Here is a 72,089-nt window from a genome sequence, read left to right as displayed (position 1 = left end):
CCCCCCTCCCCTGCACACCCCTCCCCCCACTGCCCCACCCCCTGCTGCATCCCTCCCCTCCCCTACTGCCCTGCACCCCTCCACAGACCCCACACACCCTCCACAAACTCCACACATCTGTTGCACCCCTCCACACCCCCCCCACACACCCTCCACACACTCCACACACCTGCTGCACCCCTCCACACACCCCATACCCCACTGCCCTACACCCCTCCACACACCCCCACACACCCTCCACACCACTTCACACACGTGTTGCACCCCTCCACTGCCCCCTCCCCTCCTGCACACCTCCACTGCCCCCCTCCCCCACTACCCTCCTCCCCCTGTTGCACCCCTCCACTGCCCCCCTCCCCCAGTTTAATTCTTTTTATATTAATAGCGTATATTTGTACAATTTCAGGGACATGGCGGTGGTGCATACGTGAGCATGAGTGCTGAACACACTACCGAGGATGAGTCTTTCGATGTGAGAAAGGAACGGGGTAAATTGGTTCGACCTCGTCGTGAAGAAATAGATGCACAAATGCCTAGGAAGTCATTGGCGACGAAAAAGATAAAAGGAAGGGGACCTACAAAGTCACTAGGGAAAAACACCCTAATGACTTTGGAGTACAATCATTTGGGGCAACCTTGTGGAAAATGACGTCAAAAATATGCCATGCAAGTTGGCATTTGCATGCATAAACTCTCCATTCTCCATTCATGGAAAGAGGTGCCCGAGGGGTTGAAGAAGTGTATATGGGAAGATACTATGGTAAGCTTCGCGTACAATAACGTTTAGATTCTTAATCATTTAGTTAAATATATGTGTAATATTTACTAATTTGTGAACAGCGTTTTTTGTAGAATCAATTCAATATCAAAGATGATGAAGCCAAGAAGAATGTGTTTCTATCCGCGGTTGCCCAGAGATTCAGAGATTTCAAGGCTAAGTTAGTGTCTGGGTGGATCACTAAGCGGAGAAAAGTAGTAGGTACAAAGAAGAAGAACATCTACGGCGGAGAAACACAAGTCGGTTCTGAGGCTTCACCGGAAACATCATCTGCACCCTCCAAACTACCATATCAGATATGGAGGAATATCAAGCCAGAAGAGTGGGAAGCATTTGTTGCCAAAAAAACAACCCCAAAAGCTATTGTAAGAATATTTTATTAAGACTTAATACACTTAGATCCAGTATTATTGTATAACACCATACCTAACCTTTGTTTATAATTGTGTGTTTTAGACAACTCGTGAGAAAACTAGCGCGAGTGCAAAAGCTAAGAAGTATTATCATCATCTAGGTGCTCACTCGTATGGTCGGGCGAGAGAGAAGTGGATGTTCAGCCATTACACCACGATAGGGTCGACAACGGCAACGGGGATTAGCTCAACGACGACAGTTGCACAGCCTCGGCAACCAGGTAGAGTCCTCGATAGGTGGTGTTCGATGCATGGGGTTGATGCAAAGGGACAAAGAGTCTTGCCTGATACCGGAACACAACAGATAGTCAACGCCATTGTAAATACATATTATATGGTTATATAAGGTATATATAATATAACTTGTGCGCTCACGAGCATTTCTCTCTTATCCTTATGTAGATTGGCTTCAAGGAAAAGGAGGCAACTGGTGAGTTCACTCCTAAAGGACACATTGATGCATTGCATGAGACTTTAGAACGAGACCACTATGGACGCGTGAGGAGCGTAGGAGGTGTCTGTCTCGGGTTAAGAATGGTATATGGTGATCAATACACTACAACGACAAAATGAGTGCAAGTAGTGTGAATTCGGCAGCTTTAGTAGATGTGGAGGCTATGAAAGCTGCAATATGGGAGGAGCTCAGACAGGAGATGACACAGAATTTCAATGCTATTTTGGAGCAAATGGGTTTACCGACTTTTGCTGCATTCAATAAGGGTAGTGTTGTTTCACCTAGCCAGCCTGATCTAGTTGTAGTACTGGAGTTGAAGGTAATCACTTAATCCATTTGTTTTGTTAAACAACTATTGTTCTTAAATGCATGAAATTCTTACTATATATATGTTGTTTCATATACTAACTATAAATAGAGTTTTTTTAAAAAGGAAGAGACACCATGTGAACTATTAGGTCGAGATATGGTTATGCTAGTTTCATTCTCGTAGCTTAGGCCATGCGCAACCCTAGTGACCGAGTACGATTGCACAACTAGTTAGTGGATATATTCACTATGTGGTCAGCGTCAATGGGATGTGTCTAGTTTCGAAGAATTACCTCTTCCGTTGCCGAAGCCAAAAGTTAGTCTACATTCACTGAGTGATGCCCTTGGCAGTTATGTTCTATGACCGCGTGAATTTGTGCGGTTTTCAGATGAGGTACAATGATTAACATAACATAACATATATACATATATACATATATATATGTATACATATATACATATATATATGTATACATATATATATATACATATATACATAATATGTATACATATATACATATATATATGTATACAATATACTATACATATATAATATAGATATATATATGTATAACATATAAACATATACATATAAATATATATATATTTATATATACACATATATATACGTATATGTATATGTATATACATATATATATATGTATATATATATATATATGTATATGTATATGTATATGTATATGCGTGTTTTCTTTTATAGTTCTTATCATTGTCAGTAATATCTTTACTTTTAACTAATTACTAGGTTTCGAGGAAGGCCGACTCACATGACAGGAAAGGAAAGAAGGCATGTTCACCTGAGGAAGGCCGACGTGATGAAGGTGAACGAAATGTGGAGAAGGAAAAGGTTTCTATAATAAAGAATCCACTTATTATCAATCTAGAGGTGGTGCAAGGCCTTAGTTCTCCATGGTTTTGGTTACATGAGTGCGCTAGCGATTTAGCCGATGATAATATCATTGAGATTCCTTTGCCGGACAAACAATTCCACTACTTTGAGGATTCATCGACCTTCATTTCTATGCTTGATATTAAAGAGTTCTTATGTGTGGTAGAGTTGAATGTTTTCATGATACAAACATTCATAAGGTAATACATAAGTATATAAATTAAATATACATATACATATGCCTTAAGTAGTTTTCAATTCAACTTCCATAATAAGTAAGTTTTATTTTAATCAATATGATTTCTCAGGTTATTATACAATGAATTGATTGCAAAATCTAGTAATGAGCCAATGTTTGGTTGGTTATGTCCAAACATAATACGGGATGACAGTTGCCTACAAAACAAAACCGAATTGAAAGAGTATATCGGTATGAGTTTCAAAGCATCTTCTCGTATTGGATATAAGATCATTCTTGTTCCTTATATTGAAAAGTTTGCTCCTTAAAACTCACTTTACTTTTATTATTCGATAATTAAATTGACCTATTAATTGTTCTACGATTAATAATAACTATATTTTATTATTTTACGGCTCATTGGACACTGTTTGCGATATGTTTGTCACGTAACAAAGATACCACTTTGATTATTTGTGTCGACAACCACCACGTCCTTATTAATCAAATCATTGTTAAATAGATAGCCTAATCAAAACTCAATATATGCGCACTTATTAATATTACACATTATTCATCATCTTTATATATATAAACAGTTAGTACATCTAATCTTATAATAATGTATTGATGTAGTGTGATGAAGGATGTTAGTGCAACAGGACTTCGAGCATTAAAATCTCTTGTTTGGAAATCAGTCGAGGTAACATGACTAATTTTTTTGTCGTTATATAGAAACACTTTTAGCCACATACTACACATCTAACATGAATGTCATTGGATGCATCCATTGGTGAACATTTAGTGTCCGCAACAAGAAGATGGACTTGCATGTTGGTATTACGTCATGAGGTACATGTTCGATATCGTCAACCGTTGCACTAAAGTTGATGATCTTCAAAAGGTATGTAACTTATTAGTATATGTTAATTTAGGCATATTTTTGCCTTTTACGCTTCCAAATTGTATTTATTGATTCATTTAACCCCAAATTTTCTTTGAAGATGATTATATGAGGTATAATGTAACTATTGTGTAGATTCTTAGGCTTGCATTTGTTGTTGGTTGTATATCGGAAACATAAATGTGATTTTAGGCCTATTTATGCCTTTTCGCGTCCAATTCCTATTTCTCGAGTCATTTAAGTCCATTTTCTTTTTGAATATGATAATATGAGATATAATATAACTAGTGTGTAGAGTTTTAGACTTGCATTTGTTTTTGATTGAATTTCGGGGAGGTATATGTCATTTTTAGGACTACTAACTACGGTAAATGATTGAATTCTTATATTATGTGTTTATTTCTTGGTTGTTTTGCAAGGTTTATATGAATAACACACCAAGTTTGAGGGCCTTCACCAAAGAAGAAATACATGAAGTTCGGGATAAGTTGGCGTCCCACGTTACCGATGATTGCTTATGATACATTTTAGTTATATCTACTAGTTTGTATCAATTCTATGTACACTTTTTACATTATTAAATATACATTTAAAGTTAATTATTACGTTCAAAAACTTGTCATATATTATTGCAATTTGATCGGGTTTTTTTTGTGTCGAAGGGAGGTTTTGGTGGGGGTGGGTGGTGGGGCTGCTGGGTGAAGGGGTTAGCAGAGGGTGGACTAGGGATAGGGGTGTAGGGGAGTGAAGGGGTGGGGCAGGGCAGGGGAAGTGCAAGGGGTGGGCAGGGGTGGGGGGGGGAGTGCAGGTGTGGGCAGGGCTGCTGGCATGGCTAGCAGGGGGTGCAGGGGAGTGAAGGGGGTGTGCAAGGGTGGCCTAGTGTGGGCAGGGGTGGGCAGGGGTGGGCAGGGCCGCTTGCTGGGTGTGGGTAGGGATGGGCAGGGGCTTCGGTTTTAATCCTAAAACGCAGCCCTTCTTAACTTAAAGGGCTGCGTTTTAAGATTAAAACGGCATCCCTTCACAATAAGAAGGGCTGCAGTTTATAAAACGCAGCCCTACTGGTCTAAAAGGGCTGCAGCCTTTTAACTCAAAGGGTACGTTTTTAAAAGGGTTGCGGTTTATAAAACGCAGCCCTTTTGGTCTCAAAGGGCTGCATTTTAGGGTTAAAACCGCAGCCCTTCACTTAAAATTTCTGCAAATTATTGTTTCTCTCCATTCAAATTATTTCTTTAAACTAAATTGTTTCTTCGACAATTTCCTATTCAATTGAACAACTACGAAAAATTCATGGAAAATTCGGGTTTAATTGATCAAATACATCTGAAACATAGTATTGTAGCATATAATATAGACAACCTAAATCACTCGACGACGACGAACATCATTGAAGCACTGGACAACAAACATCATCACAACTCAACCCAAAATGAGCATCAAGATTCACTCATAATAGAACTCAATAATACACCAAGTCTTGAGGGTAACAGCATCGAAGTCAATAATTTCATTTGTTTCATTAAGCAAAATACCAACACTATAATTTTATGTAGATAATGTGGTTCTGTTTCATGATGAGATAGTAAATCTAATGTAACTGCCATTCCAGGTAAATAGTTACACTATATCAAAAATAGATACACTATATGATACATAGGTACACTATATCATACTAAGGTATATTATATCATAACTAGGTACACTATATCCTATAGATACATAATAAGAGATAGAGAAAATATTTACTTAAACGCATTACAGAAACATACACTATATAAAAAATAGATACACTATATCAAAAATAGATACACTACATCAAAAATAGATATACTATATTATACATAGGTACACTATATCATTTTAACATATACTATATCATTTTAACATACATTATATCAAAAACAGATACACTATATCAAAAATAGATATACTATATTATACATAGGTACACTATATCATTTTAACATACACTATATCATTTTAACATACACTATATCATATCAATATACACTATCAAAAAACATACTATATCATTCCATATACTATATCATTTTAACATATATTATATCTTTTTAACATACATTATACTTCCTCTGTTTCTTTTTTACTTGCAACAGTTTGACTTTCACGCTTGCCAATGCATAATTTTAACCATCAATAAATTTAATTATCGATAAATAAAAATTACAAAAAGTATATATTCGAAAAATGTACTATCATATGAATCAAACAAGATCCCACATGAATATGTTTTTCCTTAACTATAAATCACCAAACATAAATTAAGTAGAGTTGGTGAATAGTGTAAAAGTCAAACCGTTGCAAGTAAAAAGAAACGGAGGAAGTATCATTTTAACATACACTATATCAAAAATAGATATACTATATTATACATAGGTACACCGTACACTATATCATACATAGGTACACTATATCATACATAGGTACACTATATCATAACTAGGTACACTATATCCTATAGGAACACAATAGCAGATATATTAGAACAGAAGCACATACACTATCACATACACTATATCAAATATTAAAACCACACATTATACCACATACATACACTATATCATATACAACACAATTATTCATATATACGTAACAGAAAAAAAGATTAACCAACTTCACACACACACACACACACACACACACACACACACCACACACAACACACACACACACACACACACACACACACACACACACACACACACACACACACACACACACACACACACACATATATATATATATATATATATAGCATTAATCAATTAATTACAAAAGATTTCTCACTGATATGACATCAAAATGTCATTATTCAGTGACAAATAATCATAGTTTAAACATTCTTGATCATCAAAAAAGGAGTTTTTTAGATCAATAGGGCTCTTTACTTACAGTGCCAACCAAAAACAACTACAAAACCTTAGCCCTAACTAACCCTCATCACAGTTTTATTCTTCAGCAAACAAAATAAGGAACTCATCACAGTAAGCCCACCATTCACCACTAATATGAGCCCAGAAATCAACCCCATCACCTTCAATGATGGACTTCAGAGCCCACATCTTGGTGGAGCTATTGTCCTGGTTAGGCCTCCAATGAACCGAGTCCATTACAATCCACATCCTCCTCCATTTCTTGCAAACATTCTTCACAATTCTTGAGTTCCAACAGTCAAGTTTAGAAAACACATGAAAGGACATAATCTCTTCCATACCCAACAGTTCGTGAGCATAATCTAAACCATAGCGTGAAATCCTCCTCCACTCCCTGCATACATTTTCCACACACTCTCTATCCCTTGGGTCTGAAAGTCGAGGGAAAACATGGAATCGAAGAATCTCATGCATAGAGAGGATTGGGTGAAGTTCATCAAGAGAAGTCATATTTTTCCTTCGAAAAAACATCAATAATCAACATAAAACCAATTTCAAAATACCACTACACTACCCCTTGTTTTACCTCCCTGTTTTAATTTAACTTATTGAGTTTCACTTCATGCAAATGTAAACGATATTTAATCATTAAACACGATACACTTATTAGCAACTTGTTTACTAACAACTAATAACAATTCGCTAAAAAAATTGAAATAATCATCACAAAATCCTAAACCCTATAATTACCCAAAAAAATTTCTCATAAAATCTATCATAAACAAAAACAATAAGGGAATTATGAATGTACCTTGCTAAATTAACAAAATGAGTTCCAAAATCGCTTCAAAATCGCCTGCTTCGTATGGTGGGTTTCGTTTTGGAATAGGTGACAAGAAATGAAAGGGCGCCATTCTTTTTAAGTGAAGTGACTACAGTTCAAAAGATTATCACAAGATTATGCGCGCTACCCAATACACGTAATTATTACTTTATGTCATTTAACCATGGCTTAACTACACTTGGGTTAGTTTTATTTAATTATGGCCATAGTAATAAAAAGTTACGTCCGTAAAGTTGAAAAATATCAAATGTTAAGTCCTTTATTTATGCTTAACTCACACACACTATATCATACATAAATACACTATATAATCTATAAATACACTATATCACATATACATACACTATAGATTATTAAGCTATATCAGATACACTGTAACGTTCATCCACTATATTAATACATAGGTACGTTATATCATAAATACACTATATCATATCAATATACACTATATCATTTTAACATACACTATATCATAAATAGATACACTATATCATATATAGATACACTATATCATATACTCTATACCACACACAAATACACTATAGAATATAACAAAAATACATAGGTACAATATATCATAAATACACTATTTCATTTTAACATACACTATATCATACAAATATACACTATATCATTTTAACATACATTATATCATATCAATATACACTATATCATTTTAACATACATTATATCATGTCAATATACACTATATCATTTTAACATACACTATACCTGAAAAACTATATCATACATAGATACACTATATCATATATATAGATACACTATACCACACATAAATACACTATATAATATAACAAAAATATTGCGTACTATGGAACTCAAAAATGGACTAAAATTCAGAAATACACTATATCACAAAAAGATACACTATATCATAAATTGATACACTATATAATATATACATACACTATAATAAAAGTGATAAAAATATCTTCATTCTTTTATAACTGGTTGAACTGAACAATCACTGAATAAACATGAAATTGGAGGAGTTTTACTTGGTCATGTAAGATCAACATTGGATGATATACATCAGCTATATTGTCAGCATGCTGCTATAGTAGGATTCAGTGTTAGAAAATCCAAAAAAAGAAAAAAAAAGAAGGGACATCAGTTGTGCATCAAAAGTACTATGTCTGCTCTGCTCAAGGGAAAAGAAATACCAAAATCAAAGAAAAACAGGGAGAAAATAATACAGGTATAATGATACAAGACAGCAATTCAAAGAAACAAAGGGCAAGAAGAGTTATGATCACAAGAACTGAATGCCCTGCTCTGATTAGAGTAAGGATGAACCCTGAAGGACACTATGAAATTGTGCAGGATGTTATAAAACACAATCATCCACTTACTAGAGAACTACTAAATTACTTTCATAGATCTGAGGGTCAGATGAGTGATCCAAAGAAACAAACCATACAAGCTATGCAAGAGTGTGGACAGACCGATAGATTCATTCAAATATATGAGTACAGAAGCATGTGGTGAAGATGTATTGGGTCATTCCATGAAGGACCATTTCAACTGCTATTATAAACTCAAAATAAAACCAACTGAGAGAAAGGATTCACAAAATATTGTTGATAACCTTTATGTGCAGATGCAAACAGATAGTAACTTCTTCTTTAGAGTAAGATTGAATGATGAAGGAAAGGTCTGCTGCTTGTTTTGGAGAGACTCTATGATGCTTGAGGACTATACAATCTTTGGAGATGTTATGGTTTTTGATACTACATATAGGACAATCAAATAATCTTATTTGTGCCCATTAGGAATTAATAACCATTGGAAAAACACAATGTTTGCATGTGCATTTCTTGCAGATGAGACAATACCATCATTTGAATGGGTTTTTGAAACATTCAAGAAGTCAATGAAAGGTAAATGTCCAATACCTATATTCAGCTACCAAGATGCTGCAATTGCAGGAGCAATAAAAAAGGTACTCATGTTTATGTGATATTTGAAAGAGCAATATATATTACTTGAAAAACTAACTAAATGAACTCATTCACAGGCTTTTCCAACCTCAAGACCCAGGCTATGTTTATGGCATTTGAGTCAAAATGCAAATCAACAATTTGGATTGATGAAAGCAGATAAGGAATTCAAGAACATTTTTCACAAGTGTCTGAGTGGTTGCATTACAACAACAGAATTTAAACAAACTTGGAACACAATGACAAAAAAAATACAAACTAGAAGATGATCGTTGGTTCAAGAGATTGTATAATTTGAAAGAAAAATGGTGTACAACATTTAGCAAAGACTTCTTCTCTGTCGGAATACTATCTTCACAGAGAAGTGAAAGCACAAACCATGCTATTGGGTTTAAGGCAAGCAAAACCACTAGCTTAACTGACTTCTTTTCAATATTCCAACAAACAGTAATAACACTACAAAAAAAACTAAATATAGAGGCAACCCAAAATTGCATCTAAATATACATCTGTAGCCTCTAATGGTGTTTAGAAGCAATTTTCTCGCTGCCTCTTTAGTCCGTCGCTAATTATAGGTTGCCCCTAATGCCACCTTTTAGAGACAGACAAGTTATGTTGTTGCTAATTGTTGGTTGCCCCTAATGCCACCTTTTAGAGACAGACAAGTTAAGGTGTTGCTAATTGTTGGTTGCCCCTAATCCACCCTTTTGAGGCACAAAACTTGAATTGTTGCTAAAGCCAGTTACATTTAGAGGCGACCACCAGGCAGTCGCTAATTATAGGTTGCCTCTAATGCCATATTTTTGGGGCACACATGTTACATTGGTGATTAGACCATTTAATTTAGAGGCAACCATAAGTTTGTCTCTAATTTTAAGTTGCATCTATTGCTTAGTTTTTGGGGCACACAAATATTGTTTCTAAAACCACTTATGTTTAGATGCAACAATAAATTTTGCCACAGATTATATTTAGATGCAATTACGTTTCATAGGTTCAAAAAACATTTAGGGGTATTTATACATGTTGCTCCTAATTATATTTAGATGCAACTGCAAAATTTTATATATAAGAGCTTTTAGATGCACCAAAATTTTTATAATGATATTTAATAATAATGCTACGTAATTTTTAATATTATTTATTTATTTACTTATTTTGCCTAATAATTCAGAAAATTAACATAAATGGAAGAAAGAAATTATAGCTTATCAAAGAAAGAAATATGCATTTATATAAAAGTGACCACTATACTCAATCCAAAATGATATCCATAGATGGTGAAACATAATAACCTAGAAAGTTTTAACATAATCATTCCCGTAATCTAAGGAGCCAAAATCTAAGTAACTTAAGCTATATAATAGAGATGCACCATCTGCCAATCTGTTCCAAAAAGTATGTGCCCAAAAAATCTCCTAAATATGCAACTGCTATACATCTTCACTAATAGTTATAAGCCGGGCTTAGTAATACCCTGTAACCTCGTCGTCACTAACACTAGTATCACTAACAATCTCTATGATCTGATATTCTTCGCTTTCATAAGCTAGAGCAGAATATCCATCCCCTTTCAAGAGCTCTATGATATGATCATCACTGTTTTCACTTTCACTGTCCTTATGTATGTCTTCTTGGTCAAAGATCATGACCCCGTTGTTCGTCCTCTTCCGGTAAGACCTTCTTCTAGGAGCAACCAATCCTGAGTACAAACAAAAAGATCCAGCATTAAAATATAGAAATAACATATATAATAAAAAGACAAATCACTGTACAAGCATGAAACCACAAATAGATCACCCAACTAGCTATGACTTCTAATATCAACTCAAATCTTATAATCTAGCATTCCTTGTAAAGATTTCAGATACTGAACGTTCCACCAATACTTGCAGCAGCTATTAGAAATACTATGCTGCATAATAACAGTGAATTTAAATCCTTAAAATCCTTAATCTCGAATGTCGAACCATGAGTTATATATGTAAATTGAATAGCTAAAAACAATTACAAGAGACTACAGTTGAATAACTACAGTTGAACTTATGATTCATTTGCAATTACTGGAACTTATAATGTGTAAATTGAATAGCTAAAAACATTGCTCTTTTAACTACAGTTGTCTAAATAAAACATAACTACAGTTCCACATTTTGAGAAAATGTTGTATGACCAAGGGCAGTTAGTTAATGTTTATCTGGATGCATTTGCAATTACAAGAGAATTGCAGTACTCAAATGTTGTGAGGGATGTTCTTGAATACTTAAGGAGAGACATGATAGGGCAAGAAGGAGAAATTTTCTCTGCAGAGGATGCTGACAGTGCCAAAACAGAAGGTGCAGCAAGGTTTATTTTCCACAATAACTCTAGGAGATCTAAAAACTTAAAGCACAAAAAGGTCACAACTTTCAGAGGTTGAAGCATATATATATATAGGAAAGAAACTCAAAGGTGTTCACGCAGGACTGCAAGACGTGCTTTTTCATATTGCAATTTCACTTCTCCAGCTAGTCCTAATACAGCAGCCAGAAAAGACAAAGAAACTTACAAAAATAGAAAACAACAAAACCATTTAAGGACAAATGTTATAGGTCATCATCATAATTAAATCAAACAACAATTATATCAACTATATAAATAAAGATGCTAAACATGGTATTGAACCTTAGAATGATGCTAAACTGCAATACATCGATCAATAGTCAACAGGAGGCGGAATTTCAAGACAAGATGGACTTCGATGAAGGTATAGTAGTCCATATGTATAAATATAGGATTTAGTAACAGAATACCTATGACAAATGAACTTATGTACTTCTAGGCATTATAGTGTCTGAGATTGTTTAATTTCTTTACAGAAATGAAAGAGTCCGATGAAATTGGGAAGGCTGATGTGGGAGATAGTGAATTTCATGAGCGAGAAAGTGATGGAATCAATGCAAGGGAATCCCAAAAAGCAATTGACCAAGAAGGTTTGTTTAAAGAGCCATTGCCGGTTCTTTCCTTTTTTTTGATTGACGAATGTGTTAGCTTCCAAGAGAGTTGATTTGATCATGTAAAGTGTGTTTTTTGACGGAAAATTGAAATTTGGGTCAGATGGCTCTATGGAGAAAAAAGGCGAAAGCATGCTAACAGGAGAAAAGGAGGCATCTAATGAAACAGGTATGGATTGGCTCATTTATTTAAAGACATACCCTAAGCCTATTTTTTAAAGACAATATTTATTTTTATTCAAATTACACAATGTCAAGGAAGAAGAATCATATAAAACCAAAACACCAAGAGGTCCTACAAGAAATTTACAACTGGCTAAAATGAGACCCGGTGAGAAGATAAAGGTAGATTTTGATGTTAGTGGTCAACCAATAGGTGTCAACAGAGCTAAGCTGTCAAGTTACTGTGGTTCCCTCGTCAGAGATCCTCTGAATGCGCCACTTTATCGTATTGAAGAATTTTCACAAGTTCCACAAGAGAATAAGTGGAAGCTCATTTTGGTAGAACAATACTTCCACAAGCATTGATAATTCTTTAATATCTTTTACGAACTTTATTTTCTAATTAGACATTTCTCATGTGCAGGACAAATTTGATATTGGGCTGGATGATGTTAAAGATCAAGATGAACGTGAAAAGAAAATAAAAGATAAGAGGAAGTATATCATGACATCTTTGAACAAGAAGTATCGGAATTTTCGTGCACGTTTGAAAAGAGAATATTATGACACTGAAGAAAATGATGACGACAGACTGAAAGAAGATAATAGGCCCCCAGAGTTGACGAAAAAGACTGGGAGTGGCTTGTATCATACTTTGGCACTCCAGACTTTCAGGTTAATGCACCCTCGTACATTGCATAGATTTCTTTATTTATTTTCAATTTTATCATTTCACACAATCTAATTTGTTTATATTTGAATTTAATAGAAAAAGAGTCGCAGAAACATTGAGAATAGGTCATACCTTGATGCCGGACATACGGCAGGAACAAAAAGTTTTGCACAAAAAGCACAAGATATGGTAACGCGTGTTCTTTCACCATTCCTGTCCTAATTTTTGGAATAGTTACTTAGGTTTATTGTTTGCCATTCCTTCAGTTTGAACGTGACAAGGTAATGCTAGGATTATTGGAATTGTACGAGGAGACTCATACTAGAAGCGACAAAACACCTGTAACTCAATCGGCACAGGACACCATGGTAACGATTATTCAAACTGGATTTTTTTTGTTGTATTTGAAAGTATATTCCTACTTGACAAGATCTTCTCCCGTTACTGCAGAATGAAATAAGCAGCTAGTTGAGCAACGAAACAATTTGGAAACAAAAATGACTGATGAAAGAAATCATCAATTAAGCCAAAACGCAAGCCAAGTGCACGTGATCGACAAAAAGGGATAAGTCCCTCATGACATCATTATTTGGGTCATTTAGTGAAGGGAAAAGTTTCGCAAAGAGGCTGAAGCATCCAAAAATGAAGCTAGTGAGGCAAAGAAGGAAGCAAACGAGGTAAAGGAGAAGAAGAAGCTCTAAGTAATACACAAGAAATCTAGACTTATGGAACGCGCCCTAGAAGCCTTCATGAATTTGGCTGGATACAACATGTCCGAGCTCAATATGGATGCGGTATGTCATAGATTATACCTTCAATTTAATGCAAAACAGATTAACACATGTGCATTATTAACAATTACAAATATTAACAGTGGACCGATGAAGAGGATGAGGAAGAGCTAATTCAAAAGTCTGAGAAAAAACACAATGATGTTGAAGATTAAAGATATTTGTTAGATATCAGTATTAGAGGTGACCAAGGTTTCTCCTTATCTTTTCTTTTTTTTTAAAAATCATTGGTGACTCTATAATAATGGTTATTCTACTGCGTTGTTGTTCTGCTGCTATGCTGCTGTTGTTCTGCTCCTATGCTGCTATGCGTTGTTGCTGCTGCTGCTATGCTGCGTTGTTTGCTGCTGCTGCTGCTATGCTGCTGTTCTGCTGCTGGTCTGCTGTTGTTGTTCTGCTGCTGTTCTGCTGCAGCGCTATGATGTTGTTGTTCTGTCTGCTGTGTGTTCTCCTGCAGCTTCTATGCTTATTGTTCTGCTTCTGCTGCGCTGTTCTTGTTCTGCTGTTCAAGTTGAAGTTAATATACTGGTTTTTATATATTCTATGTTCAGGATCATATACTGGTTTTTTTTCCACTAATAATGGTTATTGTGTTCTAAGGTTATGTTTTAGTGTATTATGGGTTTGTTTCTAAGAGTATGGTTTTGTTAGTGGTTCATATACTGTTTTTTCCAATAACAATGGTTCAAGTTCAAGTTCTGCTGTTATGCTTCTATTCTGATGTTGATCTGGCTGCTGTTATTCTTATGTTGTTGTGCCGCTGTTATGCTTCTGTGTTCTCATGTTGTTGAGTTTGTAAATTAAAGTTTACTGTTTGGGTATTGAGGATACAGGATTATGAATCGGACGCGAGTCCTAAATTAAGTTTTAGGCGGTCCGTATTACAAAGGAAACTCTGCCGAATTTTCTGTAGAATTTTAATAACATATCTAGTTGTTTAAAATATTTGAGGATCACTTAATATAGTTTATTAGAGTTACAGGTTCTAATATATTCATTGGATTCTAAAAGTTTTGGTAAGTTAAGCGTTAGAGGATCTAATATATCATTGGATTGTAAAAGTTTAAATATTCGACTTTCCATGACTTCTTTCTCCTTTTTTTTTATTTCTCTTTTCGCAATAATCTTAGAAATATAAAATCAGTCAGCTTCAAAATGTTAGTTCCGCTCCAAGCACAATTCACGTGGCACAAAAAATATCTTTAGAATACAACAATAATTATGTGATGCCGATAAAAATGGCTATATATAGAGACAACTAAATTCATGTGACACTAAATACATGGCTTTAAAGACAACTAACTACAATTGATGCTAAAATTAAGGGCTATGGAGACAACTAAATTCATGGGATGCTAAATACATGGCTTTAGAGACAACTAACACACTCGATGCTAAAAAAATGGCTTTAGAGACAACTAAATTCATGTGACGCTAAATACATGGTTTTAGAGACAACTAAATACAATTAATGCTAAAACAAATGGCTTTAGAGACAACTAAATTCATGTGACTCTAAATACATGGCTTTAGATGCAACTAACTACAGTTGATGCTAAAAAAAATGGCTTTAGAAACAACTAAACTTATGTGATGCTAAAAATATGGATTTAGAACAACTAATATTCATGTGATGCTAAAAACATGGTTTTAGAGACAACCAACATACATGTGATGCTAAAATGTATCTTTAGAGGCACCAGAATATATTTGACACTAAAAACCATATAATTTAGAGGCAACTATGGTTATGTGATGCTAAAAGGGGGTTTCAGAGGCAACTCAGCCAGATGATGTGCCTCTATATCCAATTTTTTTTGTAGTGTAAGGTGGAGAAGACAGGAAGAAAGGGATGATTTTGACTGTACAAAGGAATACCAAAATCAGATCTCTGCATGAGTCCACTATTAAAACATGCTGCTTCACAGTACACACATACTCTTTTCAGAGATTTCGAGGACGAATTCAAACATGCAATGGCAAGTGCAATTGAATTAGTTGTTACACAGAGGAACATTCTGACATACAGAGTTTTCCTCAATGGCACTGATGGTTCTTCTCAACAAGTCTCCTTCAATTACCTAGAGAAGACAATTGAGTGTGGATGCAGAAATTTTGAAGAATCAGGTTGGTTGTGCTTTCATGCCATAAGAGTTCTACACTTACATTTTGTCCGAAAAATTCCAAAGAAATACATATCATCAAGGTGGACAAGATTTGCAAAAAAAGAAGTTTGGGAGAAATTTGATAATGAAAAGAGAGAAAAAGGAGAAATAAACACCATGGAGGTTGCACATGATAAGGAGGTATGTAAACACGCTATACAGCAGAACAACAATACACTATATCACACACAAATACACTATATGATCTTAAAACACACTATATCACATAGAAATACACTATATGTTTGTCTAATACTATATCTACACTATATCACACAAAAATACACTATATGATCTATAAACACACTATATCACATACAAATACACTATATGATTTGTAAACACACTATATCACATAGAAATCCACTCTATATATTATCTACACTATATATATCACACACAAATACACTATATGATCTATAAACACATTCACATAAAAATCCACTATATGTTCGTCTATATACTAACACATTAATGCCATAAGGTACAACCTCATATTAAAGAGCCACATAATAGAACCAGCTAGAGCAGTGATAAAGGAAACTTTCAAGGAAACAAATTCAAAAGTTGAAGAATTTAATAAAGATTGAAGAAGCAAAAACATCAGCAGAAAAAGCTAAAGCTCATGAGAAAGCATTACAAGAAGCAGCTGCAGCATAACAAGCTAATGAGAGTCAAGAAAACAACGCACAAAAATCACCACCAATACCAACAGTCTTGGATCCAGATAGAGCAGTCACAAAAGGAAGATACAACAAGCGAATAAAAGGACACTACGATTTATACAAGAAGGCATCAAAAGAAGGGAAAAAAAGACACAAGGAGTTTGGAAGTATAACTCCAAAAGAACATCTGTTCTAAAATACTTTACCAAGAGAACTATGCAATGTTTTTAATCATTTGATATAGTTATGAAATACATTATATAAATAAATTCTTATGAAAAACTATTTGTAAACCCATTATATTTATACACACCTGCTGTGTTCCCCATTATATTTACACAAATTACTAATTTGTTATACTCTATATGTCAACAAGTAAAAGTACACTATATCATATAGAATAACACTATATCATTTTAACATAAACTATATTATTTTAACATAAGCTATATCATTTTAACATACACTATATCATTTTAACATACACTATATCATTTTAACATACGTTATATCCTTTTCACGCACACTATATCATTTTAAAGCACACTATATCATTTTAACATACACTGTATCATTTTAATGCACACTATATCATTTTAACATACACTATATCAAAACAGACATTATTCAATTTTTACAACTATCATAGCCACAAACCCAACATTAACATAATATCATTTTAACATACACTATATCATATCAATATACACTATTCATTGAAAACTACACTATATCATTTTCACGCACACTATAGAATGATATATATAGAATAACACTATATATAGAATATACACAATATCATATAGAATAACACTATATTATTGAAAACTACACTATATCATTTAAAACTACTGTTAGAATACTAACACTATTTCTAAAATCATTCAAGACTACATAATTACATAAAGAAACATTGTTTGTAAACCTATTATATCAACACCAACCTAGTACTAGATTAGTAACATTGTTTGTAAAATGAATGAAATACATCAATATAGTTTTACTTTCCAAATTTGACAGTTAACTTTTTCTTTCCTGTCTTCTTCTTCTTTCCATCCTCAACTTGTTTCTTCTTCTTCTCCTGCTACATTATTTGTCTCAACTCATCTTCAATCCTCTTACTCTCTTCAGCTTTCTTCCTTTTATTTTCTTCAATAAAAGCAACAGTCTCTGATCTCTTTGGTCTGAATAATATCACCTTCTTCACAAGCTCACTTCTATTCTTATTCAGATCAGAAAAAATCATGCAACCACACAAGGAGACTCTTGCTGCTTTTCTAATCTTCTCCTGAAAATAAATTAAATAAGTAAAAAACTATATATATATATATATATATATATATATATATATTATATATATATATAAATAGATAACTCAGTTAAAAATAATTATATTAAACTTACATCGTTCAAATATGGGCATTCAAACTCTTTCGAGGCTTCAAAAAGTAGCATATGGACAAGTATGTACACACCACAGTCCAAATTATATGCACCTTTTTTCCAGCTTCCTTTGACTTATGTCATTCTCCATAAACCCATATCATCACCTTGAGATTGTGGGATTTTATAATGCAGGAAAAGACTTGAAACTCCATCAGCAATGATTGAACTGAGAGTCTCCATCATTTTCTTATATTCCTCATCATCATCCCAAATCTTATTGTCAATATAGAAAACAGTCCTTTTCTTTGTGTCCAGCACAAACAGGACAAAATGATTACCTCCTTTCAGCAAAATAGGGAAAAAACGTACAAAATGAAAAGAAGAATAAACTACACTATATCATTTTAACATATACTATATCATTTTAACATACACTATATCATATCAATATACACTATCCAAAAACACACTATATCATTTTAACATACACTATATCATTTTAACATACACTATATCATTTTAACATACACTATATCATTTTAACGCACACTATATCATTTTAACACACACTATATCATAAACAAATCCACTATATGATATCTAAAAGCACTATATCATATAAAACACACTATATATTTGTCAATCTATACTAAGAAATGCCTTCATCATAATTTCAAAAATAGAATTTGTCTCACTAATTCAACACCAGCATCCAATGTTGAAATGTTATTCAACTCTTCGATTTGAAACTTCCAACATGCGATCAAATCATCAATGCGTTTAGCATCAGTTTGATCTTCAAGCACATGGAATAATGCAGCCTGCAACATAAGAACTCATATTATGATGAATGATGCATGTAAAGATAAAGAATTCAACAACATAAAAATATATTACAAAAAAGTTCTTACACCCTGAGTAGAAGTAAAGTAAAAAAAATTTCGAGGAGAAGAGATATTGAGTTCGTTGATATTCAACATTCTTGCCCAATTATCTAAAATTGATTCAAACATCTCAGTCTCAGTAGCAATCGTCCAAATCTCACTCCGAGGTAGGGGGTGAATTGTAGTTGGGGAGATTTTCTAATTTTTCACAGATAAACTAATTCAAAAGCTAATATAGAGAAGTGGCAATAAGGAAGAACACACGAAGATCCTTTTAACAAGGTTCTCTTCCTCAATTCTTTAGGAAGAAAATTTGCTCTTTTATTTATAATAGTTCTTACAACTTATTATATTTAATCCTCACTTAGTTCCTCTAGGAACCAGTTCCCAGTCACTTGTTCCCCCTAAACACGTGACTATCCTTACTTGAATTCACTAGAAGTCTTCTCTTCTCTCTTCTTTTTTTTTTTTTTTTTTGAGGGGATTCTCTTTCTCTCTTCTCTTTCTCTTTCTCTTTCTCTTTCTCTTTCTCTTTCTCTTTCTCACTCTTGAATACAAGATTTTTATTCTCTCAATCCACACTCGAAAAGTATTACAAGAATAATTGCTTGAAGAGTAATAAAACCGAGAATAAACTTCATTATAAAATATTACAAATAAATCTGGGAAGTTGTACGAAAATTCTAATTCGTTATTGCGCCATATATAGGAGATCTTCAGCAGCCCCTACATTTGCTCCATTACATAGATGTGGGTGTTATAACTCACCCATGATCTATCCGTTAATGCCCCCATTATCGACGCTAATTTTCCTCCACTAAACCCATGAACATCCAACCACTTTTCCATAGTGTCAGCAGTTGGTTAGTTGTGCGCTATCTTCTTGGGTAGTTGGTTACTCCTCCAAGCTTCTAGGAACTGACTCCCTAGAATCGAAGAGCAACAGCGTGGTTTTAGTATTCTTCGCAATAGACTTTAGCGAGTTAGGATTTGTTACGCTTAACTTCAGTCCACGCAATCTATAAGGAAGCAGTAAACACATACTCTTTCTAATAGCATGGATATAATTTTATGCAAAATAATATTCCATGTAATTAGGTTAGCAATTTTATAACACTCAATATTTCGAGCAAATTAAATAATTTATTTAAATAACTTGACTAGGTTAAACTCATAACCATTTCTACACAAGTTATGATAAAATAAATTATACTCAAGACAATATGAAAACTTAATTTACACATGCAATTAATTTCCTAGACTCAATTTATTTCCTAGACTCAATAATATTATTTGTCATCATTGAAACCGTGAATACAACATATAAAAGCAAAACGGCAAAGAAAAATGTAGCTCAGCAATAAGCTGAGACATGTAACCTACATGCCTAAAAGATGCACCCCTCACACCCTTAATATAGGATTCTAGGAAGCACTTGAAAAGCTCCTGCTTGAGCTTATCACGGTCGGTCAATGTCATTTTTGCCTAATCAGTGTCTCTGATGAGATTGACTACTGCTAGTCTGTTGGACGGACTCATTGGACGTCCGCCAACTCGCAGTGTCTTAACTACGTTTGAGTAGTATGACTCACCCGAGGAAAAAGAGGAAAATCAGTAAGACGATGGCATTTGGGACACAACCCGATCAACATGGCCACTGTAGGTCGAGCCTTCTTTATCAGCCGCGTCCGGCTGTTCGTTCATCGCCTTGGCCACGATTGGATTATGTGACATAAGCTCAGCAGCGTCCGGTTGCGTGGCAATTATAGAAGTAAAAGTTGGGGCACTGGTGTCATCCCCGACAATGGGAACATAGTCGTTGAATCGACCATCTTAAGAGGCTTCTTAACCTTCTGGGTAGGCGGACGATCTGCTTTTTCTTGGCGTAAAGCCTTTGGATTTTTTGGGAAGGGGTTGATCCCCGGTCATTGATGGTCGTTTCTTGGCGGTCGCCTGCTATCCTGCCAACGCCTTGGACGTTGGGAATTTTTCTAAGCAAAAATAACAAGTCGGAAACATAAATGTCTAAAAAGGCAGGAAGAAAAGAGAAGTAAAATAAACGTTGACGCCCATTGATTGCCTAAGCAAGTCGGCCACAAGGAAAGGTCGTGCTTAAGCACAAAAAGAAGTTGGCCTAGGAAGAGTGATTCTAATTGTTTGTCCAGCTAGATCTCGTTCTTCAGACGAAGGTCATCTGAAAAAGGAAGTCGACAGAAATAAGTCAGCATGTTATGGATTGGACGACTCGAACCTGAAGAAGTAATCCGACAGGAAAAGCCAACCAGTTTTGGTCGTCTTCCTTCTGGAGGAAGCCTTCGTCCAAAAAGAGGATCCAATCTTGGACGAAGAACTCTCATCAAGGAAAGACGGCCGGAGTGGCCGCCTTCCTTCTGTAAGGATCCTAAGTCCAAAATATGGCCTCAAATCTGGACGAAAGTTCTTGGCCAAGGAAAATTGGCATGTTCTAGCCGCTCTTCTAGCACAAGGAATCTTCCTCCAAGCTGCAGAAGGCAATGATCATAAAAAAACAGATTTCTTTACAAAGGGAGTATGTGTACCTAGACATACTGATGTCTCCCATCAAAGATCTCTTTAGGACGGATTCAGCAGAAGTTTCATGAAAAAAGAAACCCATACAAAATGTTAGCAAAGCAAAGACCTTGGATGGGTAATTTTACTTGAGAAAATTTGCGTTATAACTTTGTCTTCGGCCAACCGCAAGCCAGCAGCGACCAGAAAATTATCGTCATAAAATATCTCTTTAAAGGGTATCTTTATGTATTAAATTTGATATATGTGTGTTTTTTAAATTATCTATCTTATGTAACGTGTTCGTTGTTTTTAATTTATAATGTCAAGTTAACGTAATTTAGTTTAACGTAAGCTAATTAACACATAGTTACTATAATCTCAAGTTAACGCTAATTTAATTTAACATAAGCTAATTAGCTAATTAGCTTGTAACGTGATTTAATTAATTTAACATAATCTAATTTAACGTAATTTAATTAGCTTTTATTAATTTAAATCATCTATATCATATAAAAATAAACATTGAATAAAAAAAAGAGAGTATATGATGGAGTTTGGTAAAAGTAGGAGAGAAAAATAGAAAAATCAAGTAATACCAACTAAACCATTGTGAGAAAAAAAAGATGAGTTGGTAAGAGTTTTAGTGGGGTGTGATGTGTAAGAAGGGGAAAAGAAGAGAGAAAAAAAACTCAAAAACCAACCAAGACCAAACAACCCATTGCTCATGCTCTTACCGCCTACCATCACTAACCAACCTAAATTAGTACTCCCTCCATCCTATAATTGAGTGTTTGTTTCTTTTTTACACGGTCTCCAAAACGTAACTTTGACCTTTAATATTTTTGATTTCGTATTAATAAAAAATATGAAAAATTGATATTATGAAACTACACATTAAAACGAATCTAACAAGATCTCACATGAATATGTTTTTATATATATACAAATGAAAATATTCATCAAAGATTTAAAAGTTTGACCGTTCAAAAATTTTAATGTTTGAATCACCAAATGAGATAGACACTATATTATGGAACGGAGGGAGTACAACGGACAATCCATGTTTCCTGATGATGTTTGGGTTGGAACTTACTCCGTATACAAGTAATACAACTAGTATGAGTAGTATCCACGTTTTCAAATTGGATGAAAACATAATAGACTAGCTTCTATGAGCAGTCTTTACCCCAGCACGTGCACAGTACACCATGTGCCTATAAAAAAGAAAATGGCAAAGAAAAACACCATCAAAGGTCATGTCCAAGGAAGCAGAGCATGAAAGTTCCATATGACCGGCAATAATTTACACTTGAGTACAAAATTCTTCACGATATCTAGCTGTGAAAACTTCCGGCGTCGACTTGTTCACTTGTGCCGCCTACATCCACCAACCCTCCAAACTTTGCCACCCCAGAAAAGGAAAGTGATAATGTTTTTACAAGGTTGGAAGAATTAGTATACTTCCCCATGGTTGGCTCAAGTGGTGAGCTTTTCCATCTTTTCTAGCAAGATTTAGGGTTCAATTTTTACCCCAAAACATTTGCTTAAGATTTAAAAGGGGATGAGGTTGGAGGTGTCTGGCTTATAATGGACATCTGGGTGGAGGCATGTGGAAGAACAGCCCAAAAGAATTCTTCCTATCAATTTTTTTTTAAAAAAAATAGGGACCATCTCTTGTACAGTTTGGGAGTTTGCATTTAGTAGTCATCCAGAATGGCTGCTTGAATTAGCATTCTCATTCTCCATCGTGATAATATGCGCAAGCCTCTCATATACCTATAAAGAATGTGGATAATGGATTCTTTGTTACCATAATGTCAAATAGTAAAGCTCATGTAATTATGAGATCACTAACACACAGATAACAGACCTCAGATAGCTGTTCTTTGCTCTGCTCATCTGTTGATGATGAATCATACCTGGAAATCAGAGGCATAACTCAGTCAACAAATTGATAAATAATGTTTTCGTGCCACTCATAAATTACGGTAGTAATAATGAAATTGGATCTCTATATTTGACACCAGTTATTCCTTGTAAACTTCAATAGTTATGGTTCTCTATTAAACAATCGGGTGTTTTTCTTTTTGTTAACCAAATTTATATTCAATATCATTTGTACCGACAAATCTGGATGTTAAATGAGTACAACAGTAACATAAGCTATGCTATTGAACAGTAATAAAAATGAATCAAGAAAGCCAAATGTATACTAATGAAAAGTATTTGTTGGACACAAGTGTTAAAGCTGTCATCGCCTACCAAAATTACAGTGAGAAGCGTTTAGGGATGCTGGTTTGGTCATGAATGTGTAGTTAATTACAAGGAGACCTCAAGTATTTCCAGGTGGTACAGAATGGACAGAAAAAAATATTTCAGTCACATTTGTATCATTGCCGCAAAATCAATTCACCTAACAATGACACTAGAACAATGCGACTTACCAATGTCAGGGTAGGCCAGCCTAATCTAGAGCTGGATAATTGGAAGAAAGGGCTAATAATTATAGCATAATTGAATTGATTTATTTCAAAAAGAAGTGTAGTTCACTTCATCAATAAGAATATCAGTTGTTACGTATCAATGGTGCAGAATCAATTTGCTGATTAAGCCCTTTCACAATTTGACTTACCAATGGCGGGGCAGGCCAGCCTCATCTCGAGCTGAATAATTGAAGGGTCCTTTTACTTCTATACCATATTCCTTCAACAGGTCTGCATCACAAGTCAGCATTATCAGCACAAAAAGGGAGTCTATTAAACCTAATGAAGAAATCAAAGATAGATTATGAACTGCTACTTATTAGATACATGTCTACAAACATGAAAATTAAATTATTACCTTTGAAAGTGGAGCAAGGGACTCGTCCCATCTTTTGACAAACTGAGAAGAACCAGTACACTCCAACAGCAACATGTGCAACTTCTTCGTCAGCGATTCTAGCTACTATACTAGATGTTCGTTTATCCCCAAAACCAATTAACTTCTTCACAAGTCGTGGTCCTGCATCGAGTCCCCTGGCCTCCTAATATAACAATACCAATAGATTCAATAGATGAGCACAATTCACAAAATGTGGATCGTGTAAGAAACCAAAACTTCAATGAATATGTAAAAACTTCATAAGGTTCATCAAGCCAGAAATTAGATATTGTTTGACATCTTGCTTACTACAGCTTGGTGGACTATCGTCATTACTTGTATAGTTATATCAAATAGCATCTAGCAGAAAAGAAATGATGTGAGAAAAAATTCAGTCTCCCAGGGCTTCGCATAGGAAAGCTCCTTTACATTCACCTATGAAAAGATCATTGACTCATAACGGACAGCCCAAGTTTACTTCAACAAACCAAGAGATTAATGCTTAGAATATAAACAGAAAAGGCAGCAATTATGAAGACAGAGCATTATCCCCTTCGGTGGAGTCGTACCATCTATCACTTAAACTATAGCCAAAAGTTGTTCTTTAACCATTTTCTCAAAGATTGTGCACATGAAAGAGACAGTACAGCTATTCTCGTCCTCAAAGTACATGGAGAAGGAAACACGAACACTATATCTCAAGGATAATCAACTGGTAAATACCAGCACAAAAAAATAAAAGCACTCATCTTCAAACAAAGACACCACAAACCAGGTTAAAAAGCAGAATCAGAAAATCTACCTGTTAACCCAACCAAATCCCACGTAATGACCTTGCAACTAGTGCATTATAGGCATACACCAGGAAAAAAATCGCGGATGCAGTCGCGATCGCAGTAACGTTTGCGTTGTCACGGAAGCGGCTTTAACGGATGAATGTAATGGATCGCCGTCGACGCGGCGTGAATTGTTTTCAAAAAATCACATTAATATGTTCTAACCTTATTTGTGTTGGAAGCGTGATGGACACACACAATATTTTGGTAGAATAATATATAGAAAAGAAGACAAAATGCACTAAATAATAACTCTTATATTTCTTATATATGTCTTACAAAAAGAATTACATAATGCATTTATATAAGGGTATTGTAAACTTATTAATGAATGTTACTCCTTATTCTTCTCTCGTCATTCTAACATATCAATGACATTCCTTGGTTTTCTCCCTATCAAGCATTGTATTGTCAAGTTTAATTGCTAATTTTAACACTCCCCCTTAAACTTGACCTTCTCACAATCCCGATTAATTTTTGCATTCGAATGAAGTCTTCAAACTTTAGTGGCTTTGTAAAGATATCAGCAATTTGGTCCATCGACTTTACAAACTTCAATTCAATTTCCTTCTGTTCAATGCATTGTCGTATGAAATGAACCCTCGTGTCAATATGTTTGCTTCGGTCATGAAAAATTGGATTTTTGGCCAAAGCAAGAGCTGACTTATTATCGGTCATAATCTTAGTGGACTCCGCTTGTGGTAGTTGGAGTTCCTTCAATAATCTTCATAGCCATATTGAGTGACATGCACACGAGGTTGCAGCAATATATTCTGATTCACATGTAGAGAGTGTAACAATTGGTTCTTTCTTTGAACTCCATGAAACAACATTATTACCAAGAAAAAATACAAAACCAGTTGTACTTTTCCGATCATCAACATCTCCAGCAAAATAACTATCACAATATCCCTTAAGTTTGAAATCATCTGAAGTAGAGTATAACAACCCATGATCTAATGTGCCTTTCAAATAACGGAGAATTCTTTTTGCAGCCTTCAGATGAGAAGTAGATGGATTCTCCATAAAGCGACTTACTAGTCCAACATAAAATAAGATGTCTGGCCGAGTACATGTCAAATATCGTAGACTTCCGACCAAACTCTTATATATAAGTTGGATTCACCTTTTCTCCATAAGGATCATTTTTCGATAATTTCAGCCCACATTCCATTGGAATGGTCACTGGATTAACATTTAACATATTGAATTTCTTCAATACTCCTTTTGTATAAGCTTCTTGTGAGATAAAAATTCCTTCATCACTCTGAGTAACTTCAATTCCTAGATAATAAGACATGAGTCCCATATCTGTCATCTCAAATTCGAGTGCCATTCTTTTCTTAAACTCTTCAAACATTTCGATACTACTTCCTGTGAAAATTATATCATCTACATAGATGCAAACATAGAACACATCGTTGTTTTTTTTTCTTCACATAGAGTGCATATTCATGAAGACACCTGGCAAATCCATTTTCTTATCAAGCCGACTATTCTATGCTCGAGGTGTTTGCTTCAACCCATATAAAGCCTTTTTCAATCTTAATACTTTATTTTCTTGTCCTTTGACAACATAACCTTCTGGTTGTTCAATGTACACCTCTTCTTCTAAAAATCCATTTAGAAAAGCTGATTTTACATCCATCTGATGAATCTTCCATTGAAATTGCGCTGCTATTGAAATTAGCAACCTCACTGTCTCTAATCGGGCAACCGGGGCAAATACCTCTTCATAGTCAATTCCTTGTTTTTGCTTATAACCTTTAGCAACAAGCCTCGCTTTGTATCTTTCAACACCACCATTGGCATTCCTCTTAATTTTAAAGATCCATTTGAATCCTATTGCCTTCTTCTCATTCGGAAGTTTTGTCAATTCCCAGATACTATTTTTCTCGATGGCATATATCTCTTCATTCATTGCTTTAATCCATTCTTTTTGTTCTTTTGCTTCATCAAAGTTCATTGGTTCAGTATCACTGAACAAGCAAAATAACGAAGCATTATCTTCTATCCTTTCTATCACTTCATAAAGATCAGAAAGACTTCTATATCGCTTTGGTTCTTGACTTGAACTAGATGAATCTCCACCCGAATGTGGTGATGACATGTGAGGGGATGGTGCTGGAGTAGTGGGAGGAGTCTCTGGTACGTGATGCATTGAACTTTCATCTTCAAAATAAGGAAGAAAATTATAAGATTCTTCATCTTCCGTACTCCAATCCCATATTGCCTCTTTATCAAATTCTACATCTCTGCTAATTACTGACTTATTGGTATTTGGATTAAACAACTTGTATTCCTTAGACTTTTCATCATATCCAATGAATAGTAATTTCTCACTTCGATCATCAAGTTTGGACCTCAATTGCTTGGGAACTTGTGCATAAGCAACGGAACCAAATATTCGAAGATGTGATACACTTGGCTTCCATCCACTCCAGGCTTCTTGAGGAGTCACATTCCTTAAGCTCTTTGTAGGGGAGCGATTTGACAAGTAAACTGCACATGAAACTGCTTCTGCCCAAAATTCTTTAGGCATCTTCTTATTTTTCAGCATTGATCTAGCCATATTGAGAATGGTTCTATTTTTCCTTTCTGCTACTCCATTTTGTTGTGGTGTTCTTCGAACAGTGAGTGGTCTGCGAATTCCATGTTCCTCACAAAATTTATTGAACTCATTAGATGTGAATTCACCACCTCTATCTGTTCTTAATGCTTTGATTTCATAACCACTCTCTTTCTCAATCATTGCTTTGAACTTCTTGAAAGTGTCAAATGCTTCAGATTTATTCTTTAAGAAATAAACCCATGTTTTGGTATAATCATCAATAAATAGAATAAAATATGAACTTTTACCAAGTGATGGAGGTTTGATAGGTCCACATATATCTGAGTGCACCAATTCAAGTGGCTTTATCGCTCTTGAAGTAGCTTATTTCGAGAAAGGTTTCCTCGAATGTTTACCAAGTAAACAAGCTTCACAAAGCTGATTAGGATGATCAATATGAGGTAATCCTCGTACCATTTTCTTGTGTCCCATCTCTTTAAGCCCTTCAAAATTAAGGTGACCATATCTCATATGCCACTTCCAAGAAGGATCTTCAACGCACGCCTTTAAACACATTGGACCAATTGTTTGTACATTAATCAAGAACATTCTATTCTTCGTCATAGAAACAATAGTTATTAGATTAGAGTTTCTATCACGAAGCCATAACTTGTGTCCCTCCATCATAATTTGCATCCATTGACTTCTAAGAGCTGACCCACACTTAAGATATTACTTCTTAAGTTTGGAATGTTGTAAACATCTGGAATTAATTTATGACTTGAATCTTATAATTCAATCATAATCGTACCTTTTTCCCTCAATTTTTACTTTTGAGCTATCGCCAAAAGTCACGTTGCCTAACACACTTGTGTCTAGATCAACAAATTTATTCTTGTCTCCTGTCATGTGGTTACTCGCTCCATTGTCAAGATACCACGTTAAATTATCATCCCTCTTATCTTCTATTTTATAAGCTAACAGCATAGTTGATTCTTCTGTATCATCCTTATTTTCAATAAGATTTGTTTCTTCTTGCACCTTTTTTGAATAGCATTCCCATGCAAAGTGGCCACATTTGTTACAATTGTAACATTGAATATTAGTGTTGTAGCCTAAAAATCAAGGGCTACTAAAATGAGATGTGGCATTCGCTTAGGCAAAGAAAAGTACAAAGGCCTGCAGGTTCTTTGGGCTAAAGTACACTTTTCTGAGGAAAAGGTGTACTAAAAAGCTCTCCTGTGGCCCTAAAATTGTACTTAGGCCCAATACAAGTGAAGCCTGATTCAGCTAAAGGGTAAATTGTATTGACAAATCAGCATTTGCCACGTGTCACCATATTATTGCTTAGCCAATCAGATGCTCCCAAATTAGGGTGACATCAAGGCACAACAGTCATTCCAAACAGTATAAATAGTCATTGAAATCAGGGGAAAGGTACGTTTTCAGGGCATAGTACTGTTACTCTGTCATAAATTCTTCTCTCTCTCTTCTACTTTCTCTCTCTAAAAGTTCCTTTACATCCCTGATATCTGACTTAAGCATCGGAGGGGGAAATACCACCCAAACCTCCAGGGTGGGTCCCTTTTTTGCAGGTTGCTGGTCAGGAGTTTGCTTCGGGATTTGAACCAGTCATTGTTGCACAAGTCTCCAGTTCTTAGAACCCATCTTTGGGAGTTGTGATATAAATTGCTAGTTTTACACTACATAACATTTGGCGCCGTCTGTGGGGAGACGCAACAATGACAGATTGTCACTCATCAAACATGGCGAGGAACAAAAGTTTCAGGGTTCAAGTAGAAGATACTGTAGATGACGAGAGGTCACCCCGAGGACGGGACAGGCATCATGCTGCCGTTCATATTGAGGGAAGGACAGTGACCCCTGTTATCTAGGAAAATCTTGATCGTCCAGTGACAGCTGGTCACTTAGAGAATGTCATAAATGACTTCCAGAGCAGGATGGCCGCTGTCATGGAAGAGCAGATTAAGAACAATATGTTGTTCTTTCAGATAAGTCCAGGAGGAGAGGCAGCAGAGCCGCTCATAAGGAGGTCTCAAGAGGGTCGTCAGGGGACTAGCCGGCCACCTCAGCCATAGTTGTCCAGGCCGCCTTCCAAGGGAAAGAAGCCAGCTATTAGTGACTCAAGGAGGAAGATGGACTGGAAGCTGGTAGTCCGTCCAGGAGACAATATTCCCCCTACCGGCCACAAAATGGAGACGGATGCTAGGGAGTATCTGGAAGCCAAGAGAGCGGCAGCTCAGCAGCGTTCAGCCTCTGGCTCCACCCCATATATGAAGGATCCGTCCTTAAGGCTCCCGTCCAGAACAGTGGTGCGAAGCCGTGGTCCATCCGCCTTCCAGCCTAGGCAAGAGAAAACAGTTCTGCAGCCAATGGTGTATAGGCGTCAGGCCTTAGCTAACACCTCTTCTAATCCGGTACTAAAGGAGTACCGCCGGGAGCACATACCCATTGAGGGTCAGGTTGGGGCACTCTAGATATATTGGCCAACTCCTTTCTCGGTCAGAATTATGGAGTCCCCTCCTTTCCCAAAGGTTAAGCTCCCGACGATCGAGCCTTTCGATGGAACAACAAATCCAGATGATCATTTGTCAGCCTACAAGCACCAGATGTACGTCCAAGGAGTTGACGACGCTACATGGTGTAAGAATTTTTCAGCCACATTGATGGGAGTGGCGCAGAAGTGGTTCAACAATTTATCTCCTAACTCAGTGAACAATTTCACTGAGCTTATTATCTTGTTTACCAGCCATTTTGTGGCAAACCGTCAAGAGCAGAAGACAAGCATGAAATTTGAGTGTGATGGTGGGAAAGTTGGGTCTTTGTATGGAGACCAGCAGGCGGCTAAAGAATGCTATCTTACTACTTTGAGACCATCATCATGAAAAGAGAAATCAGAGCGGCCAAAGGCCATGGAGGATGAGCCGGCCGAAAAGGTGAAAGGCCATATAAGTGAGTTGAAGCATGAGGTAAAGAAGGCTCAGGCAAAGCCCCTCCAAGAGGGCAAGCCGTCCATGCTCTTACCTAGCAAGAAAAGGAGATGTTTGTCTATTAAAGAAGAAAAATAAGCATCTGAAGAAGTAATGGCTATCATGAGCTTGGGACAGAACGTCCAGAGCTAGTGGATCGGAGAGCCCAATGGAAATCTTTTTAAATCCAGAGCGTCCGGAGAGGACATTGAAGATTGGATCCGTCCTATGTTCTGAAACCAAGGACGTCTTAGTTGCCTCGACATGATACCTTGAGAAAGTGTAATCTTTTCTTAGTACCTCACAATGAAAAAAGTAGAAATGTATACATGTACCTTGGCTCTCCGTCAAGCAAAATTCATATAATACAGCTCTACTTCTCTCCTATGACTGTCCCTCTGTTTGATTTTGTTTGCTTGATTTAGTTAAAAATGCATACTATCGTTCAAGCTGACTAATAAAACAGAGCAGCAAGTAAAAACACCTTCTATTAGGAGATCGGCTAACATGTTATCATCCTTATAAGGACAAGTACATGGAATCGGCCTACACCTTGTTTACTTAAAGAGTAAACATCTCCTAAACAAGGTCGGCTGGAATTAGGACGCCTTAGTAAAGGTATCCTACTTTCCGTCCAAAGCCATACTTCGAAATAACAACCTTAGTAAAGGAACAAGTTATTTCACAATTTAACAAAGATGGACGGGTTACAATAACCTTCATAAAATGTCTAAGTTATTAAGCAAATTATGGTCTTTCTCCTTCTTGTAACAAAGAAAGGTCACTAAGATCTCTTCGTCCAAGAAGGGGGGCATATAGGGACCTAATTTATTGCAAATAACTAAATCTTTGTCCAATGACGAATAATAGCCAAAATTCAGGCCGAGCAAGTTATTAACTTAACAGTTCTTAAACTCACAAGGTTTCAACTTAGGCATCTGGTAAACGTCTTGATATATTCGGCCAAAAAGAGCCATTGGATCATATGAAGTGTGTTAGGACGAATTGCTTTCATACTTGGGCATAAATATTTGATCATGGTCGGCAGCTTTGGTAGCGTCCGTAACAAGTTTTTTGTTCTCTTTCCTCCGGTCTTCGGCAATAAAGTTGCGAGCAAAGAGCTGTCAAAGGAAAGACGAAAATTGTTAGGACGAATGCAAAATTGAAAAAATATATCCAAGTATAGAATTCAAAACGTCCAAAGAAAAAGTTACCTCAGCAGCCAGTTAAGACATGTAGCCAACATGCCCTGATGAGGCTCCCCTCAAACCCTTGATGTGATACCCCTTGCCTTTTTAGGGGGTGGGGCATCGCTGGTAGTGGCCGGTCTTTTCTTGACGGCCGCCTTCTCCGCCAACACTTTGGACGTTGGGGCATTTTTCTGAAAAAAGTAAGTAAAAATGTTAGTCAAAAGCAATTAAAGGGAAAAGAGAAAGGAAGATGTCCAACACTAGCTCTAGACGTTTTGCTCTTCAAAGAAGGAGCTCGTCTAGAAGTTCATTCAGGACGTTCTGCTCCACAAAAGAAGCAGCTCGTCCAGAGTCAATTCAGGACATTTTACTCTTCAAAGAAGGAGCTCGTCCAGAAGTTCATTCAGGACGTTTTGCTCTTCGAAGAAGGAGCTCGTCCAGAAGTTCATTCAGGACGTTTGGCTCCACAAAAGAAGTACCTCGTCCAGAGTCAATTCAAGACGTTTTGCTCTTCGAAGAAGGAGCTCGTCCAGAAGTTCATTGAGGACGTTCTGCTCCACAAAAGAAAGAGCTCGTCCAGAGCCAATTCAGGACGTTTTGCTCTTCAAAGAAGGAGCTCGTCCAGAAGTTTATTCAGGACGTTTTGCTCTTCAAAGAAGGAGCTCGTCCAGAAGTTTATTCAGGACGTTTTGCTCTTCGAAGAAGGAGCTCGTCCAGAAGTTAAATCAGGACGTTCTGCTCCACAAAGAAGGAGCTCGTCCAGAGTCAATTCAGGACGTTCTGCTCTTCAAAGAAGGAGCTCGTCCAGAGTCAATTCAGGACGTTTTGCTCTTCAAAGAAGGAGCTCGTCCAGAAGTTCATTCAGGACGTTTTGCTCTTCGAAGAAGGAGCTCGTCCAGAAATTCATTCAGGACGTTATGCTCCACAAAAGAAGTACCTCGTCCAGAGTCAATTCAGGACGTTTTGCTCTTCGAAGAAGGAGCTCGTCCAGAAGTTCATTCAGGACGTTCTGCTCCACAAAGAAGGAGCTCGTCCAGAGCCAAATCAGGACGTTTTGCTCTTCAAAGAAGGGACTCGTCCAGAAGTTCATTCAGGACGTTTTCCTCTTCAAAGAAGGAGCTCGTCCAGAAGTTCATTCAGGACGTTCTGCTCCACAAAGAAGGAGCTCGTCCAGAGCCAATTCAGGACGTTTTGCTCTTCAAAGAAGGGACTCGTCCAGAAGTTCATTCAGGACGTTTTCCTCTTCAAAGAAGGAGCTCGTCCAGAAGTTCATTCAGGACGTTTTGCTCTTCAAAGAAGGAGCTCGTCCAGAAATAAAATCAGGACGTTTGGCTCCACAAAGAATGAGCTCGTCCAGAGTCAATTCAGGACGTTTTGCTCTTCGAAGAAGGAGCTCGTCCAGAAGTTCATTCAGGACGTTCTGCTCCAAAAAAGAAGGAGCTCGTCCAGAGTCAGTTCAGGACATTTTGCTCTTCAAAGAAGGAGCTCGTCCAGAAGTTCATTCAGGACGTTCTGCTCCAAAGAAGAAGGAGCTCGTCCAGAAGTTAAATCAGGACGTTCTGCTCCACAAAGAAGGAGCTCGTCCAGAAGTTCATTCGGGACATTTTGCTCTTCGAAGAAGGAGCTCGTCCAGAAGTTCATTCAGGACGTTTTGCTCTTCAAAAAAGGAGCTCGTCCAGAAGTTCATTCAGGACGTTTTGCTCTTCAAAGAAGGAGCTCGTCCAGAAGTTCATTCAGGACGTTTTGCTCTTCAAAGAACGACCTCGTCTAGAGTCAATTCAGGACGTTCTGCTCCACAAAGAAGGAGCTCGTCCAGAGTCAATTCAGGACGTTCTTCTCTTCAAAGAAGGAGCTCGTCCAGAGTCAATTCAGGACGTTTTGCTCTTCAAACAAGGAGCTCGTCCAGAAGTTCATTCGGGACGTTTTGCTCTTCGAAGAAGGAGCTCGTCCAGAAGTTAAATTAGGACGTTCTGCTCCACAAAGAAGGAGCTCGTCCAGAGCCAATTCAGGACGTTTTGCTCTTCAAAGAAGGGACTCGTCCAGAAGTTCATTCAGGACGTTTTGCTCTTCAAAAAAGGAGCTCGTCCAGAAGTTCATTCAGGACGTTTTGCTCTTCAAAGAAGGAGCTCGTCCAGAAGTTAAATCAGGACGTTCTGCTCCACAAAGAAGGTGCTCGTCCAGAGTCAATTCAGGACGTTTTGCTCTTCAAAGAAGGAGCTCGTCCAGAAGTTCATTCAGGACGTTTTGCTCTTCAAAGAAGGAGCTCGTCCAGAAGTTCATTCATGACGTTTTGCTCTTTAAAGAAGGGACTCGTCCAGCAAAAAAAAAAAAAAAAAAAAAAAAAAAAAAAAAAAAAAAGAGTAGGGCAGTTCCAGGTCGGTTAAAAGAGGAAATCAACTGTCTTAGCGCCTAAATGGTAACTTCCTCTTTTAAGGGGCAAATGTTGTAGCCTAAAAATCAAGGGCTACTAAAATGAGATGTGGCATTCGCTTAGGCAAAGAAAAGTACAAAGGCCTGCAGGTTCTTTGGGCTAAAGTACACTTTTCTGAGGAAAAGGTGTACTAAAAAGCTCTCCTGTGGCCCTAAAATTGTACTTAGGCCCAATACAAGTGAAGCCTGATTCAGCTAAAGGGTAAATTGTATTGACAAATCAGCATTTGCCACGTGTCACCATATTATTGCTTAGCCAATCAGATGCTCCCAAATTAGGGTGACATCAAGGCACAACAGTCATTCCAAACAGTATAAATAGTCATTGAAATCAGGGGAAAGGTACGTTTTCAGGGCATAGTACTGTTACTCTGTCATAAATTCTTCTCTCTCTCTCTCTACTTTCTCTCTCTAAAAGTTCCTTTACATCCCTGATATCTGACTTAAGCATCGGAGGGGGAAATACCACCCAAACCTCCAGGGTGGGTCCCTTTTTTGCAGGTTGCTGGTCAGGAGTTTGCTTCGGGATTTGAACCAGTCATTGTTGCACAAGTCTCCAGTTCTTAGAACCCATCTTTGGGAGTTGTGATATAAATTGCTAGTTTTACACTACATAACAATTAGCCTTATCAAAACTTCTCTGGTATTGATTCATTCCTCTACCACGTCCACGACCTCTGGTAGAGGTTTCACCTCTATAATAATTTTGGGAGTTTCGATCACCACCCCCTCTTTCTTGACCACGACCATTACCACGACCACGACCTCGTTGGCCGCCTCTACCACGTGATTGATAATGTTGCTTATCACGTGTAAATCCTTTCTTGCTAAAGGATTTCCTGGCTTGCAGCACCTGCTCATCTTCCTTCTTTCCTTTCTTAACCATTCGCTGTTCATGGGCTCGAAGTGACCCATTCAATTCATCGATTGTCATTGAATCCGAGTCCTTATTTGACTCTTCGATAGCAACCACTACATGGTTGAAATCAGAATTGAGCGAACGCAATATTTTTTCTACTACTCGAGAATCTTCCTTCATTTGATTCATAATGTTTAGAACTTTTGTGAAATAATCTGAGATGGATTCTTTCTCCATCATCTCAAGTTTTTCAAACTCTCCTCTTAGAGTTTGAAGTCGAACCTTCTTTACTCGACTTACACCTTCAAAGGAATTTTGAAGGGTATACCATGCTTCTTTTGAACTTGTTGCATTAGCAACTTTTTCAAACATGTCATCATCCAAACCTTGATGGATGATTGTAAGTGCATTCTGATCCTTTATCCTCTCATTATCCAAAGCTTCTTTCTCTGTTTGGTTTAACTTTGTTTCATCTTCCGGTGTGTATAACCTTTCTCAACAATCTCCCAAACACCTTGGGCTCCAAGAATTGTTCTCATACGTAGAGACCACTTATCATAATTTTCTTTTGTAAGTTTGGGATATTGGAAAGCTACAACATTAGTTTTTGACGCCATAATATAAACACTAGCTCTGATACCACTTTGTTGGAAGCGTGATGGACACACACAATATTTTGATAGAATAATATATAGAAAAGAAGACAAAATGCACTAAATAATAACTCTTGTATTTCTTATATATGTCTTACAAAAAGAATTACATAATGCATTTATATAAGGGTATTGTAAACTAATTAACGAATGTTACTCCTTATTCTTCTCTCGTCATTCTAACATATTAATGACATTCCTTGGTTTTCTCCCTATCAAGCATTGTATTGTCAAGTTTAATTGCTAATTTTAACAATTTGTATTGTTTTTAGTTTATCAAGCATTATTATAACATAATATAATCAATTCTATCATAATATCATGTTTCAGCAGTTACATAATGAATTCGTAAAATATATTTCCTCTATTTTTAAGTGCAACACTTTGACTTTTTGCACTATTCACACACCTCATTTCCAACTTTAGCAAACTCTCCATGATTTAGTGACCAGTGACCACCACATTGAAATTATATTAGAGATGAGAGAGGGGAAAGAATAAGAAAAAACAAGACTATAATATTCATTCAATCCAATTAAATTAAAGTAGAATACAAGCTTATAAAGACTAACACAATAACAAAATGACTGACACAACGGGAGCATTACTAAGAAAGTGGAAACATGACCATCATCCACTAAATAATCTCAACTGAACATCTATACAAATATATTAAAAGGCGTGCATAAATAAGAAACGGTGCCACGTGACGCTCTCCATAGGGAGTTTTAGTTCATGTATTCCATGTACAATAAAAAAATTAAGAAATTGCATAGTATAGGATTTGATCTCGAGACCTCAAGTACATATACTAAAATTCTAACCACTAGACTAAGTTGTATTTAGTGTTATTATCATAAAGTATTATATTAATAAATGAAATTTTTTCTTACCCAGAGCATAACCCGGGCCTACTAACTAGTTTATTACTAAACCATAGCAAAGACAAATAACAAACTTTGAAATACTTAATTATCCAACATACCCCCTTAATTTAAAGTTTGTTCTTAAATTTTATGGAGCACCTCTCTCCATTAATATGTGGAGTACTTTTCAAATTTTGTGATGCACTTCTCATTACTTACCTCTTTTGTTGATTCACATTATCATCAACATCATATTTAAATTGATTGATGCACATTATCAACAACCTGCATTCGACGGTGCACTTCTCTCCAGACGGCACTTAGTGAAGCACTTCTCTTCACCATAATACTCATAATCATCATAACCACTCTTGCCATGATGGTTTACCCTTCCATGTTTTTTTAACTCTTATAATGGAAGATGGTTGAGCTTACTTCCTATTCTCTCTTTCTTTAGAATTTAACCTTGGCTCTCATACTATGTTGAAATTATAATAGAGATGAGAGAGGGGAATGAATAAGAAAAAACAAGATATAATCTTCATTCAATCCAATTAAATTGCAGTACAATACAAGCTTATATAGACTAACACAATAACAAAATGATTGATATAATGGGAGCATTACTAAGGAAGTGCAAACATGATCATCATCCACCAAATAATCTCAACTAGACATTTATTACTAAACCATAGGAAAGTCAAATAAAAAACTTAGAAATACTTAATTATCCAACACACACCATAAAACGGCGTAGCCGAATTTATACTACTATTACGATTTCAGCAACTAGCATAAATTGTTAAATGGAAATTCTCAATGGCAACCTCCTAGTATTGACCTTTTTCCATGGTACACTTTCAATTTTTGTTCTCAATGGTACCCTACTAGTATTGACTTTCCCTAGTGATGTTAATCAAATCATCTTCTTCTTCTTTGTAATCTACCATTAATGGTGTCTAAGCTATGCTTATTCATAGCAGCTTCCAAATATAAGCTTAAAAAGGAAGAAGGGAACAGAGGAGGTAAGAGTAGATGTTCACCGAAAGCTTTCTGATTGAACATCACATAAAAGAAGAGACATCGAACACTTAATTTGGAAGATATATTAACACACTCCACATAATTAGGTGGAGAAGCGAATTTCTCCAAGTCCTTTGCATGTAAGCCTTTTCGCATACACAGATCCAAGAGCAACTATCTCATTTCAGCAAACAAAACGTAGAGAAAAAAAGCACCATGAAGGATATATTTGATGAAACACAAATTCTCATATACGGCCGGCCACACCAATAATTTCACGTGTGGCCGGCCCATATATAAACCCACGTGAGAATTCACGCTTCTTCCCCGCGAGTCTCTTTATTTCTTCTTATCAGTTGTCATAATTCATCCAACCTCTCTCTCTCTCATGGTTAGTAGTGAAAACAACAAGATACAAGAACCTAAAAATTTATGAAACCTTGATCTCATATTAGCAGCCAACAAGTTTTACAAAGATTGAAGAGTAAACATCCAACCAATATCCCACAACTTTCTCTCTCTCATCACTCACCAGCGACAAATTGGGTCGTTGATGGTGGGTGTGCCATTCTCTTATGCCGGTGAGTCCTGCGATTTCAGACCTCGGCATCTCTCTCATTAGATTGCGGTGGTGTATCTTCTTGCGATGATCAACAAATTTATGAGAACAGAGGGATGAGGGAGTGGGGGGATTTTGGGGGTTTGAAATAGGAGTAGTGAGAGGTTTGTAATGATGGATTAAACCAATTGTGGGGCACAAATTGTTGAGAGTAGAGGGAAGCTATCTTTCTAGATTTGAAAAAATATGAGTAAACAAAAGTAACCTCATCTTGTTTACATAAGTAACCTCATTTTGTTTATAAGAGTAACCTATTTTATCGTTACGCTTAACCAAAAAATATTATATAAGTAATCTTATGTAATTTTTGGAATAACTTTGTTTAGTTTTTTGGAGTAACCTATTTTCATCTTTTAATTATATGAGTAACCTAGTTTAATTTTATGAATAACCTCATTTATTTCTATTAGTAACCTCATTTATTAATACCAGTAACGTTATTTATTCATACCAATATCTCAATTATTTACACAATTAACCCTCATTTACTAATAAGAGTAATTTCATTTGTTCATAAGAGTAGCCTTATTTAATCCTATGATCACGCTATCTAATCATACGAGTAATCTCCATTTATTCATATGAGTAACCCGGTAATTTCATACGAGTAACCTCATTGGTTCGTAAGAGTAACCTCACTTAATCAAACTACAACCCTATTTAATCATATGTGTAATTTCATTTATTCATACCACTAACCTCATTTATTCATATTAGTAACCTCATTTATTTATATAACTAACTTCAATAAATCATACGAGCAACCTCCTTTAATCATAGGAGTAACCTCAAAGGTTCACAAAAGTAACCACATTTATTCAAATGAGTAACTTCATTCATACATAAAAGTAAACTGATTAGTAATCTCATTTATCAAAAAGAGTAACCTCATTTGTTCACAAAAGCAACCTCGTTTGTTCATATGAGTATCCTCATTAGTTCACAATATTAACCTTTTTTAATCCTACAATGACCCTATTTGATCAGGTAACCCCAATTATTCACTCAAGTAACTCATTTTCTTCATATGAGTAATTTCATTCGTTCATAAAAGTAAACTAATTAGTATTCACAACAAGAACCCGCGCTTTTAGCGTCTGACTTTACCGTCCGGCCCAAACAGACGCAAATTAGCGTCCGTTTTTGTAAAATTAGTGTCCGTCTTTAGACGGACGCTAATTAGCATCCGTTTTTCTAGAATTAGCGTCCGACTTTTGATCGGACGCTAATTACCGTACGTTGTACAAGTTTACCGTCTAACTTGACGGAAGGTATTCAATGGTCATCAACAAAAATCACGACCCACCTTATTTCCAACCCTATCTCTAACTTCTTATCTATTTTTTTCTCTCTCACCATTCTGCTTATGTTTTCGTCGGCGGCATTCCTTACGATCTCACTGAAGGCGATCTTCTTGCTGTCTTTGCTCAGTACGAAATTATTAGCTTTCATTTGTTGCAATTTTTTTCGTTAATTTATTTGTTTCGTCAAATTTTCAATTCGTTTAGTAATTTTTTTTTTATTGAATTCTTTGAAGATATGGCGATCTTTTTTGGGTTTTTTATGTGGGTTGTTTCAGATCTAGTTTTTTTTTTTGTTAATTTCTCAATTCTCCTTCAAAACCCCATATTTATCCTCTCTTTTTTTCGATTTTTTTTTTTGATATTTATGTGGGTTAGTGATATGGGTTGGTGGGAAGATTTGGTTTTGAGATTTGGCGGTAGTGTTCGGAATTCTTACTCCCACAAACTCACAACCCCAAAACCAAGTTCCCATCTTCCATAAAAACCCACCTCTCATATCCTCTTACATTTCCTTCATTTTCTCTCCATATCCAAACAATCCCCGGAAATCGAAATGGGTTGTTTATAACATCAATGGGAACTTATAATGTGCAGGAAATAGTGGAAGAAAATGAACCAGAAGAGAGGTTGCTCAATAGGTTTAGGAGAGAAGTTCTAAGAGCTAATAGTATTCAAGAATCTAAGAGAAGGAGATGGTTTAAAAATCCTCATGATAAGAAGAAACGTAAGTCTCGTGAGGCTGCCAAGAAGAATCGTAAAAGGTTTTTCCTATTGATTTCTTGGAATTTTTACTCTTTTGCTCTAAGATTTTGTTATTTTGATCTGATTGTATTTGATTGAAGTTGCAAAGTTGTGGGATTATAATATGTCATTTGTCTTGCCTTTTTAGATTGTTAGGATTTGTTTGTTGTTGTGAAGTTTGGTTTTGTGTTGTTTAGTTAGGGTAGAATATGTTGCTGGGAATCCTCAAAGACCCCGGAAAAAGAAATGTACTTTTTGGTAGAAATATGAGGATTTTATTAGCAAAGGATGCACTTATAAACCTTGAATGAGGAATGAAGAGAAAAATTGAAGGGGTTTTACTTAGGTGAAGTGTGGTTTTTCTAAGTTTAATGGTGGAAAATTAAGAACTTCCAGATATATATATGAAGAGAAAGATTGGAGGGGTTTTGCTTGGGGCAAAGGCGAAGTGTCGTTGTGCTAAGTTTTATGGTGAAAATTTTAAGTTTTGCCAGACTTGAAATGGTGATTAGAAAGTTTGCAGCAAAATTGGAAAAGATTTGTGAAATGTAGAAAAAATGAGGGTTTTTATGTTTGGATTCAAGAATGGATTTAGGTGGTGGAAGCTATTGGGTCCTATGATGATATATCAAAATGTGTATAGTGAGGTATGCGAGTCAGGTTAGTTTTTATGTTTGCTTAAATAAGCTTGACGAGCAACATGATGATGTATATGGTTATGCAAAGTCCTGGAAGTATGACCTTATGACCTAGGAAAATTTTGTGATGGAAAATTCAGGGTTTAGCTGCACCTTTTTATTTCCGCTTTGTATTCACTATCTATCACCATTAGGCTATCAATTGCTACTAGTACGAACTTAAGTAAAATTGCACCTATATAAGGTACCAGTACCACCCCAAGTATTCAGCATGTTCCTTTGCTTTCGCTAGCTGCTGCTTTTGTACCCCCGTTCGAACACTTATTTTTCCCCACTTTCTAGATGTCATCGCTCTTCTGTCTGTGGGTTCAAAATATGGTTTTGTTCCAGTAGCAGAACTCAAAGGACGCAATGATTTCTATGCGGATCTTCTCAGGTATAAATGTTTTGATATCCTTGACATTGAACGTCATAGTCCGAGCCAATGTCAACCGCACCACCACTAGTGTCTGTCGATCGAGTACCTTCCACTTAGCCTCTTCAATGTCAGCTGGCTTTGTAGACAAAGGTTGATACAGATTCTTTTGATATAAGATGTATTCTATTTACATCTTCCAATATCCAAAATCTGTTCCATCAAACTTCTCAATTCTGATCTTTGCATCCTCCATTGTTAATTATTCTAGATCTAGACAATAAAGCAACATAGCTCTTGATACCACTTGTAAGTTCTATTGAATATCAATTTAGAAATAATAGCAAACAATAGTAGAACAATAAATAACAATGCAAGAAAGAACACACAAGAATTTAACGTGGAAACCCACTGGGAGAAAAACCACGAATATGTACTAGGAATCGTTGAATATTCAAAAAAGATTACAAAAGCGCTCAAGAACTCTCTCTATAGCTTTCTCTCTCTCTAATTTGTGAATAATGATGAATAATCCAATTAATGACGAATTAGGGCATCTATTTATACTCCTTCGAGAAAACGCGTTTTAGAATCAAAACCGCACAAAACGATACCCCACCCGATCGGGCACTTAAAGCCTATCGTCAAAGTTGTCTCGGGCCCGACCGGGCGAACATTGCCCGCGTCGTAGTTTGTTGTTCCGCCCAGTCGGGCGAGATGGCCGGATGCCATCGGGCGATGCACAAAACAACCTGCCTAGAATTCGTTGCGGGCCCGATCGGGCTCCCTTGCCCGACCCGATCAGGCGAAACCTCAATCTTTGTAAAACAGTCATAACTTTCTCGTTTCTCAGCAGAATTGGGCATATGACCTATCGTTGGAAAGCTCTTGGAATAAGCTATCACCTCCAATTTGAATCACATCAAAACCATTTATAGATTGAGAGATATGTGCATTCAAAGTCATCCTTATGTCCCAAATGACGTTTTCCCTCTACGCAACCTCATCTCCACACCCATACACCTCCATGAGCTCCATATGATGCCATATACCCAAAAGTTCATACTTTGAAAGCTAGGCCAGAAGATATGATGCTGTTGTTGACAATTTGTGGAGCATAATTGGTTAGAGATGATCGCATTTAAGGTTGGGCACCCTGCCATCAGAGAAGTTCATCCACACCGGGTAGAGAAAATTAGCTGTGTGGATATGCCTTAATTCCAGATTTGATGTTTTCCAACAGAAGTAAAAGGGAATTTGCTTGCCACCATAGCGTACCATTATCAAAAATATATGTATAATCAAAATATATTTAATCATTTTGGTATTAGAGACGAATCAGTCTCTCTCGAGAACTAACGGCCTTAGAATAGAATTATCTTAGTTTTAGTCATTAGATTTTGAAGTACTTTTATTCTCTCAAAATTAGTTATCGACATTTTGATTACTTTACACAATTTACATTCAAAACGAGAACTAACGCCTTAGAATAGAACTATCTTATTTTTAGTCATTAGATTGCGAAGTACTTTTACTCTCTCACAATTAGTTATTGACATTTTGATTACTTTACACAATTTACATTCAGAATTCAATATAAGTTGCAACTATTTTCCATCCATTCTTCAGGTTCGTAATTCTTCTTCTTTTAAAATTAATCCTTACTTGTTTATCATAAATTCTTGTTTACGTTTGATTAAATTACTTTCAACTATGTGTTAGTAGCTCCATAGTAGCCTTCTAGGGCTGAGTAGGAAAGCCATGTCTATGCAATTAATTGATTTTGAAAATTGTTTAAATTAGCCATTTAATTGGTCAAGTTGATTCTAAAAGATTAGGCTTTTCAAAGGTTTAATTTGTATAATTAGATAACCTTGACAATATGATAAGTACAAAATAAGGACAAAACTAAGGAAGCTATTAATATGTTTGAATGAGAGAAATAGTAGGAATAACATATATTTATTAGTTTACAGAAGCATTACATCACACATTATGTAATTCATTTTGAGATACACATTTGAGGGATTATAAGTGATATTGTTAAGTGCAGATTTGTTTCCTCTCTGTCATAGTGTGAGAAATATATTTCTGTGTTCACCACGCTTCTAACAAAGTAGTATAAGAGTCAGTTTATAAAATATGACAGCAAAAAGTAATGTCGTAATTTTTCAATATCCTAGACTTATAAAAAAAAATTATGATAGATGGTCTCTTTCCATGTGAACAATTCTTAGTCTCCGAGTTTATATAAGACTAAACGGAGAAAGAAGCTTTGGAAAGCGAGTGCTCTTACGATCATCAAGCATGTGAAACTCTTCAAAATTCTATTGAAGGAGTAAGTAGATTAAAGAATCTATCTCGGATTATTTTACAAGAGCTTTATATGTTGTGAATCAAATGAAGAGGCTAAGTGAGGCAATGCATGATTCTTGCTTAGTTGAAAATATACTACGTTCTCTTTAACTCCGACTTCAAGTCAGTTTATAAAATATGACAGCAAAAAGTAATGTCGTAGTTTTTCAATATCCTAGACTTATAAAAAAAAATTATGATAGATGGTCTCTTTCCATGTGAACAATTCTTAGTCTCCCGAGTTTATATAAGACTAAACGGAGAAAGAAGCTTTGGAAAGCGAGTGCTCTTACGATCATCAAGCATGTGAAACTCTTCAAAATTCTATTGAAGGAGTAAGTAGATTAAAGAATCTATCTCGGATTATTTTACAAGAGCTTTATATGTTGTGAATCAAATGAAGAGGCTAAGTGCGGCAATGCATGATTCTTGCTTAGTTGAAAATATACTACGTTCTCTTTAACTCCGACTTCAACCACGTAATGGTTCGTGGTTGCTATCAAAGAGTCAAATAAGGATTCGGATTTCAGGACAATTGATGAATTAGATGGGCCTCTTCTAGCCCGTGAACAAATAATACTTAAAGGGGAAAAAGGAAGACGAGCACCAAGCATTGCAAGCTAAACTTTCTTTTAATAATAAGGGAAATACACGTGATGAACAAAAATATCAATCACGAGGTAGAGGCAGCAAGCGCTCATTCATATAAGACATGTATAATTACTTGTCGCAATGGATATGGTCTAGTAAGAAGGATAAATGTCCAAAACTCTCATAAGTTATTTATAGAGGTAAAACTTTTATCAAGAGATCATGAATGAGGTAGAAGAATATTTTTTGCCAAATGTTGTCCTTTAATGAGGTCACTTTGTTAATTGTAGCCCTTTCATTTTAATCTCTTCAATTGCAGCTTGAAGTAAACCAAACACTTTTAAGTTGCAGCGCAAATCCAACCTATTTCCTCGCCTTTTAGGCTGCAACTTAAAAGTGTTTGGTTTATTTGAAGCTGTAATTAAAGAGCTTAAACTGAAAGGATTGCAATTAACAAAGTGGCCACTTGAAATGACTGCATTTGGCAAAAAAATCAAGAAATAATAACAAATGCTAAAATTGAGTGTTACAATTGTTGTAAATATGGCCACTTTCATTGTAATGTCATGAAAAAATAGTGCGGGAAGAAACAAATCAGATTGAAAATAAGACAGATATACAAGAAGCAACCATCTTGATAGCTCTCAAAGTAGAAAACAAGAGGAGATGACAATTGTGCATGGCATCTCAACAATGGAGCAAACAACCATATGAGAGGAGACAAGCAAAGTTGTTGATCTAGATACACGTGTAACCGGTAATGCGACTTTGGTGATCGCTCAAAAGTACATATTGTAGGAAAAGGTATCATTGTGATCATCGAATTAAGAGAATTTCAGTCACAAGTTAATTCCGATATTTTATTGAGAAGTAACATCCAGATTCGTAGACAGCTTCTCGAGGTCAATGATTGTAAGGTTATCATGGAGGGACAAAAGTTGTTGCTTTATGATAGAAGCTCTAACATTATAGCAATAGTGTCTACAACATAAAATAGTTAGTTCTCGATAAATCTACAAACTATTGGACCAATATGTTTGGAGACTTGTGTTGAGGATCTCTTTTGGAAGTGGCATATGAGATTTGGGCACCTCAGTTTTGAAGGACTCACCCTATATTAAACATCCTAATTAACTTTGCGAAGCATGTTTGGCAAGCTAACATTCACGAAAGCCCTTTCCAAACCAATCTATCTCGGGAGCTATAAAGCCACTTGAACTAGTGCATTCATGCGGAATAGTGGACCTATCACAACCATAGAAAAAGATCGCGGATGCGATCGCCATTGCGGTAACGGTCGCATTATATAGAAATGGCTTGTATCGAATGTATGGAACTGATCGCGGCTTGTATCGGATATATGAAACCGATCGCGGCTAACGCGGCGTGAATTTTTTGAAAGAATGTGACACATCAAGAAGCATGGAGTGAATGGAAGCCAAGTCTATCACATTTTCGAGTATTTGGATCTATTACTTATGGAGAGGTTCTTCATAAAGTATGGTCCAAACTTAATCGAAATGAAAAATTACTATTCATCATATATGATGAACAATCTAAAAGTTATTAATTTTTTAATCCAAAACCAGCTAGTCAGTGTTGGAAGAAATGTAGAGTTTGATGAAGAGGCAATATGAGATTTGAGTACAAAAGAGGAAGAATCTTATAACTTTCTTCCTTATTTTGACCGCGAAGAAAATTCCCTAGTTAACCATATGTTGGAGACTCCTTCAGCGCGTGCTCCTCACACATCATCAAGCTTATTATTGACCTTATTAAACTCGAGTGGAGATTCAACTGGTTCTAGTAAAGGACCCCAGAAGGATTGAAGTGTTTATGACCTTCATGAAGATCTTATAGTGTTAGAAAGGTTAGAAGATAACCTTCCTTGATTTTGCTTATTCATTGATATTAAACCAATGAATTTTGGTGAAACAAAGAAACAAAAAGGAATAGACTATAAGTAATGAATGAAGAAAGTTATGCTATCCAAAAGAATGAAAAATGAGAATTGACAACATTGCCAAAAGGAAAAAAAGGCGCTAGGAGTTAATTGGGTATCAAAATCAAGAAGAATGTCAAGGGAAAGAATGCCAAGGGTGAAGTAGAGAGATATAAGGCAAGGCTTGTTGTAAGGTTTACAAGCAAAAGCAAGGATTCAATTATGATTTCTCTACTTGCTTGACTAGAGACACTAAGGTTGCTATTTTCAGCACAATTTGAGTGGAAGATTCATGAACTGGATGTCAAGTCAGTTATTCTAAATGGATTACTAGAAGAAGAGATGTATATTGAGGAATCAAACAGTTATGTTGTCAAAGGACATGATATAAAGAACTTAGATTGATTAAAGCAAGCACCACTATCCGGCTCAATAAGTATTTGCAAGACAATGGATTTTCAAGGTGCATTCATGAGTATGCACTTTAAGTGAAAAAGAAAAAGATTAATGTTTTTTATGTTTGCATCTACGTGGATGATCTATATTCACATAAAGTAGTATTAAAAAGTCTGAAGATTTCAAGAAAAGAATGGCACATGAGTTTGAGAAGACAAATATGAGACTCATGTCCTACTATCTGGGAATTACTGAAGTTATACAAAGTGATGATGAATTATTCAGTGAGAACTCCAATGAAATTCTTCTGTACTTAAGGCACATTAGATCACGGGTTATTTTATCTTCATTGCCACACTATCCACATGTGAATCACAATATATTGCATCAAATTCATGTCTGTGTGCTACAGTTCAGTAAGAATTTCCAGCCAAATCAAGTCACCAGATATATTGAAGTATCAATCCTTAGCAAAAGGATCAAATACAACCCACAATTCTTTCGAGAGGACTGTGGAACTCTCCCAATGAGTGACTCACTTTTTACAATATTTTTCGATACCTCACACACTGACTCACTTTCCTATTTATAGTATCTATCAGGGCCCCCCCACTAACAAACTCCAGCTCTAACTACCTCCACTACTAACAAACTTGCTGAGTCATTACATTATTTAATTACACTATTCAGCTTTTCCTTTACTCACTTAATTTCTCCTTTTCCTCCTCCTAGCATAAGTGAATCTGATAGGTGGCCTGGTATTAATGACAGTTATTGCACTGGTCATTCCATATGGTTAAGGAGATTATTGAAAAAACCCTGAGCTGTCACAAACAAAACCCACTGCGATCATGACTGATAACAAGTGAGCTCTTGTTTGGCAAAAATCCTGATTTTCATTACCGAAGCAAACATATTGATTCAAGATTTCATTTTATTCGACAACGCATCGAACAAAGAGAAGTTAAATTGAAGTTCATAAAGTCGTTGACATCTTTACAAACTAAACATATTGAAACAAGATTTCATTTTATTTGACCAATAGTAATGATTCAATTATTTGTACTATATAAGATTTACATATGATGGTTAAAATATTAGTAATGATTAGATTATTTACATACAAGATCGTGTCGGAGTTGGATGTTCGAATTTTTAGTCGGATCGGATTCGGATTCGGATTCGGATTCGGAGTTGAATTTAAAATCCCACTTCTTCTAGGGTCAGGGTCGGATTATGCATGATCCGGTCCAAGTCCGACCCGTTGCCATCCCTAATCAAATGATATATGATTTTCCAACTTGGTGACATGAATAAAAATTTAGCAATAGCACGATGGAAGACCAAAGATGGATCATAGACTTGAAGATGTTAAGTTGAAACTTTCAAGCATTAACTCAGCATTGTTCATTACCCTAGATATAATAGCTCAGTAGAGTAGACCGATACATTTTATAATGAGTCATACAACGAACCCTATATCGTGATTAGTTTATCATTTTGAGACCCACTCGCTCAACTTCTTAATCTACAAGATGCATTTCCATCATAAGGCCTTTAAACCATTTCAGTGAAAACCATGCTGCTATTTTGTAAATTAAAGTTTATGTAAAATTTCTATCCAACAATTATAGCACAAAGTACTATCTGTAATTAACTGGCCTAGGGGGGAGGAGCACTTTTGGTAATGCAAATTAATATGTTATGGTTTAGCTTGAGAGTGTCATTTAGTTTAATTGGGAGAGTGTCATTCCTGTCGAAAGAATGGCTAGGTTGTATTCGGTGATATAATCATCTATTCGATCATATCATCCTTTGTATTTCTTTAATCATCTTTCTCACTTCCATAATCTCTATTTTCTGGCATTAATCTACTGTTTATGATCTACCATTTGCTGGTTCATTACACTATCATACTATCAGATCTTTACAGAAAACGCAAATCAACATTAGATGGATGAGAGAGTGTCTCAGAGAACCAAGTTACCTGGACAAGTGGAATTGCAGCCAAACGTGCAGCTACATCACCAGATGACTTCTCGCACTCCCTCCAGAGCAGATTATGAGCAGGCATATCTCCGTAACTACTTGTAGCAGTATCAATAAAAACCACAACAATCAACATAGGAATAGAACAACAGAGGGAGATAGAGACATTTAAATATTTAATCATCATGTCCCAATGACATGTGAAGCTTGAAGAGCATTAGATACCTGAAGCCAAGTTCTGATAATCGTTGAGAACACCAAGCAAAGTGTCGACTCTCGTCATCAGCAACATGAGCAAAATCAGTGAAAAATCCCTCTCCAAGAATTTCCTGGTAAGGAGAAAAGCGGACAACAGTATCCCAAGCCAAATCAATGGCATTTAACTCCACATGAGCTAGGTTATGAAGCATATACGCATTGAGAGGCAACCCAGAGTCCTTTGGAGATGGTATATCCTTAGGAGGTACCTTCAATTGATAGGATAGGCATTACTAACTGATTATATAGCAGGTAAAGCTGGAAAATACAGTCATTTATAACAATGAGCTGAAGAATCCAGTGCAATGAAACGCCCACCACTCATAATTTTGTGAAAATCAAAGGAGCAAAAATAATACAATAAAATTGATCAAAGTCTTATATACTCCGCATGAAAGCCATAGGCATTATTGTTTTGGAATATCCTCAAATAGACAAATAGTCACTTCCTCAAAAGCATTTACACTAAAAGTGAAGTGAAAAATATCCCAACCTTAGTCCTGAAAGGCATTATCATCTCTAACTCTTCTCAGTATTTGATTTGAGTCAAATCATGAGGGTGTAAACAGAAAGAGACACATAGGTGTACGGCATGAATGATGTTAGAACCATAAAACAAGTTGTTGTTGCAGTCCTCATTACAGAAACAATTGTGAGGATACAGAGGTGGGCATCTTGTGGATATCATCTTGAGGTTCAGAATGAATTGTCTAGTTGTATCCCCTCAAATATAAGTCAGATATGGTAAATTAATTCGATTTTGTGCTCTCATCAAAACTCAATTTGAGTGTGACATAAAATCCTTTCAATTTGACATGAGGAGCGTATTTGACAACTCCCCATGTCATTCTGTCATTCTGTCATAAGTCTCAGGGAATGATTATAGGTTTCCTTGTCCCAAAAAATCCTCTCAATATAGATATCATCTAATGGATACCATTAATGATATCTATTTTTCACTCAAGCTTTCACCTTATTCTTTGAATTTTGAGGGAGTGAGTATATATATATATATATATAGAAGTGAGTTCATACTTCATATTACATGAGAAGTGAGAATGAATTTTAAGCGCGATAACTCTTATGAATAAGGGGTGTAGCTCTAATGAAAAAGTGATGTAACTCCAAAAAAAAAAAGAATATTAGAAAAAAAATATTCAAAAAAAATTTTTTTTTTGGGCTTAAATTTTTTAAAGGGAGTATGACTCTAATAAACAAGTGTTCTAACTCTAATCCAATCGTGTGGTTGAGATTCATTCTCATTTCTCATGTAAGGAGCATTCTCATGTGATCTCGCCCCTATATATATATATATACTCCCTTTGTTTCAAAATACTTGACACATTTTTTTGGGCGCGCTTGCCGACGCATAACTTTAACTATTAATATCTCTTATTCCCTAAATGTAAAAATTATGAGAAGTTAATACTGTGAAAGCATATATCAAGACAGATCTAACAAGATCCCACGAGAATTTATTTTTTTATATGTACAAATTACAAAACACGGCCAAAAGAGAGTGTGTGAATAGTGCAAAAGTCGATCAATGTTATCTATTTTGAAATGGAGATAGTATATATTATATTATATTTATGTATATTTTCTTATTTGTATAGATATCCTTAGTTGTATCTACTTGCCAATTCCTATTGTGTTCAGAGTGTTACATTCACTATTTATAGAGGAATATAAACTCTCCCTAATCAGGGATTCACTCATAGTGTAGTGTTTAACAACAAAATGCTACAAACATAATCCAAGAAATTGAATACTCCTTCCGTCTACATATAAACGTCATGTTGGACCTCTTGGGTCAAACTTATATTTTCTCTGCTCCAAAAAGAATGCGACACTTGCATTCTTTGAGTGAAACTTATAAACTTTGACCACGAACCCTCACCAGTCACCACTATACAACAAAATAGTCATGTTGGATCTTGTTAAATTCATCTAGATATATAGTTTAAATTTCTTTTTTTAATCATTTTTATTAAGATGTACTTCCTTAATTTCACAAAAAGTGCATCACTTTCCTTATCTGAAATAATCACAAAAAGGCAACCAAACTCAAAAAGGTAAAAAGAGTTAATATTATTACAAATATGCTACTAAAAAGCAAGAGAGTGCCGGTACATTTTTGTTTCATCATTTAAATTACCTTACTTTATTATGCTACTAACTTTCTCTTTCCACATTACTTGATATTCTCGCTCATTCCATTATTCTTGAAACACTTACTATTTAAGAACATTTCAAAATAAGTGAAACATACCTTAAATAGAAAAAAGGGACAAAATGGCAAGAGTATGTCTCTCCTCCCTTTGATAATGTAAAGGGCATTTATGACTTTTTAGCTTTTGAAGGTGATGTTTATTAATCTTGTTCCCAATTTCTATATTTAACTTATTATGGCACGGAGGAAGTACGAATTATCAACGTAGTTCAGTGGAGACCATGAACACTCAAGGGTTGTATTCTTTGTAAAACGAAGAAAATATGTCTTTGACCATAAATTCTCATCAATATACAAATGATAGTATTATGACTAGCTCTTATCATATTCATCCCAATGTTTAATTTCAATAAATTAACGTTTGATTATTTCAACAATTACATACTTACAGTCAAAGTGGTGCATTGGAGACAATGAAAAAAGCAAACACGGGATTTATTTGTCAATGGGTAGAATAACAGATCAACAGTTCTATACTTCTATCACCAGTGCGCTATCTTCACAACCTACTCAGTCTCTATTTTAAGCAATATAAAAATAAAAAATAAAAAATAAAAAGTTAAGGAGAAAGAAAAGTACCAGATGGGGCTTACTCGGGCGGGCGGGGCGAGAAGGCGGGTCAAAAAGCCCAATAGGCAGCTTCTCGGAGCTCCATTTAGAAAAAGCAAAGTGGGAAAGCTGGGATTTTGCGAGGGGGTCACTGGTGGAGAGGACCAAAGCACCAAGTTCAGCTAAAGATGAACCAGGCCCACTTGGAATTTGGACTTCGTCACGCTTCAATGGAAGTTCTGGGCCTTGTGGGCCCCAGCCCCGGTTCGGGTTTACTGGGCTTTCTCTCCATAGCTGCAGGCCTGACCATTGTTGATGATGATGATGATGGTAAGAAGTAGAGGTCGAAGAAGATGTAAATGATTTGAGTTTAAATTTGAATTTGGGGAGGATAAAATGTAGGCACCTGATTTTGGTGGAGCAAAGCATGATACGAATGTAGAGACAATTAAGCAGGTCCGGGTGCAGTCGGTCTAGGAGATGCTGAGAGTCTACAACTCGACAAACGAATTTTGCAAATTTATGTGATATTTTCGTAAAATAAGCCAAATCTAAATTTAATATTTCCTCCATTTCTAAATAACTGTAATAGAGAGAAGTGACACACAGATCAAGGAACGTAGAGAAAGAAAATTGGGGACCAGACCACAATTAAAAAAGATATTAGACAACTTAATTAAATAAAACACCTACACTAATACCCAATAAAATTTATATACCACTAATCACTGACACCACCACCACCGACCACCGACACCACCACCGACCACTGATCCGAACGATCCGATCCGATTATCCGTTGATCCGATCTGAATTTTCGGATATCCGATCCATTTTTTAATTTTCGGATTTTTCGGATCGGATATCCGAAAAAATTATCGGATTTTCGGATTCGGATCGAATTTTTGGATATGTAGGATATCCGAAAACCCGAATTTTAACTTTTGTAAAAAATTTCAAAGTGGGCTGCACAAATAGGCTAGCCCAGTAGATAATATACTGTAAAAAATTTAACTCTTGTTTCATTTTCTGTTACATCTCACGCAAAACCCTAGTTCTCTACTTCTCTCACGCCTCAAGACACGCAGTGTAGCAGCCTCGCAAGTCGCAATCACGGTTGCCGGTGCCGGTGCCGGAGCAACTGAAATAGAACGGACGACGGGGAAGTTACCATATTCTTCCAAGTCTGGGGTAAGTTCTCCTCTCTCTCTGTCCATTTTTTGTGCGTTAATAATATTCGCCCAAATTTGGGATTTTTTGTTTTTTACGTTAAATTATTCGTCCAACTCTCCATGTTCGACTGTTTGTATGCCAGATTTCCAGATTTGGTGTGAAATAACTTGTTATCCTTCCATAGGTATGAAATAGTGAAATACAATGCTAATATAGTTTGAGCTTCAGAGTTTTTTTAATATGTTAATGTCTAGTTGTCTACTGTTAATCTGCTATGGGTATGCTAAATTGCGTTATTTCACGGCTTATAAGCAAGCAGGTGGCAGTGTTGTGTATGTTTGATTTAGTTCATTGTTATAAGCAAGGCAGTGTTGTGTAGATGCTTGATTTAGTCCAACTGAAATAGTGGAGAGCCTCAAGAAAATTATGCTATAATAGCCATAGGTGGCTGTGGTGTGTGTGTCCTTTTATTTTTATAATAGTGATCCAAAAAGTGTTGAATTTGTGATGATTGATTGATTATATTGGTTTGAACTTTGCAGAATATGGCATCATCATCTTTTGATGATAATGATGCACATAAATTTCCTACTTATGTGGATTTGATGATGGATGAAGCTGACAGTTTGGATGAAACTAATGAGGAAGAAGATTTCGATGATGTAGAAGAGATCATCCAAGTGAAGAAGAGGAAGAAGAAGACTTCAAAAACTTCTACAAAGATAAAGAAAGAAACAAATGCTTCAACTGGTGAGAGGAAGAAAAAATTAAAGTGGTGGGCACATTATGATAAAACTGAGGATCCTACCTTTGCTTCTTGTAAGTACTGCAAGACTCGTATTGGATATGGTAGTAAAAATGGCACTACTCCCTTAGCAAATCATGTTAGCAGATGTAAATATATCTTCCAAATTTGGATAAGAAGCAAAAATTGATTGATTTTGAAACTCAAAGTCATGTTAATGAGGATGGGAGTTTGGAAACTATTAGTGTTCCAAAACTTTGGGAATATGATTCTGATCTTTGTAGAAACGACTTGCTAAGATGCTTATTGTGGATGAATTGCCTTTTGTTTTTGTTGAACGTGAAGGCTTTCATGATTTTTGTAAGGCTTTAAATCCTAGATTTGTTCCTCCTTCCCGCACAACTGCCACTAGAGATTGCTATAGTCTTTTCATTGAAAAAAGATATGATCTGAAAGTTTCTTTTAAGAACTTGCATTCTAGGACTTGCCTTACTATGGACACTTGGACATCTGGTCAAAATTTGAGTTACATGTGTTTGACTGCCCATTTTATTGATGATGATTGAAATTTACATAAGAGGATTATTAACTTTTGTCTTATTGCTGGCCATTCTGGGTAACTTATTGGTAGGGCGGTCGAAAAATGTTTGAATGAATGGGGTTTGAAAAATATTATGACAGTGACCATAGATAATGCTAGTTCTAATGATTTGGCAATTGATTACTTGAAAAGAAGACTTAACATTTTGGGAGTCTAGTGTCTTGGAAGGTCAATATTTGCATATGAGGTGTGCATCTCATATTTTGAATTTGATTGTACGAGAAGGTCTACGAGAGCTTGATGTGTCCATCTTAAAAGTTTGAACTCTTGTGAGGTATGTTAGGTCCTCTCCTGCTAGACTTTTCAGGTTCAAAAAATGCATAGAAGAGGAGAAAGAAGATAGTAAAAGTCTTGTTACTTTGGATGTTGAGACAAGATGAAATTCCACATTTTTAATGCTTATACATGAAAGATTCTTCTTGTTTTAAGGAATTTAAGAAGCTTGGTGGTGGTCCTAAGGAAGATGATTGGAAGAGGATTGCTAGTTTTTTGCCTTTCTTAAGTGTCTTATATGATGCAACATTGAGGTTATCGGGTTCTCGCTATGTGACTTGCAATGCTTATGCTCATGACATTTATGGGACTAGATTAATGATTTCCAACAATCAAGGTTCCGATGATGAGGGTATTAGGAAAATGGCAACCCAAATAATGACAAAGTATGACAAATACTATGGAAATGTTGAAAATATCAACATTTTGGTGTTTGTAGCGGTTATCCTTGATCCTAGGCACAAAATGAACTATGTTGATTGGGTTGTGCGGGATTCCTATGATGAAACAAAAGCCACTCTTTTGAGCCTTAAGATTAAGATGCTTTTACAATGTGAACAAAAGTGAGTTGGAGAAATATTTAGAAGATGCATGTGAAAGTCATGTTCCAACTTTTGAAATTTTACAATGGTGAAAAGATCAAAACAAGAGATATCCTATTTATAAGATGGCGAAAGATGTGCTTGCCATTCCTATATCTACCGTTGCGTCGGAATCGGCGTTCAGTACGGGAGGTTGCGTACTTGACTCTTTTCGCACTTCATTGTCTCCTAAAATGGTTGAAGCACTTGTTTGCACACAAGATTGGCTACGCACTTCACGTGCACCTCTTGTAATAGAGGAGAGTTTGCTTGCTTTGGAACAAATGGAGGAAGGTATATTTTATGACTTTTATTCATTATTTCTTTTTACATTTGTGTATAATTTATTTTTTTCACCATACTTTACGTCATATGTAACTATTTATTGTAGGAATGAAGGATTTAACCCTGGAGCAACCGGATATCATAATTGGTGAAACAATAGACACTATGGGAGATTTCTAAAACTTGGTCAATGGATGCTTGGAACTTGGAATTTGAAGCCTTGGAGAGTTGAAGTACTAGTTGTCTTTATTTTGTTGAAACTTGGGGTATTATGGATGATTTTGAATTGAAAGTTTGATCGATTTCCTCCCTAAAGTGTTGTAATTCAATCTTGCAACTCCCAATTTGTAATATGAATTTAGTAACTTTGATCTTTTCATGTGTAATTGTGCATTTGTGTGTTGTATTTTGTTGGGCACTTATAAGTTATAACTTATGGGCCAAAGTGTGCCAAGTGTTGGCATTACAAGCTTGAAAGACTATATAATGTTATGAATTTCCCAATTCTCATTATGTATTTACTATTTAATATAGACCATACATTACATATGTAAGATAATGTAGTTTACAATTTTAAATGGGCTGCCATAGTTTTGCAATAGTGGATTATAAGCACTAAGTACTAAGTAGTGGGCCAATTGCCAATGGCTTGGATCAAGTGAATGTGATGTTTCGGATCACTTTTCGGATCTTCGGATCGGCGGATCGGATATCGGATTGGATCCGATCCGAAAATCCGGATTTTTCGGATCGGATTTATATCCGAAATTTCGGATCGGATCCGATATCCGACAATGCACACCCCTACCACCGACCACCGACACCAGCACTTGGAAACCTCTTTCTCCCTACCTTGTCCACGGAAAAAACCCCTCCCCCACCCCTGCCCACCTGAAACCACCCCATTTCCCCTCCTCCACCCCCGAAACTAACACCCTCCCTCCCCAACCCAACCACCAAAGTCAACAAAATTCTGAAGAACCCATAAAAATCCCTCTTTTTTATCTTCTCGTTTCTCTCCTCCGTCTCAATTATACTACTCCTGAAGAACCCATAAAATACCACAAAGTCAACAAAATTCTCATAAAACCCCTAAACAAAACCTGCACGTTTTTCTTTCCAAAATTGAATGCTAATTCACCATTATCGCCGCCATGGCATCCATTGCTTTCTCCTGCAACTAAAACCCATAATCAATTTTCTTTCTTTTACCTCTAATTTTCCTTAACAAAGTTTATTGGATTTGGATGCGAGTCAGGTTGTAAAGAAGAGAAACAAATGTTTCTTTGCTGTCATTTGGTGAGGAGAAGAGAAGGAGAGGAGGAGATAGTAAGAAAATTTTGGAGAAGAAGATGATGGTGGTAGTAGGAAAAATCTAGAAAAGAAATTGAACATGGTGGTGGCTGGAGATGACATATCTGGATATGTCGGCCGGTACGGGTGGCGTTGTCGTGTCGGACTGGTGGTGTCGGGTTGGTGTTGGTGGTGTGGGGGTTGGTGGGTTGAGTTGAAAAGAGAGGGGTTGGGTGGGGTGAGTTGAGGAGAGAGACTGAGAGGGGTGGGTGGGTTAGGAGAGGGGTGGCTCACAACAAGAATCCACCTTTTTAGCAATCCTCTAACAACAACAACAACAACAACAACAACAACAACAACAACAACAACAACAACAACAAAAACAAAAACAACAACAACAACAGCAACAGCAACAACAACAACAACAGCAGCAACAACAACAACAGCACCAACAACAGCAACAACAACAGCACCAACAACAGCAGCAACAACAACAACAACAACAACAGCAGCAACAACAACAACGACGACTACGACACTACAAAAACAACAACGACGACGACGACGACGACAACGACGACAACAACAACAACGACAACAACGACAACAACGACAACAACGACAACAAACAACAACGACAACAACGACAACAAACAACGATGACAACAACGACAACAACGACAACGATGACAACAACGACAACGACGACAACAAAAACAACGACGACGACGACAACAACAACAACAACAACAACAACAACAACAACAACAACAACAACAACGACGACAACGACGACTACAAAAACAAGAACGACGACGGCGACTACAAAGACGACTACGACGACGACCGCGACGACAACGACGACGACGACAACAACGACATCAACGACAACAAACAACGACGACAACAATGACAACAAACAACAACGACGCCAACAACGACAACAAACAACAACGACGACAACGACGACGACGACAACAACGACAACGATAACAACGACAACAATGACAGCAACGACAGCAACTACAACAACGACAACAACGACAACAACGACAACAACAACGACAACAACAACAATAAGAACAACAACAACGACAACAACGACAAGAATAATCATAATAATAATGATCATGATAATGATAATGATAATGATAATGATAATGATAATGATAATGATAATGATAATGATAATGATAATGATAATGATAATGATAATGATAATGATAATGATAATGATAATGATAATGATAATGATAATGATAATGATAACGATAACGATAATGATAATGATAATGATAATGATATGATAATGATAATGATAATGATAATGATAATGATAATGATAATGATAATGATAATGATAATGATAATGATAATGATAATGATAATGATAATGATAATGATAATGATAATGATAATGATAATGATAATGATAATGATAATGATAATGATAATGATAATAATAATAATTATAATACTAATTATAATAGTAATAATAATAATGATAATAATAATAATTATAAAATAATAATAATAATAATAATAATAATAATAATAATAATAATAATAATAATACTTATAATCTGAATTGATCTGATCTGAACTTAACTGATCTGAACTGAAATTAATTTGTCTGAACTGATCTGATCTGAAATGAATTGAATTGGAATGAATTAAAATGAATTTCTATTTATTCATCCAAAAAGAACAGAACCTTATTAGTGACACGTTATTAAGCAATTAAAATTATAGTGTTTCTAATAGGTTGTTCAAATTATCTGATTAATATTAAAACAAATCCTTAGGTTTTGATTAGTGAGAAAATAACATATTGGTGATGAAAACATTAGCGAGACAATCCTAATAATATATAAGAAAAAAATAAGGAATAGAGAGTTAGAATATACAAAAGAACGTTTTTTTTTACTAGAGATGTAAAATTATGAAAGAAAACATTAGTAACTTCAATAAAATAAATAAGCGAAATTTATTCAAATACCCTTAGGATTATACCAATGTGGCTTGGATCACAAGGAATAACAACCTTCGGGAAGAACAATTTGTGATTCGTGAAGCCTTTCAACGAAAATTTATGAAGATCCATCAAAGTATGTGTGTATGTCTTTATAAACATGCGTTTATGTGTTTGTAAGTATGAAAGTATGAGAGTATGGGAGTATGAGAAATCGCAAGTTATTCGGGTGTAAAGAGCATAAAATGTCTTTTTAGATCCAAAAAATCATGGTTCATACAAAAATATATATATAAGATAGAAGAGTAAGTTGCACGTTGCGTAAAGAGTGCGTTGGGCGCACGTCTCTGCGTGACGCACAAATCCACGCGTCATGCGTAGATTGGTGCGCCTGACGCGTTCCAGCTGATGCGCTAAGTGCACCACCTGCATCAGATATGAATACATCCTATTTCTTTGACACGTTTTTATACGATTTTCTTTTATCCCTTTAAAACCAAAAATCAACTTTTACGAGATACAATATGATTTCAATTTTAAAATATCTTTGAAAACATTTATATTTTTATGAAGATTCAAAGGGAAAGAAACAAGTTCCTTTGGATGATTTTGGTTAGGTAGATGAGGTTTGTCTCCCTGCTCAACATATGATCAAGCTCTATAATTACCTTCATTGGAATTTGGATGATAAAACTGGTAAAATGATGAGTCTCATGAAAGTCCTTAGTGATATGGTGATAGAACAACCAAAAAAAATATGGGATGATGGTCCAAGCTAAGCAATCAACACCTTGAAGCAGCAACTGGATGGGCATCATGGGGGAGTTCATGAAGAAATTAGAGGAGGTTGTTGAAGAAGAAGTAAGGAACATAAATTCTTAGATCTTGTTTCTTTTCTTTTCTTGCTTTTTATCTTTTGTACTTTTATGGAACAAGGGCTATAAATACAATGACTTTTGCTACAATTGTCTTCGTTTGTGATTTAATCTCATGATTTCTTACTTGGAATGGCTAGTATTATGTGATTGATGTTTGACTTTGTAAATTCTTACTTAACCATATTTTGTGCTTTTTAATGGTGAAATGGTCTTGAATAAAATTAGGCTTCCCAAAATCACCAAGAATTTGATCTTTTTGAGGATGGCAAAGGGGGAAAAGATATTAGGGAAAAGATTAATTTTATTAGATAATTAAAATCCTTTTTCAATATTTTATGAAAGGATTTAATTCAGTTTTATTGATTAATATTATTTGTTAATCAAAATCAGATTTAGGTTATTGATTAAGTTGTTGCTAAATTCAAGGAAGTAGTATTAATCCTAACCCATGTTGTATCAGATCATGGGTATTAAGAAGAAACGTGTTCCTCTAGTTGAGGAACATCATAGGAAAATAATTTCACCACTAACACATGTTTTAATCCCACGTTCTAAGTAATCGCTGCAATAAATTCTTGTGTCTAATTAAGTTTCAATTAGTGTCTAACCATATATTTAGTGAGTTTAACTAAGTCAAGTGTTAGTGCCTTCATTCTCTCATAAAAGCCATTTGTTCTTTGCCTTCTTACTCTAATTACACTAAATTTATAGATCATTGTATTTTGGTTTTTGGGTAAGGGGATTTTGAGTAAAGTCCTGTAAGAGAGAAAGCCTTGAGTGTAGTAAGTTAGAGTGAGAAAACTTCAAGTGAGGTTGAGAGGAACAACTGTTAGGGGAAAAATTATATAGGAACTTGAGTTTAGGAACTCAAGGTGTGGCCCGTGCGTAGAATTAGGTTGTAACAAAGTTGTTTGGCCTAATTAGTGAAAGTGTTGTGTCTGAAATTCCTAGTGGTCGATGTTGTTTCTTCTTGTTGGGCCCAATAAGTTTTTCCTCGTAAAAATCTCTTGTGTTCCTTTAGCTTGTTTCTTTGTTTAAGTATTATAGTTCCGTTAAAAGTTACGTCTATTTCTATAAATACAATTCACCCCCCCTCTTGTATTGTTCCTAGTGAAATAACAGATTGGACTAGACTTAGACTTATATTGGAATGAATTAGGAATAGACTTCGACTAGACTTCACATAAAGATGCAAATGGGCCTAGATTTTGATATGAACTAGACTTATATGGGCCTAAGATCGACTATAATGCTAGCGAATGTACGGGACTCAAATTAGACGGGCTTAGGATGAATGTAAATTGGATTGTAATGCATTTGGGCCTAGAATGAATGCAAATGGATTGAATTGATTAGATTGAATGAAGATAGGTGTTTGGGTTGGGCTTAAAATTTTCGAAATTCATTTTTGAAAGAAACTCCTGATTTTTTTTCTTTTGTTTGGAAAAGATATGGATTGATTTTGAACATATTTTTTTTTGTAAAAGTCTTGTATGATGGACTTTAGTAAATGATTTTGAAAAAGAGTATAATAGAAGAGGGTGTAGGATTGATTTTAAAAATTTTAAGTTTTTAAAATTGGTTGAATTTGATTGGGTAGAATTGATAGGGAAGATTATATGGACAGCAGTGAGAACGTAGACATGCATGCCAATTCTAACTCTACTATGCACTTTATAGGACAGAGTCGACATTGCATCAAAAGGCTGTTTTTTTAATTAGGTGAGACCCCTAAATCGACCATGTTTTACGCGAATATAGACAGACAAACATGGGACTGAACATAGGATCGACGACTAAATCGACGAAAAGCATGCGATGCACGGACTGTGTGCCACACAACATTGATGCGCGCGACGAATAGCCCTGCGTCTGGCGCGGAAGTGATGCGCCAGGAGCAGCTTAATTCGCTTGGCGTACTACTCCCAGACACATTTTTCGGGGATTTAGGAGACGTTTTGGCCAATTGATGCACTTCTGTTTGTTATTTAGACGCGATTTTTAAGAACGACGCATAACAATGACAATTAGACAAGATAATAACAAGAATATGTCATGTAACATAGATGCAAAAGTTCCAACATAAAGTCCGATTCTATGTTTAGAACTATGGTCAGGTTTACGTTCAGTTTAAAAGAGTGCATGACTAAGAGATTGATCCCATGCTTCCTACCTCTGCTTAAAGAGGTGGGCACATGTAAGACGCACTCCAGTTTCAAGTCAGGAACAAGAGAACAATGCCATGGTTGGGTAGGTTTGCTTATAACTAAGATCCAACACTATCGCTCAGGAAGCTTTTTAAAAGGACAAAGCGCAAACCCCCCCGGGTTGACCTCACGCATAGAACATGTGCTAATGAGGCAAGGTCGATTGTCCTTATGGCGGCTTAAAGACTACTAATGCATATGCAAAACTGTAATGTTATTATAAAGCATAAAAAGAGTATGAATCGTATTTCTCAAGTGTCACCCACTTATTTAAAAAATGTATTTCTGTTTTGTTTTTAAATCCTCCCCAGTGGAGTCGCCACATTGTAGGCATGTTTTTATTTTGCCTACGTGAAATAAGCGCATATTTGTATTGACTACCCTACTGTAAAGGAAGACTCTTAAACCTAATTAGACATGGGAAATCGTAGGGACAAATTAGAGACTTATCCAATGTAGATTTTCCCATCGACACTCTGTATATGGTCAAAATGAACAAAAGATTGAGTTCGGGGATTGATGCGTGTTGTTTCTGCAACAAAATTAAATTTATAAATCACTCACTAACTCTACCAAATACATAAAGAAAGTAAGGGTCGAACCCACAAAGACCGCGGTTCATCTTAAACTAATTATTTAATTATATAAATAACTATTACTATATAATATGGGGGGTTTTCAAATATCAAAACTATACTAAAGCTACTAAACTAAAATAACGAATAGAAATTGCAGGAAATGAATTTTTTTGAAATATAATGAAGAAGCTAACAGGAGACATGTAATTTCCTCTTGAGATAAGGTTTAATCATTGAATCATTAAACTAGTCGATAGATAGTGTAACAGCCCGTTCTTACGAGCTGCTAGCGAAACACACTCGACATCCATAAACAACAATTATCTCTTAAGTAAATTACTTCGCAGCGAAAAACAACCTTAATTACGCCAATAACTCCACTAAAATTCCCAAAATATTATATAAAATGAAATATCAGAAACTATTCCTGAATCAGCTATCTAAATACAAACTTAATCCATAATCTACTAAGATATCATAATCTCGCTTCCCTTCCATTCTCGAGCTCTTGATACCAAACCTGCAATTCAGGGGAGGAATACAAAACAAACAAAATTCTAAAATGAGTGGAAAACTCGTAACCTTTACTTCAGCTTGTTATAATCATTTTATTTCCTTACAACGCTGGCGTAGCTCACTCTCTTAAATAAATCAGTAGCAAGTACAGGCTTTGGAGCCTAGCAATACTACCCCCCAAGGTTCACAGTCCATGGAGCGTAGTCGACCGTATCAGGTCAAAAGAGTAACCGTCCTCCACCCATACCTTGCTCACTTTCTATTTTCAGTTCATATACTAAGCCAACAAAACAGTTACATATTCATATTATCGAATAACATTTCCACAATCCACACATTCATAACTATGGCCATAGTACGAACTTAATTATTATAAAAACAAAACAGAGATCCACACACACACACATGGGCATGAGTAAATGATTTTACTAAACATAAAAGTTACCTCATACGCATAACCATTCCCTAGCTTCGACATAATAGAACTTGAATAGCTTCATAACTCCATCAATTCTCTTGAACTCCTAACAATCCTTAACCTCAATAACAATGATAAAACTAATTACTAAAACCATAGTCACATATCAGTTGGTATGTTTAGAAAATGAAAATAATATTGAGGAACATTTTTTTTACCTAGTATATTACTTTTTATCAACAAATATTAAGTTTAGTGGAACATCTAACCCTTTTACAACAGTTTTTGCAACCGCGTCTTCAACTCCCTCATCTCATGAGGTGCTATTCTATAACGTGCCTTATAAATAGGTGCAGTACCAGGAACTAAGTTTATGGTGAACTCAATGGCTCTCCTAGGAGGCGTACCATAAATCTTGCTTGAAAACACATCCATAAACTCACTCAGAATTGGTATGTCCTCAATCTTCAATTCAACGTCTTTGGTCACATCTCGTACACTACAAAAGAATAACTCGCATCCCTTCTTTACCAACTTCTTCACTTGCATTGAGGAAATAACACCAAAATTCTTAGGCTTCCCAAATCGTCGGTATGAAGTTAACTTCCCTAAAGGGCTTCTTAGCACTACCTTATGAGCTTCACAATCTACCTTGGCCTTATATAAACCTAACCAGTTCATCCTTAGAATAACATCTAGGTCTCCCAGATTGAGTTCTATCAAATTAGAAGGAAAAACATAGTCTTCTATCTTCAGAGGTATGTCTTTAAATTACTTAGTATACCTTATAACTTCTCCAGTAGGTATACTTATGGGAAGCACAATTACTTTAAATTCTACTAACCCCAAACTTTTATAACGGACGACGAAATAAAAGATTAATTTGCTCGAGAATCAAATAAAGCTTTAACGAAAACAAAGTTCATATAAAAAGTACCGGAAACTACGTCAACAGACTTTTCAACTTCATTACGACTCATCACGAACAACGTCCACGGAGCTTTGATCTGGTTGTTGTTGTTGTTGTTGTTGTTGTTGTTGTTGTTGTTGTTGTTGTTGTCATTAGCAGGATTAGTATAGCTTCCTTGACCATTATGCGACCCTGTAGGCTTCGACCCTTGGTTGTTTGATTGACTGAACCCATACCTTTCCTTATTACCATTCCCATTACCATTATGCTCTTTTTTATGCTTGGTGAAGCACTCAAACTCTCTATTCCCCTTCTTTTGGCAGTAATGACAGGTCACTAGATCCCCTTTATAGTCTCTTCCAGGGTGATTCTTATTACAGCTTTTACAGTTGTAGCTCCTCTCAGATTGTCCCTTACAATAAAAGCCTGGGACATTCCTTCCTTGGAAATTCTCATTCCTATTCTTCTTAAAATTCCCATGATTTCCTCCAACGTTGGAATCTTTTCTTTACTCGCCTACAACAACATTTTTCTTATCACGCTTCAACTGAAGACCATAAATATGAGCAGCTCTCCCATAAACGACATTTAGGGACACAAAGGTCTGACTACTAACCCCAATTGAATTTATATTATGTAGTTAAACCTTGTTCAGACCTCTGACCTTTCAACTCTTCAGTCGCTAGGACCTGAGGTGTAAATCTAGACAATGCTATGAACTTGATATAATACTCATAAATGGTCATACTCCCCATCCTAAGGTTTATGAACTCCTGTGCCTTTTGCTTTCGCATAAATGCATGAAATTTTTTTCTCTTATAGCAGCAATAAAGGAATCCCAATTAAACCCTTCCACAACATAAATTCTATTTCTATTTTTCTTCCACCATAAATCAGCCTCATCCTTCAGATACAACACAACCTGACCTACTTTCATATCCTCGGGACAATTCACAACCCCAAAAATCTTATTAAAATCCCTAATCCAGCTCTCTAAGAAAATAGGGCCAGTTTGTTCCTTAAAGAATGACGGCTTAATCTTTGCTAATCTTTCAAACATATCCCCTGCAGTATGAGGACACTCAACCTTTATTGAGTCAGTTTCTCAGCCAAGAGACAAATAGAAGAGGCTAACGCGGTATCATTATTTGATTTTGTAGACACCTTTGAACCCCTTTTTCGGATAAACGAAGACTTTGAAAAGAAATAAATATAACAAAAATCGTCATGCATTGTGGAGCGTGCGCCTTGTCAAATGCATGTTTCGTCTCAGAGCATGAGTTTCATTCCGTCGTACGGTTTTTCAGTTTTGTGTATTAGTCATGCAGTTTCGGCTTAGAATTATAATTTGTCGTGAGTCGTAGTCAATAACTACTACCACCATTTTAATAAAATGATTCATAGTACAATCATTCTAGTCTTTATTAAGTTGACGAGTTTTCGTTAAATTGTCTTAAGTTAGTCTTTCGAAAAAACGAAAAAAAAGTCACGATTAGGCGTCGGGATTTTAGTCGTATCCCAAAACCGGTATTAATCAGTTTTCTTGATGGCCAAGTAATTTTTCATTGGATAAAGAATAATAAAATATTATTTATCCACTAATTACATCTTTTATCCATCAGTTAGGGAATAAGAATCATGAAAAGAAGTGAGAATATATAAGAATCAAATCCCATGTGTAAGAGGGGAGAATCCGGATTTTTTCTGCAAGATTCCAGTGTGCGCCCGGCACATGATCATGTGCTAGATGCATGATTATGCGCCTAACACACAACAATGCCTTGCGCCAGACACAGAGCCTCGCGCCTGACGCAGGATCCTGCGTTTCCCGCAGCGTTCTAATTAGCTTTATTAGGGTGTTTAGGGAAGAACATTTTCTGAAAATTTGATTTTGCGTCATTTATGAGAAAATCCAAAAAGAATAAGAATATTTTATTTCCAAGGAGATTTGATGATGTCATTAGGGTGAGCATTAGGGTGTGGTCATTGGAGTGATATCGTTAGGGTGATTAAGATGAGGAAAATCAGCTTTTTTGGGTTAAAAAATATGATTTTCTACTTCTTTGAAACCCTAGTTTATCTCCCTCATTTTCCCTCTAAATACCCTCCTTTTTTGCTTCAAAACTAAGTTGAGCTAAAATTGACTTAATTTCACAGCTTCTCTCAATACTACTCTCATCTTCTCTACTTCCTTCCTCTAAAAATCACATTCAAGAAAAAGAAAGTAAAAGTAAAGATATTAATTAGTAAGTAAAGAAGTTCATCAAAGGAAAAAAAAAACCAAAAAAAAAGTTTAATTTAGTAATTAAGTGGATTTAGGAACTCACTTAGAAATTATAAAAATCACAAAAAGGTAGAAAAATTTGCAAAAGGAAGTGCATCATTGAGCTAGCAAGGTGAAATTGTAGATTTTGTTATTTTTTTGATTATCTCCTCAATCATCCACTAACTTTCTCCTTGTTTCTTCTTACCATTTTTTAAAAATTTTGGAGTGATTTGGGTATGAGGAAGTCCTAATAGGTTCCCAACCTTAAATCACCCCACCTAGAATAGTCAAACTCTAATGGGGTGACTCTTAGGAAATAATGTGACTATGTGATTTTCCTTAATCAAGTTGTTCATCACCAAAAAAAATATTTTCATAAAAAGATTCAAGAAAAGTTGTGCATAAACATCTCCATAAAAAAGAAAATATGATGCTGTAATTATAATCGGTTTTAATTTCGGGCTTTATTTTATTTTTCGTCTATATCATATAAATAGTTTTAGGATGTAATATTTTTCTTATGAAGTTCAAAATGTTTCCAGCAACAGGCTTTGGAATGTCTAAAAAATAAAATTTGTACAAATAATTAAAAATCATACATTTTTGTTTTGCAGAATTAATTTTGTCCAGTACCACCTAAGCTTATCCTGTCAATAAAGTTCAAAATAAAATCATTTAGAAAAAACTAAAAACATCCATGGCTTTCCAAAAATATAAAAAGCATTTTCGTATGAATTTTATACAATGTTATATCATTTTTGCAAAAACATTTATGTAAATCACTAAATTCAAGAATACTGATTTTCTCTTCACTTACGAAAATAAACAAAATGTGGTCTTAGAAGTGTCGAATTCGAGTGGTAATTTCCATTCTAATCTTTCAAGGTGCCTAGAATGATCATATCACGTCAAAAATAAATTCAATAAGTTAGATTCCAACGAACAAATTGAATAAAGGTCCTGTTTTGACAAGTCTTGGCATAGAATTCACCATAATTCGAGTTGTGACTGAAACGTTGTTACCTTGCTACTCAGTTTCCTCTTGGTGATTTCCCATTCAGATTCCTCTTGGAGTCCTTTTCTCCACAAAAAAAAAAAACTTTCTTACCTTGCATGTAAACCTTTAATACAGAAGATTATGGCTAGAACAAGAACTTGAAGTGCTATAAACTTATCGTATGCAGGCACGGCTCAGCTTGTTAAAATTGTTCTTCTCAGTATGCAAATTTTTTGTTGTCAAATATTTATTCTGCCCAAAAATATTATGAAGGATATTCAAAGTCTTTGTAGGATTTATCTGTGGACAGGTAAAGATGTTCCTACAAAAAAGCTGCTATAGCTAAGCATTTCTGGGCTATTTCTATGAAACAAGACAAACTGTGAATAAAGTGGATGCACTCTTATCATATTAAGCAACTCAACATGTGGACAATGCCTATTCCTCAGACTATGGCATGGGCGTTGAAGAAAATTACGAGTTCCAGAGAGTTTTTTTTATCAAGGGAACATAATCCATGAGTTTACTCTGAGGGAAAATTTTTTATAAAAAAATGCTACTCTGCTATGAAAATTCCTATCAGCCCAGTCAGTTGGAAAAGAGTTGTGTGCAATGAACGTTTTTGTAAACATGATATAAAATTGTACAAATTTCGTCTGACCATGATTTATATACTGTTGGAAATATACTGATGTTACTTCAAGGTTGCATCTTTTATTTATTTTTAGCCAAATGAGTTTATTTTGAACTTTATGTAAAGAAAAATCTAACATGGTAACTGTATAAAATCATGTTTTACCAACAATTTTGTTTAAATTTTGATTAATGGTAGAGATATCGTTTTATAGAAATTTCAAAACCCAATTGCCATAAACACTTTGAACTTCACAGGAAAGATATTACATCTTAAGAACTATTTACTATGTACAGACTGAAAGTGAAATCAAGTACGAAACTAAAATTGAGTACATAATTACATTTCATTTTTAGGGAGATGTTTAGACACAATTCAAATTATAATTTCACAAAAAGTGATTAGGTGGTGATTAATAATAAATTGATTAAGAAAAACATGTTAACTACATATATAGTTCCTAGGAGTCTCCCCAATAAAGTTGAATATATAGATAGTATGATTTGAAGGTTGGGAACCAATTAGGACTTCCATATACCCAAATCACTCTATAATTGAAAAAAATAAATGGAAAGAAAAATCAAAGAAAAAGTTTTTAAATGATTAATTAAGATAAATAAAAATAAAAAGAAACAATAATTTACCTTGCAAACTCAATGGTGCAATTCATTTGCAAATGTTTCTATTTTTTATTTTCCTAATATTTTAAGTGAATTTCGAATGCACTTAATTACTAACTTAATTTTTTTTTTGTTTTTGATGAACTTCTTACTTCTACTAAAAAATTACTCTTTTTTGTTTAACTTTAAATACTACATAACATTTTTTTCTCTTTTCTAATGATTTCCTTTCTCTGTTATGATGTTTTTGTGTGGAAGTAATGTTGTGTGAATTAAGTGTGTATGAAGGGAGAGTATTTATAGACGAAATGGAGTGAAGAACTAGTGTTTTAAGAGGATAGAAAATATGATTTTTTTTATCAAAAAATCTGAATTTTATCCAAAAAATCATATTTTCAAAGAAATACAAATATTCATTTTCTTTTATTAATATGATTTTGCTTTTTTTATTAAGAATGATATCTGATTTCTCAATCCATTATTCTCTTCCTACATAGCTTAGTTATCCCCTTAATCAACAAAAATCTATTTATCATGAGAAAAACATCGGAAAATGTGCTTGGGTGCTGATTGGCTCGTTGCATAGCGCACAGAGCAATGGGTTGAACGCACAGCCCATGTGAACCACGCATTGGCACTACACCAGGTGCAACATAAAAATTCGCCGTGAAAAAAACGAATCCCTAACCTTTCTTCTCGTCTTATAAAGTAAGATTTTGAGGCCTATTCTTATTCTTATTCTTATGCTTATTCTTATTTCTTAACCGATAAATAAACCAATGTAATTGGTTGTTTCAAATTACAGGTATACTAAGAAAATTAATTTACTCCATTTAGAGACGATTAAAATTCCGTCAACTAGGAGCGACTTATTTTTCGTTTTTCGAATGATTAAACTTAAAGCATTTAACGTAAACTCGTCAAATTAGTAACAACGAGGGTGATTTTACGACAAAACGTTTAATCAAAATCTGTTAGTACAATTATTGATTACTTCCGAAATCCTATTTGCATGGACAAAAAAATATGGCTTAAAAAAGAAAATTGTATGATCAAGGCAAACATGGAAAATCGTCTGCCGAAACATAACTTGCAGCATGTGGCGGAATGTGCTTTTTCATGAGGTGCACTCCCCATGACTCATGATGGTTCCGTTGTTTGTCTCTTTTTCAAAATTTTATTTTTCTAATTATTAATCATAATAGGGATTAAAATTTGGTATTTGCAATTTCTCAGCACATTTGGTCAGCAAGTATGGGTATAAGAGTTGAAAGTTCAAATCACCTGCATTGATAATTGGATCATAAACTTACTGAATCTCCTTCGAGAAAAAAAGAAAGCAAGAAGACCATAACCCAAGTATATATGGAATTCATCTTAACACTATGGGGTATTTGGATTCACGGTGTTGAAATCACTTTTGGGAGAGAAGAATGCAACCTTATGGAATTATGCACATCATCAAAGATCACAGTGTTAGGCTAAATCAAACATTCACATCCCTTGGTTCGAAAGAAATTAAGGATACAATCCGACATGCAAATGATGTACTCGGAACCAATTGGTAGATAGGTCACAATCGGATGACTAGTCAAACAATTTTGCAAGTGGGTGGGTGTGGAAGAAAAATCCTGGGGAAAGAGGTTCGAGAGAAGCAATTAATTGGCTGGGTAAAAGAGAGAGAGGATTATTGGGATTATATTTCAAAGACATTGAAGTGTTTGCTCTCTCTCTCTCTCTCTCTCTCTCTCTCTCTCTCTCTCTCTCTCTCTCTCTCTCTCTCTCTCTCTTCTTTACAAACCGAAGCTTATGCGATTTTGCATGCAATTCAGGATTTTGGGCACAAAACTCGGAGTATTATGATAAAAACTTATGCACTGAAATGACCAAAGAACACATCGACCCGCAAAAAAGCCACATAGATATTTTACCAATCGTCAAAATAATCAAAGAGCATGCGGTTAAGTTTGATTTTTTCAGTTGTTGTAGGGCTAGTAGAGGAGTGAAGGCACCCATTAGAGAAGGCAATGGATCTTGAACCCGGTTGGAATCCGTGGACCCAAATCCGTTTTTTACGAATCTGGTTCCTAAAATTTCAGATACGTTCGATCCAGGTCGAATCTGAATCCTATATTGCCAAATTACAGATCTGAATCCGGATCTTGGCTCAAGATTCGGAGGCGAGTGGGGCGATGGGCTTTAATAAAACAAATATGATCTGTAGATCCTCGACGCTCCTTTTATGTCCTAACCCCTAACATTAAACCCTAACTCCTCTTTCCCTTTCACTTTCACGCCTCCCCTTTCTTTCTCTAGCCATTCACTTAGTTCCCATTGGCCACCTACACCGGTGCTTCAAAAGAGGTTCTGAAGAGCTGATGTTGCACGTTACATCCCATTGGGCTCCTCGAAGAGATGTAGAATATTGGCCTCAATTATTGAATAGCTATTATTGCCTATTAAATCTCATTGAGCTAAACTGGATAATGATCCACATACCCGATTCAAAATTTACTTCAATTTAAACGATAAAATAACACTAACCCAAAAAAGTCGAATCTTACGAATTTCTCTCTCCTCCACAAAAATAGCGAGTTGGAATCGTAGAAGGTATATCATAATCAGATTTTCCTTACTGGAAATCTATTCATCGCAAATTCGATGTTGATTCTCCTGTTTTTACTTATTGGAAATCTATTAGTGGGTTATAACTGTTAAATCATCAATTATGTCGTGGCATTCTCTCCGGAGCTTTATATCCTCGAAGAGCTTGCGCCAAAGCTGTTGTTGTAACGGCGATGATGCCTTCTCCGGCACAAACTCGACAATTGTTTACACATCAAAGAAGCGTCAGTTATCACCACTTGCGCAAACTTCTAATTGTTCAAATTCTAGGTTTTTGTTCTGGACTTTTCCTCAAATTTATTAGGTTTTCGTTGCGAAATTCTTCTGTAATCTT

General features: G+C 35.7%; 1 protein-coding gene across 3 annotated transcripts; it reads right to left on the bottom strand.

The window, feature by feature from the left end:
• Positions 1-22,809: 22,809 nt before the first annotated feature.
• LOC104907173 (hypothetical protein) lies at positions 22,810-52,690 on the bottom strand. Of its 3 annotated transcripts, none has more exons than XM_010696065.4 (7): positions 52,214-52,690; positions 49,369-49,610; positions 49,142-49,238; positions 24,735-24,918; positions 24,526-24,607; positions 23,764-23,812; positions 22,810-23,669 (listed from the first exon to the last, which is right to left on the bottom strand). In XM_010696065.4, the coding sequence occupies exons 1-7, from the start codon at positions 52,610-52,612 to the stop codon at positions 23,598-23,600; spliced, it is 1,125 nt and encodes a 374-aa protein (XP_010694367.2). In that variant the 5' UTR covers positions 52,613-52,690; the 3' UTR covers positions 22,810-23,597. The 3 variants fall into 3 exon arrangements, with proteins under 3 accessions (XP_010694367.2, XP_019108095.2, XP_010694363.2); XM_019252550.3 differs by having other exon boundaries at positions 49,142-49,241; positions 49,369-49,659; positions 52,214-52,354; XM_010696061.4 differs by having other exon boundaries at positions 49,142-49,241; positions 49,369-49,634; positions 52,214-52,353.
• Positions 52,691-72,089: the final 19,399 nt, after the last annotated feature.

This window comes from Beta vulgaris, chromosome 9 (genome assembly GCF_026745355.1).
Source record: "Beta vulgaris subsp. vulgaris cultivar EL10 chromosome 9, EL10.2, whole genome shotgun sequence".
In the NCBI taxonomy this organism is placed as follows: domain Eukaryota; kingdom Viridiplantae; phylum Streptophyta; class Magnoliopsida; order Caryophyllales; family Amaranthaceae; genus Beta; species Beta vulgaris.
Note: the sequence above shows the minus strand (reverse complement) of the source record. Positions and strands in the feature narration are given on the sequence as shown.

What these genes read in the sequence shown, in the direction of transcription:
- LOC104907173 (XM_010696065.4), bottom strand. Translation starts at nt 52,612, where the DNA reads ATGCTTTGCTCCACCAAAATCAGGTGCCTACATTTTATCCTCCCCAAA. An exon ending in GCCCGAGTAAGCCCCATCTG is followed by an intron (nt 49,611 to 52,213) that starts GTACTTTTCTTT and finishes TATCAATTGAAG; the next exon opens with GTACCTCCTAAGGATATACC. An exon ending in TTATCAGAACTTGGCTTCAG is followed by an intron (nt 49,239 to 49,368) that starts GTATCTAATGCT and finishes TGCTACAAGTAG; the next exon opens with TTACGGAGATATGCCTGCTC.